General features: G+C 34.0%; 10 protein-coding genes and 3 non-coding genes across 14 annotated transcripts in view; 8 read left to right on the forward strand and 5 right to left on the reverse strand.

Annotated features, from left to right (window-relative positions):
* Positions 1-8887: 8887 nt before the first annotated feature.
* On the reverse strand, positions 8888-10924 carry LOC18038921. Its single transcript, XM_006429192.2, has 3 exons — positions 10686-10924; positions 10228-10554; positions 8888-9337 (listed from the first exon to the last, which is right to left on the reverse strand). The coding sequence occupies exons 1-3, from the start codon at positions 10750-10752 to the stop codon at positions 9156-9158; spliced, it is 576 nt and encodes a 191-aa protein (XP_006429255.1). The 5' UTR covers positions 10753-10924; the 3' UTR covers positions 8888-9155.
* A 2677-nt stretch (positions 10925-13601) lies between these two features.
* LOC18038922 (fructose-1,6-bisphosphatase, chloroplastic) lies at positions 13602-15904 on the forward strand. The gene is made up of 4 exons (XM_006429193.2): positions 13602-14239; positions 14617-14841; positions 14941-15447; positions 15533-15904. Exons 1-4 carry the CDS (start codon positions 13802-13804, stop codon positions 15602-15604), a joined length of 1242 nt encoding a protein of 413 aa, XP_006429256.1. The 5' UTR covers positions 13602-13801; the 3' UTR covers positions 15605-15904.
* Positions 15905-15921: 17 nt separating this feature from the next.
* On the reverse strand, positions 15922-18928 carry LOC18038855. Of its 2 annotated transcripts, none has more exons than XM_024182801.1 (7): positions 18605-18928; positions 18233-18440; positions 17494-17664; positions 16703-17372; positions 16488-16594; positions 16348-16410; positions 15922-16235 (listed from the first exon to the last, which is right to left on the reverse strand). In XM_024182801.1, exons 1-7 carry the CDS (start codon positions 18779-18781, stop codon positions 16195-16197), a joined length of 1437 nt encoding a protein of 478 aa, XP_024038569.1. In that variant the 5' UTR covers positions 18782-18928; the 3' UTR covers positions 15922-16194. The 2 variants fall into 2 exon arrangements, with proteins under 2 accessions (XP_024038569.1, XP_024038568.1); XM_024182800.1 differs by having other exon boundaries at positions 18233-18497.
* A 3366-nt stretch (positions 18929-22294) lies between these two features.
* Positions 22295-25005, reverse strand: LOC18038856 (laccase-7). Its single transcript, XM_006429195.2, has 6 exons — positions 24715-25005; positions 24382-24533; positions 24040-24284; positions 23805-23939; positions 22764-23717; positions 22295-22597 (listed from the first exon to the last, which is right to left on the reverse strand). Exons 1-6 carry the CDS (start codon positions 24805-24807, stop codon positions 22467-22469), a joined length of 1710 nt encoding a protein of 569 aa, XP_006429258.1. The 5' UTR covers positions 24808-25005; the 3' UTR covers positions 22295-22466.
* A 10623-nt stretch (positions 25006-35628) lies between these two features.
* On the forward strand, positions 35629-38045 carry LOC18039996. Its single transcript, XM_006429196.2, has 4 exons — positions 35629-36174; positions 36699-36877; positions 37273-37609; positions 37813-38045. Exons 1-4 carry the CDS (start codon positions 35755-35757, stop codon positions 37891-37893), a joined length of 1017 nt encoding a protein of 338 aa, XP_006429259.1. The 5' UTR covers positions 35629-35754; the 3' UTR covers positions 37894-38045.
* Positions 38046-45104: 7059 nt separating this feature from the next.
* LOC18039997 (L-type lectin-domain containing receptor kinase VIII.2) lies at positions 45105-46608 on the forward strand. The gene has a single exon (XM_006429197.2). The coding sequence runs from the start codon at positions 45354-45356 to the stop codon at positions 46434-46436; it is 1083 nt and encodes a 360-aa protein (XP_006429260.1). The 5' UTR covers positions 45105-45353; the 3' UTR covers positions 46437-46608.
* A 1719-nt stretch (positions 46609-48327) lies between these two features.
* On the reverse strand, positions 48328-50296 carry LOC18038374 (tubulin beta chain). The gene is made up of 3 exons (XM_006429198.2): positions 49802-50296; positions 49320-49589; positions 48328-49220 (listed from the first exon to the last, which is right to left on the reverse strand). Exons 1-3 carry the CDS (start codon positions 50193-50195, stop codon positions 48547-48549), a joined length of 1338 nt encoding a protein of 445 aa, XP_006429261.1. The 5' UTR covers positions 50196-50296; the 3' UTR covers positions 48328-48546.
* A 594-nt stretch (positions 50297-50890) lies between these two features.
* Positions 50891-50988, forward strand: LOC112097531. The gene has a single exon (XR_002905063.1). It is a non-coding gene; the product is annotated as a small nucleolar RNA snoR26 (small nucleolar RNA).
* An 82-nt stretch (positions 50989-51070) lies between these two features.
* Positions 51071-51161, forward strand: LOC112097532. Its single transcript, XR_002905064.1, has one exon. It is a non-coding gene; the product is annotated as a small nucleolar RNA snoR27 (small nucleolar RNA).
* Positions 51162-51266: 105 nt separating this feature from the next.
* LOC112097535 lies at positions 51267-51390 on the forward strand. Its single transcript, XR_002905067.1, has one exon. It is a non-coding gene; the product is annotated as a small nucleolar RNA SNORD14 (small nucleolar RNA).
* A 14181-nt stretch (positions 51391-65571) lies between these two features.
* On the forward strand, positions 65572-66528 carry LOC18038375. The gene has a single exon (XM_006429199.2). It carries the CDS (start codon positions 65788-65790, stop codon positions 66388-66390), a length of 603 nt encoding a protein of 200 aa, XP_006429262.1. The 5' UTR covers positions 65572-65787; the 3' UTR covers positions 66391-66528.
* A 106-nt stretch (positions 66529-66634) lies between these two features.
* LOC18038376 (protein transport protein yos1) lies at positions 66635-67886 on the reverse strand. The gene is made up of 2 exons (XM_006429200.2): positions 67741-67886; positions 66635-67193 (listed from the first exon to the last, which is right to left on the reverse strand). Exon 2 carries the CDS (start codon positions 67187-67189, stop codon positions 66956-66958), a length of 234 nt encoding a protein of 77 aa, XP_006429263.1. The 5' UTR covers positions 67190-67193; positions 67741-67886; the 3' UTR covers positions 66635-66955.
* Positions 67887-68088: 202 nt separating this feature from the next.
* Positions 68089-69961, forward strand: part of LOC18038888 (fructokinase-like 1, chloroplastic) — a 2252-nt gene continuing 379 nt past the window's right edge. Inside the window, exons 1-2 of the mRNA XM_006429201.2 lie at positions 68089-68914; positions 69327-69961. The exon at positions 69327-69961 is cut by the window's right edge and continues 379 nt beyond it. Coding sequence (XP_006429264.1) covers positions 68117-68914; positions 69327-69961 — 1433 coding nt within the window. The 5' untranslated portion in view covers positions 68089-68116. The remainder of the gene's footprint in view (positions 68915-69326) is intronic.

Raw genomic sequence — 69961 nt, forward strand, 5'->3', positions numbered from 1 at the left:
AAGGGACTCACACAAGCAGCTACAAATTAAGCAAAACCAAAACTCTTTCCCTCTTTGTGTGATCAAAATAGGATGTGTATCACAAATAAATTGGTAGGAAAATAAACAAACAAAATCTAAAGCAAAAATCAACCACAAGAGACACAAATTTTTACTTGAAAAAATCAAAGTAGAGAAAACCACAGGATTGTAGTCCAATATAATCTTCTACTATATTAATGTGATTACAACACAAATTCTTCTTAGATAATACTAGAGGATAACAATATCAAGAATCTAAATATTTTTAACTTACAGTAACAACCTAATAACTATCTCCTTATCAAGAGAGTATCTTAAATAACAGCCAACAAGAGTATAAAATAAAAATCAATGCAAGTAGGATTGTAAAGAGCAATGCTAGGAACTTAGCCTCAAAATTTGGGAGAAAACGAAGTTAATTTCATCTTTTGATCGTCCAATCAAATATTGAAATCATTTAGTCCCAAAACGAAAACCTCTACTGCCTTTCTCTCTCGCCACTTCTTATGCAATTCTTCTTTTTACAATAGTGTAACTAGGGCTGCCACTTGCTTTTTAAAGCCAAATTTTATGGCAATTTTCATTCACCCCCTTCAAGTTTCCTTTAATTTCTTAATTACCCAAACTTATAAACTTTGGGCTTAGGTTGCCCAAATAAGATAATCATATTCATTCTGTCAGAAAATTCTATTGGAACATGCAGGCTATAAATGCCATCTCACCTATAGTATTTCAAGTGTCAGCATTGATATGGAATTATACAAACTAATAGAACTAAAATTTAGAGATAAACCGCTAATATCAACTCTACTAAAATTTAGAGATAAACCGCTAATATAAACTCTATAGTTATTTTTAGATTTTGGTTTTTAATCAAATTTATTTTTCGAGAGCTAAATCAAAAAAATGCATTTGGGAAGAGGTTAAGGTCAACCACGCTTAACCTAATGGCAATGGAAAAATAGTTTGTGGTAGCTTATGTCCAATCAAAAGCACCAAAATGACAATTCAATGAAGAAGTAGACTATGAATTTTAAGCACAACATTTCATTTTCTTCAAGAAATCTAATGTCATTAGGGAACTTGATGACTTGGAAGGCTCAAGCATTCCTTAGACTTGCACTAATAATTCTTTAACTAAGCAGATTAGATATTAGAGAAGCAAAGTAATAGCAAGGGAATTTAAGATTATAGAATTCACTGACCATACAAAACTAATCGTTGAAGACTTTAATCAAAATATATTTTCTCCCCAGAATATACTTGAAGTTCTTTTTTTGTCCAAGACCACAATTAATTAGCTTGTAAATTTTTACCGTGAACAATAAGAAGAAGATATTAAGGCTTACAGAGCTTTTATGGAAGATCTATCAAGCAAAGAAAAAAAAATGATGGTATAGATTTCTACAACAACTTAAATGATGTTGAGGCCCACAACCTCGATAACATGCTAGAAGCATAACTCTGCAGTGGTCCACTTTTCAATTGTCAACCTCCAATCACTGTTTTTTTCAAAGGACAATTTTAAAAAGGGAAAGCTGCGATGATAATTCTCTCGACACTCTCTTTACTCACATAGAAAGTATAAGATAAGAAAGCAACAAAAGATAAGGATAAATAGCTAGAAATAACTTTATATATAGAAAGAATCACCTCTTTTTTTATCATCGAGAAAGCAATCAAAAATCCGCTCATCAAAAAATCATCTTGTAGCAAACTTCAATCTCGATCTATAAAAGCTCTTAGGCTTTTGTTCAATTTTCTGTTGTATTTTTAGAAGATATTTAATTAAGTAATTTATTCAGCATGTATTGTAGCCAAGTTACTTAATTCTTCTCTAATAGAGAAACCCAATCCTTTATAAGCTTCCATGTGTTTATAAATGAACAAGTTTTGCGTTACAAATAATTTATTATGAATTAAGTTTCTTTTTATTTGCTCATAATAAATGTTTTCTATTCTTAAAGAATAAAATCAAACTCTAAAGAAAAATCTAGGTTTTAGGAAAACCCAAAACCTTGAAGAAGGACCTCTGAGTGCCCAGTTTTACTCCTAAAGTACCGTTTTAACTGAAGGATAGGCGTCTCAAGGAAGAATGAAGGTTTTATGTTATAATTTCCATGCCCCTAAGAGAAAGAAGTTTTTTTTTCGTTTTTTGAAAAAACTTCAGTTTTAATTGAAAAGTTTGATTTTATACTCTGAACTTCTAGGAAAAAAAAATCTTTAGAAATTGTCAAAAAGAATACTGATTTTCGTTAGTATTTGGGACAAAATAATTTGTTATCTAATTTATTTGATAGAGGTTTATAAAAGAATTGGAGAGTATCTAGAGGGGAAGAACAATTATTATAAGAATTTTAAATTTAGCTTGCATGTCATTAGATAACTATATTTGTTCTACTTTACGAAATTATTTTATTGAAGCATTTAGTGAGTACATCAAAAAATTAATAATTTAGGAAGATTAGCTATAATAGGAAGTTATATAGACTGTAATATTAAACTTAGAATTATTGTCAACAGGAGAATAGAAGTAGCATTGAATCAAGGATATAATATAGGATTAGGAAATACCGATCCAGAATGATTAATGCAGAAGAAACTATTATCAAAAGTATTATAAGCACTCCATCTCTAGCATTATTTACATTCCGCTATTCTCAACTTAATAGATCACTACAAGAAAACTGGCAATAGATGACAACTTATGATAGATTTTGTATATATCATAAAAGCATGGCAGACTCATGATAGAATATGGTTCTATCATGTATTAGTGATGGTTTTGTGATAGAATTATTGTTTATCAAGAATTAATGATATAATCGTGATAGAAATTTGCTCCGTCAAAAAATTATGATAGAATTATGATTTTGATTATATTTGACCAAATTTTAATATATTATTTTATTTTAAAAATCAAACAGTACCATTTTAAAAATTGAAAAAATAAAAACAAAAAGATAAAACGTTACGATTTACTATGAGATAGCTTAAAACACACAACTAATTTTGTCGAAGTCTCGGACATTCTCCTAGTCACTCTCCATTTTGCCTCTCTCTTTCATCATTTGAAACCCTAGAATTAAAATTTCATTCTTAATAGATCATAAAAACTCCACTATTTTGCCATTCAAAATGCCACCATTCTTCCTCCGTTCAAGCCATCACGCTTGCTTGCTCTCTCATTTCACGTTGTTACTCAGTCTTTTCATATGTTCGTCATCTCCACAAGCAGATCTACCACCACCATGAGAATCAATTGGTTTTTTAATTTTTTTTCCTCGACGAATCAATCCATTTCCAGGTAAGGTTGCTGAATTTTTTTTAAATAAAATAAAAATTGACATCGGGTATGTATTAAAACTTGTGAGTTTAGTTTTCTAAATAGCAAAATTTGTTGGGATTTTGGTGTAGAAATTGATTGGGATTGATTTGCATGGTATTGGATTTGTTGTGGAGGGGTAAGGTAATGGTGGCTCGTGGCTGTCATGATGGTTATGGTTTGGCTTTATCTTGAAATTTTCATGTTCAATTATCTTGTGCATTTTACCCGTTCTTGTCTAAGAAATCATGATTTGGAAAATTTTGAATGCCAATTGAAGATTTAACATTTATAATTAGTTTACAATTTCGAAATATTTTTGCACATGTAAGGTGCTTGATCAACAGAGAGTTAGTTGGCAGAGAAAATGGCAGTGGTCTTATGCCTTATGCGGATTCTCTAATTCCCTATGTGTATTTGACTTTATTCACTTGTTTGTTGGCAGAGAAAATGGCAGTTGTCTACCTAATACAAGTAATGTAGAGAAAATAGTATGTTTCTTTCTTTAAAAGCCCGCTACAACAGTGGATCATTGATGGGTTCTGACTCCTGAGGCTAGATTTTTGCTTCCTTGTTGAATTGTTGTGATTTAAGTTCTTGATTTGTATTCTCACTCTGTTAGATATCCTCTAATAGATTTGATTTAGATTTTTACTTAACCTGGCTTGGAATTTCATGTCTGATTATGGCTTCTTAGTTTTCCATGTTAACATATATGTTTCCATAATGTTGATTTTGATGATAACAAACAAGATTAAGAATGATTAATCTTTTAAGCTCAAATTATTTTTTATACATTTTAAATAAATCATTATTTTCACATTATAAAGGTTTTATATTTAATGAAAAAATGATTTTATGAAATTAGTTTTTTTCAAGTTTATGGTTTCATTGAAAGAGTTTTGAAAACTTTGAAATCAACAAGTATTGCTTGAAATTTTGAAGGACTTATTTGAAAAGTTTCATAGCATTGTGGGCCATATCATAATTTTAGACAGTTTTGAGATTAACAAAGCATTACTTAGAAATTCTAAAATTTGGACATATTTGTAAAGTTTCATAATGTTTTGGGCCATAGTACAGTTATGGAAAGTTTTGGGGCCAAACAATAATTTTAAAAAATAATTCACTGTAGCAGTTACTGTAGCAAGTGGCTATCCGGATCCTGACAAACGGTAGACCGAATTCGGGTAGAATGTTTTTGGAACTTAAACGGTTAATCGGATTTCACAAGCGGCATACCAGATGTTCAGAAATTCAAAATTATGGCTGTAACGGTAACATTAAGCGGCTAACTGAATGTCCATAAACGGTAAGCCGGTTATGACCAAAATGTACATAACGACTAGTTTTTGAGTTCAAACTATATAAACTCAAAACCAATTCATTTTTTGTAATCTTGGCAAGCAAAAACAAGTGCACACAACATATATTGAGCTTCAATTTCGTAAATCATCATTTATTAAATCATCTTTGTTCTTCAATTTGTATATCCACTCTTAAAGAGAGTTTCATTGTTGTAGTTTTCATTTCTCATCAAATTGTGAGTGTACAAGTGTGAGAAACACTTGGGGTGAAGAGATTAGAGAGATAATCTCTTGTTGTAAAGGTTCATTGACACCTTGAAGTCAATTGTAACGTTTAAAGTCTTGGAAAGACTCGGATAGTGAAATCCTCAAGCCCGGTGTGCTTGGAGGCGTGGACGTAGGCGGGGATTGCCGAACCACGTAAAAATCCTTGAGTTTGCTTTCTCTTCCCTTGCTCATTTATTATTGTGCTTTCAATGAATTTACTGTTTTCGAATTTATTAAGGCATTAGATTGGATTGTTGTGTGGTTTGCTTAGCTTAATTTTTAAAATCCCAATTCACCCCCCTCTTGGGTTGCCTAGTTAGTATTTCATTCCAGGGTGTCGAAACTATAGATTCTAATTATTTAATTACTCCAGAAAATATTGAAAGGCTGAAGCAGGCAAAAGAAGCCAAAAGGGTCCAGGTATGCTCTTTATCTCTGCTTCTTTGGATAATGGATGAGATAAGTAAATTCTTATTTGTTTATTTGAGTTTTACCTATCTAGTAGATTTTAGGATTTTAGTTGTGACAGAAATCTAGTTTGAGATGTTGTACGACATACTGCTGCGGACTTAATATTTGATATATAAAGATCATATTTCTGGATTATAAAAGATCTTAACAGCTTGAAAAGATGGAATGTTTCTATTAGTAAGATTTGTTTTGCCAGGCTTTCTTTGGAGGTTAATTATCACCCAGATTTTCATGTGCGCAAGCATAGAACCTGGTTTGAACTTTTAGGGGGTGTTTGGCCCCCCTCGTTAGCACTCGTTGCATTAGCAAGCTTAGGTTATATTCCAATTTAATCAGTATGTAATAAGCTCTAATTTTTATGGTGATCTTTTTCTTTCCATGAAACATATAGTTTTCCATATTTTAGCCCATGTTTTTCATTCATAATATCATATTGTTTTTGTGTTCATTAGGTCTCTTCATTCCATAATAATTTAGAATGTATAACACATATATTTTGTCTTAGAGTTTTGCGCCAATTATTCTTATGCAAGATTTATCTAGTATACTTTACAAGATAGAGCTATTATAAGATTTTTTTTTTTTTTGAGATCCCTTGTTCTGTGCTCTTTTAATTTTTTTCATTTGAAAAGTGAATACTTTTTTTTTTATAAACAATGATAATCGTGTAAGCATAATTTAATGTCTTTTATCATTTTTTTAACTGTAATATTGCTAATTTCTTAGCGACACTTCTTCAAATTCATAATTTTAATTGATACTGAATTTTACATTTTAATATGTGATTCTTTATTATATTTCTTGGCAGTTACATTGTTTGTCTAATTGTAGGAATGGGATGGTCTAATGCAATCTAATTTTGCTTTGGAACAACAACAGCATACATCAAGGCAAGAACTAAGTCATGCATTGTACCAGGTAATAGCACTTGAGGCTATGCCTGCTATATTGGACATTTAGTTTATATGATACATATCATCTGTTTGGTTGTATTGATGTACATATTGTATTGTGCTAGCTGAAGTTAATGGAAATATGAGGTTGCTGCTAAATAATTTGATTTTATAGATAATTAGTTTATAGGCTTGTTGTTATCTCTATAAAATGTATTTATCCAGAAAATACGCATTGAGCCTTAGCAAATTTCGTTTTTTCTTCCTCTAATGAAATACACATTTACATTTTATGTCTTCTTCTCTTTGACCATAGTACAAATTGTAATTAAATCATTACTTGAGCAGCTCACTGACCTTAGCATATTGATTTGTCCTCAACATGATGTTTCTTGTCGTGTAATTACTGGACTAAAAAGGAAAAGGATGAAGCATGATCATCACATGTGCAATCTAAAAGATAAATAATGCCTGCAGCATCAATTGCAGTTACATCTTATACTACTCTTAGTAGTGGGAAAATAGGTTCTTTCTCCCTGTAGTTTTAGGTTTACTTTTGTTTTAGCATCCCTCGGATTTACCTTTTACTTATTTATTATCTCATTCGATATCTTAGCCCTTAAGGATGAGGATGTGGCCCTGCTGGATAAAAAATACATGCTGGAATTACTTCTGCCATTATTGCTAAGTTGACAAACCATAATGCAACTCTTTTACAACAGCAGAAAGAGCAGCAGCTACTCTTTATTAATGTGGACGATTTTGGTCATACAAGTTTCATCTGTGACTTTAACCTTGTTTGATGCTGGAATTAGAGTGCTATTGGAAGATGGTATTGGTGCTGGAAGTTTTGCTGGAGTCTTGCTAGAAGTCTTGTTGTTGGAAAATTTTCATTTAGAAGTTTTGTTGGGTAATTTGGCTTGGTGGCTGGAATTTGAATTGCTTTTCTTGGAGTTTAATTGGGATTTAAGTATTGTTTTATATTTTAGTTCTTTTTTATTTGAGATGTCTTATTATGTATTGGTGGTGATGACATTGAATGCTAGATGTATTTGTTCTTAAATTAATTTGTTGGATTGAATGGAGGTTAATTAATATTAATTGCTTTTAGTTTTTTTGACGATATTCATTTTTTATAATTAATTAAATTTGTAATCAAGAATTCACAAATAAATTATAATCATAATATATTTTTTAAAAAAATTAACTTTATGACGGGAAATACCCATCATAACATTTGTCATAAAAAAATTTCTACCAAAATTTAATAATAAATTTACAAATGACAATTTAATTTTCCGCCAAAAATAAAAAAAATGGCGGTAAAATTTCTACCAATAATAAATTTAATTTCCCGCTAATAATAAATTCAAATTTAATTATTTTTTATATTAAAATATTGTGTGACAGATATATGACGGTAAAATACTATTATGAATTTATGACGGAAAATATTCTGTCATAAATTAATGACAGTGACATAGATGACGGATGAACTATCTGTCATGCACCCTTTTTTATGACAATTATTTCCCGTCATCTATTACTTGTTTTCTTGTAGTGGATGTGAGTTAGTAAAAGTATTGGATTATTTTAAAAACAAATATAGAGTAATATGTAAAGGAATCCTAATTACTAGAATCCAAATTCAAGTAGTTAAGAGGTTAATAGAAGAAGTCTAAAATTTATAAGATAAATAAAGAGAACTAAAGAAATAGAAGGTGTTAAAAGAAATAAATAGTTGTCTTTATTCTTTCTTCCGTTTGTTTAGCAGCACTCTAATATTAATGACATCACGGTGATTAAATAATAATGTAATTTAAAAAATATCAATAAGTAACAAGTATCAAAAATAAAAATTCATTAATATATTCAATACATTAATAATTGATCTCGACGTGTTTTCATATGTTAAAAAATTTAAAAAATAAACTTATCATCAAGAATACAAAATAATCTTTTTCTATATGTGCAATAATAATATTACTCAATTATTAATCTCTAATCTAATTTCACAGACGATTTTTCTCAAAATTCATAGTTGAAAATGTATTTTACTATTGTAGTTGTGACAATTAGTAAAATTAATGCTAATGTTATCAATAAATAAATTAATTAATACAATTTATCTTTTTTAGTATTAACTATTTTTCTTGTTAGCCTATCAATCTCTTTCAATTTTAAAAATTTGTTATTAGAACCCACATGTGTAATGTAAACATCAAATTGAATTTTAAGTGTCAGAAGATTCATTGAAGAAAAATCATTTTGATAAACTCAATAAGATAAAATAATTTTTTTTTTATGTGAGGAGAGTTAGCGTGCAACGAATTTCAAAATAATAATTTTTTTGTAGGTTGGAAGTTAAAGATAAATACTTAATATTTCAGTTATTTTTAAATTTTAATAGGTATTTTTATGATAATTGAGATAAATATTAAATTAAATTTATAAATTTTAAAAAGTTAGAGGGGGCTTGAACCCCCACTCCTAACGTGGCACCGCCTATGCCATCACCTATATATGTATATATTAAAGACGTTTATAAACATCCCAAATCCCGTATTTGTGCACATATGCATATTCATGTATGATAATTGATATGTGCGTAAGAAATGAAACTCTTTATTACAAAAAAGATAACCAACAAAATCACTCTGGAAAAGGATAAAATGAATAAAAAGAAAACAATTAAACTCAAATTCACTCTAACTCTCTCAAATTGTTCTGCCAAATAAATAAATATGATTCCTCAATGATATACCACACACCCTTTTAACGAGAATGATTTTGTTGAAACGATGTACACAACGTGACAGCATGCCTATATATATATATATATATATATGCATTACAGCAGTGGTGCTAAATTTATGCTGGAGACGGAGCTGGAGCACCGATGAAGATTTTTCTTGATTTGGAAAAGCCAACGGGGGAAGAAGCAGGAGCGGTGGCAAGGCTGACGGTGCCGTCACCGCCGGAGCTCAAAAGCTGAAGCATTGAACGGTGAGGGTTGCTGCGGGTAGCCTGGCAAATGTCAGGCAAGTATGCTCCTGCGTGAACCAACACCACGTTCATATTAAGTTACATGCAGCGATCCCATGATCATGTATACAAACAGCGTTATTGCACGTTGACTTTATTAAATTAGAAAAAGAAACTCGTATAAAAGGAATATATATTATAAGCCATGCGACGTGTCATGCAACTTTGTGACAGGAGAAATAATTCTTTGACTGATGGAGAAGAAAAAATGTCTCAAGCAAAGGGTTTATAAGAGAACTCTTTAATTAATGTGTAAACTTAAAGAGAAAACAAAAAGCAAAAGCTAGATGTGGTGTTTGAAGGATATGTTTTATGCTCACAAAAGCTAAATTCTTTCTTTTTTAATATTTAATAAGTCTAAATTCTAGATTTTCCCAAAAGCCGTCTCCCCAAATATCTTTAATTAGTCGGTAAATATAAACAAACCATTTAAAAATCTCTTTCTAGAAGGTGTTTGATTTGTATTTTGACCATACAAATTGTAAGATTCGACGTTATCAAACTCGTCAAATTTCGCTAGAAATTAGAAAATTACATTTTCAATTTCTTTCTTCTTTTTTTTTTCCTTCTAAGTCGGTAGTTGAAAAGGTCTTAGAAGAAATTTGATGTATATTGACCATGTAAATTCAAAGATTTGACATTAACTATTTGATATGTCAAATATTTCTAGAACAATTTTGTTTTTTGTTTTTCGGAATGGTAAACTTAAGACATAATTAAACCCAACTACTAATTGTAACCCATGTCACAATTAACATAGTTCATTGATCTTATTATTGCCATCGACCATGAATAGACTTGGCAACCAATAATTTTTTTTCCTCCGTATTTGTAAAATTTGTCCGATTTTAATTGATCATAATGAAAAATGAAGAGTTGATAAAATGAATGTTCATACCTTCACCGGCGGCCAAGTTAAAGTAGAGGTCAACAATGTTAGGGCACTTCTGGTAACAAGCCGGCGAGCAAAGCTTGGAAGCGAATTCAGGCTCAAGGAGAGCGTCCGATGAAATCCCAACGGCGTTCCTATCAACACCACAAGCTTTCACGCATCGATCTGTCTCAATGTAATCCGCCATTTTTTCAACAACAACGTCCGATGTCTTGCACAAAAATTCTAGGCTTCCGTCTTTGGTCGTGTAAGTCTCCAGCAAACACCTCTTCCCAGAAGACGCAATTGAAAATGCACAAACATTCTTTGGCAAAGACTCGCACTCAATCTCAGCTGCAGAACAACGAACCGAAAATTAAAAAGAGAAAAAAGAAAATGTAAATACCCATTTGCCCTCACGCCCTGCACAGGACGTACAACCAAACAATAAAATCATAACATGCATATATAAATGTAAACATTACCTAGAGCTGCATGGAGAAAGAGGGAGGAGAGGAATAGAACAAATGACAATCTAAGTGAAGAGGCCATGAATGCAATTATTTTTTCTTTTTCTGATTTTAGGGTTTTTGAACAATGAAGATGAAGAAACAATTAAGAAAGTAAATGGGATCTGTGAGAGAGAGTGTTTTGAGGAGTTTGCGGATATATAGAGGAGAGATGTGTACCAAGAAAAGGTTCGTGGTTTCTATATATAATGACATGTGGGAACGGCTTAAGGTTTCCTTTTATAAGCTTGCGTATTTGTGTGATTTGTGTGCGTAGAGATGTTAGATGGAATTAAATTAATTAGTAAATGAAGGACGCGTTTGGTGGGTTCATTTACGAATCTCTTGGACTTTTCTGTGGAGCCCATGTTCGATGTTTTTGTTACTTACTATTTTTAAAAACCTTTTTTTTTCTTTTTTCTTCTTTTGATTTAGTTTACTATATACTAGTCAAATCTGGGTTGATATATTATATTGTGTTTTCTCATTGACGACTGCTAAAGACGTGTTTGAATGGCTCGCACGTTACTGTATCGAGAAGGTTCTCAACATTTGAATCATATTCTCTTATAATTAACCCGTGTGACAATTATAATTTGAATTATTCAAATTTCAGCATGTAGTACATAACCAAAATAAAGAAAGGAAAAAAAAAACTTAATTTAATGTTGTAAGTACCACATTTCCGCATTGTATTGCTAATATTATTAAACAAGAAGTCAAGAATATCGGTTAATTAATTGGATTATTAAAGTAAGAATTTCAATAAACATCTCTATTTTAGTAATAACTCCTCAATTTGAAGCTGAATTAATTTAATGATCAAATGGACAAAAAAAAAAGATTAATCGAAAATTCTTCCAAAATAAAAGAGTTGTTAGGTCGATTATTATTTATTCAATACAAAAATATCATAAAAATTTGGAGAGGTGGTTAAGTTTTTGCGTGGCCTAAGGGAAAGGTGCGCCCCAACCTGTGTCGGATGGAATATAGAAAATTAAGCAGAAGCCAACTCATTGACAAAGGGGATTGATGGGTCAACTCACCGCGTCTTTAAAACTGTAAGGTGCCCGTAGGTTTCCTTGTTTGCATCAGAAGTAAACTAAGCTTCGGTCGCAGTTCCACATGTCGAATTGCGTATGTGGTGACAAATCAAAATGCAACAGGAAAGTCCCAACAGTTCGTCCGCAATTTTGGTGGCGGCATTGATTGAAAGAAAAGAAGCTTCTTCGAGCCCTCTCTGCCTTAACTATGCATGTTCTTGCAGTTTCTGTCACGCAACATGACCAAGTCTTCGGTCTCCACCGTGCTAATGTCATCCTTGGTAGTTATTAATTTTATATATATATTAATTTTTCGTTCTACAATCTTAAAGCGCGAAAAAAATTTTAAAAAAAAATTAAAATCGTGAGATTTTAAATACTTAAAATTTAAAGCGCTTAAACTGCACAATTTATGTATTTTTCTGAATTTTTTCACACTTAAAAATTTTTGATTGAAACATCTATATATATATATATATATATATGATTCAATTCAAGATCCTGAATTTATTAACGTCCGACAAGGTTATTAAACTCTATAGTTTAATAATGTAATGACATTATATTGTTAAACCGTAAAGTTTAATAATTTTTTCAAACTTTAATAAAGTCCAAAATCCTCAACCAGGTCAGCACTCTATGTTACATTAATCTTCTTAGTTAACCATTTGTATTATTAAACTAATTCCTTCAATTAGAGGATTTTTTGGCCATGCCGAGTTCAGGTAACCATAATTTTAAATTGAAACAAAGTTAATAACAATTGTAGAGAAATAATTGACCGCTATACATTTTACAATAGTCTTTTTGCTTACGTAATTGCAATTCATCTGCTTTTACCAGCTGTCTTTGTTCAATAGATATGCCTGAACAAGTACGAAAATTCATTTACGAGTCAACGACAGATGTACTAATTAATATTACACACATACGTAAAACATTAATTGGTTTTTTTTTTTTTTTTTTTAACACGGATAATAACAATCAAAGTTTACTGGGACAACTCTAAAAATCTAAGGGATCAATCTAGATCATCAATGTCTAAAGAATCAACCTAGATCACTTAGAACATTTTTATTACGATACAACCTAGAAATATTCTATTCTTATTGTAAAAACCGTGGACCTCACCAATATTCAAAGTCAAAAAATATATCAACTTCCACAGTCTACCATCACACGATCACATATTTTTTCATATATATAAATATATATGTGAAATAATAAGATATTTCGTACGAAATTATATAGAAAAAGTCACGTCACCTAAGGGTGGGTAAATTCAGATCCAGATAAATTTAATCAAATTTTAGATTAATTAAGTTGGAAAAAACATAACTTAAATTCAATCTGAACATATAATCTGATCCGAGATAATTCAAATTGGGTCGGGTTGGATCAAAATTTTGTATTTATATATACTTTGATTTCTTTGAATTTTCCGATCGAATTTGACCCGATCTGATCATAATCTAACCAGCTCAGGTTGGCCAAAATCCAACCAATCGGATTAGACTCTTCATTCGAATCCAATCCGAATCCAAATTTTCTAGATCGAATTGGTCTGGATCAGTTCGGGTCGAGTCATTTGCACACCCCTACCATCACCTTCAACAAAATAAATCTTTTTTATGGGAAACGGAAATTAGGCCGACTCTTGTCAAACTATGGGCTTGGACCATGATGTATTCCTGTGATGGCCCAAAGACATAGTGATCTTTTTGGACTCGATAACAACAAAGCGGGCATATAATTTTTACCAACTCAGGCCACAACTTCATGTGGCGCCACGCATCTTTCCACTTGCAGTTTGTAAATACTCGAGTCTCGTTTCTGTTGAACACTCCGCATTACAGAATGAACCATGGTCACAAAATCAAAATCAACTGTGAAAGAGAGATAAGTGGGGCCATCATTAACAGAAATAGGTTGCCAGCCTCACAATCCCATGCTCGGCTTACACAACTCAATCCAATCAGCAACATATTGCTTGTAACAGAGCATAACAATATCATCAGCTAGCAAGAAAGCAGAAAGCAGAGGGCCAAAATGGTTGCAGCAGCAGCGACAGCATCATCACAGCTTCTCTTTTCAAGCTCTCACTCTTTCTCTCGGCTCTCTCCTTACCAAATATGTGTCTTCGACTCCAAAGCACTCGTGTCGTCATGTCCCAGCAACGTTTTGAAGAGAAGACATGTTGGTGTTGCTGCTGGGGTTCGGTGCATGGCTGTTGGGACAACATCGGAGGTTGCAACCAAGAAGAGAAGTTCGTATGAGATTGAAACGCTGACAAACTGGCTGTTGAAGCAAGAACAGTCTGGCGTTATTGATGCTGAGCTCACTATTGTGCTTTCCAGCATTTCAACGGCGTGCAAGCAGATTGCTTCTTTGGTGCAAAGAGCTGCCATTTCCAACTTGACTGGAATTCAGGGTGCTGTCAATGTTCAAGGCGAGGACCAGAAGAAGCTCGACGTCGTTTCAAATGAGGTCAGTAACCACTCGGTCCAAATACTTTTGCAGAATTTTAATCTGCGGCTAAATTACTAACTGTGAACTGTCAAGTTTTGCAGTTTTACTTGATGGGTATTCTTAAAATACATAGTTTTGCAGTTTTCTTTGATGGGCATTCTTAGAATACTTGTGACATGATCAAAATGATTTCATTTAAGTTACTTCAGCTGCTGTACTTCGAAAATGAAGTTGAATCAAAATTTATACAACTGAGTAGTTTGTCTTAATTCATATTGAGTAGTGATCCTGTAATTAGCTTCTTAGGTTCATAGTACGGCGTGATTTGTTAAGCATTACTACTTCAAATGAGCAGAATGCTATCAGATGGAAAGTTGACTGTTTTGCACTTGCAGGTGTTCTCAAACTGTTTGAGATCAAGTGGGCGAACCGGGATTATAGCGTCAGAGGAAGAGGATGTACCAGTGGCGGTAGAAGAGAGCTACTCTGGAAACTATATTGTAGTTTTTGATCCACTTGATGGATCATCCAACATTGATGCTGCAGTGTCTACTGGATCCATCTTTGGCATATACAGCCCAAATGATGAGTGTCTTGCCGATATTGGTGATGATCCTACTGTGAGTTTCATGCTTCTGTCATTTCATTGTAATACTAAACAGAAAAATGAAGTCTGATAGTAAATTACTTCCATTTTTTTCAATTTTGATACATTGCAGCTGGGCAACACTGAACTAAGGTGTGTAGTGAACGTGTGCCAGCCAGGAAGCAACCTTCTTGCTGCAGGCTATTGCATGTATTCAAGCTCTGTAATCTTTGTGATAACTTTAGGCAACGGTGTCTTTGCATTCACCCTGGATCCCATGTATGGAGAATTTGTTTTGACACAAGAGAACATTCAGATACCCAAAACCGGAAAGATCTATGCTTTTAATGAAGGGAACTACCAGCTTTGGGATGACAAGTTGAAGAAGTACATTGACGATCTTAAGGATCCAGGACCCAGCGGCAAGCCCTATTCTGCTAGGTACATTGGTAGCTTGGTTGGTGATTTCCATCGAACTCTGCTCTACGGCGGCATTTATGGCTATCCAAGAGACAAGAAGAGCAAGAATGGAAAGCTGAGGCTCTTGTATGAATGTGCACCAATGAGCTTCATAGTGGAACAAGCAGGAGGCAAAGGATCTGATGGCCATCAAAGAGTACTTGACATTCAACCTACTGAGGTGAAAACAATCTCATAACCATGAGCTTGTGCAATTTTATTAGGTAACTGGTTACTAAGATGCTTTAGTTGCTTTCTTTTGACAGATTCACCAGCGTATTCCACTGTACATTGGAAGCCAGGAGGAAGTGGAGAAATTGGAGAAGTATTTGGCTTAAATCTAATGTAATAGCAAAGAGAATTATTTCATGTTAGTGTCCCAAGAATTACACTAAATTGGAAATATTTCGTGGAAGTTTTGTGTATATTATCCAATTATCAATGTGATACAAATTGAACTTAACTCTTCAACCATCATCAATGTCGCTAAATGAAGAACATTATGAGGATGTATTGTTGGAAAGTGTAATCTAAAGTAAAGGGGAAGCAAATTAATTGTATCAACCTCTTCCCATAACTATGTAAGCTTTTTTCCCTTGTATTTTCAGTCCAAAATTTACTCTACTTCATCCAAGCACAGTGATATAAGAAATTAGCATTTAGAATAATTCTCCACCAATGATACAAGTGGACAAATACAATTTCAGGCACGACTGTACTATGTTCCACCCAAATTTTTCAAAGCAAACCTCCATGGGCATCCTAAAGATGTTAAGCATTGATTAGAAACTTACATGTAACCTAAGAGAAAAATGTATGAGAATGACAGCGGAAACAATGTCAGCCTAGGAGTCATCTCTGCAGTAAGTTCTGTACTGATACCATGTCAGACTATGAGTCGCCTTTATCTTCAAGATTGCTTTCATGCTCAACAATTTTGCTGATCGAAAGAATTCTTGCAGCCTTTTGCTGAAATTACAAATCAGAGGAAGCATAATCAAAGCAATGAAGTGATAAGTTTAGCCCCAGTGACAAAAAGACAAGAAAAGAAAAATTGAAAAGAAAAGGTTGACAAATTTACCAGGACTTAAAATCCTTATACATTTAGTTATGGACTTTACTGAAGTCAGGGTATTATCAGGGCCTGTAAAATAAACCGTTCAATATGATGACAAAATAATGCAATAAATAAAATCATATCCAATAAGTGAGTATAATTACCTTCAGCATTTATATCTTTTCCTGCAACTACTTCTGTTACTGTCGATGAATACTCAGACACAATTTGATCAACCCCCATATTGGCATTCCCAGATTCATGAGATGTTCTACACATATGCAATACAGAATAAATTGTCAGATGTAACTTAGTATGTTGTGAATATAGTAGGGATATATAGAATTTTTCACTATGCAATAGGAGAAAGAAAACACACCCTGAATCATTGTTCATGGATGCACTCAAAGAAGGCTGGCTAGGACGGCCAATTCCTTCATAATCAAGATCTAAATCAACTAACAGCTCAGAGAAGGAAAAGTTAGGTCCGAGAGCATCTAAATTAGGAAAATCCATGTCAAAAATGTCAGCTTCCTTGTCAGAATCAGATGTTGAAATCTCATTAACAATAGGTGTATCCGAGTTCACGGCCTCATCAGAACCATCAAAATCTAGCCTCCCTTTTACATGATCCCTCTTACTCAGCCTTGTCAAGTTTGTCTTCAGTGGCGAGGAAGAGGAAATGCAATGGTTCCTCTCCATTGTGTAGACTGTCATTTGTTTGTATGGGCTCACTGTAACTCTCTCCGATGAAATGACAGTGCAGTTAGTAGGAGTTATCTCTTGAGGAGTAGTATTGGCACTTGAATTAGCAACGAAAGAATTTCCCAATGGAGATTTATCTGCTTGAGAGGAAACTGGCTGTGGTGGGGTCTTGGGGCCAGAGGAATTGGTAGGAGTGGGAATTGAACCCTGATTGAACAAACTCTTTGCAACACTGGATCCTTGAATGAGTGATCCATTGGGCGAACGGTTGTGAGGTGATAACTCGACCACAGAGGAAGACTGGGCAGTATCCTGATTAGAGACTTTACTCTTTGATTGTGTTGCTGGATTGAAAAAAAAAATGCAAGAACAAACAAGTGTGTTACCATTCCAAAATAGAGATATTTTTAAGTAACAAACGCTACAAGGACATAAATTGAATGCTTGATTTTGGAATAAACTTACCTTTGTTTGACAAATTCTTGGAGGCTATCTTACTGCAAGATTTCTTTGAAGCTGGTGGGGCGGCGTCCAACAGAACCTTTGAACCTGCTCTCTTCCTTGTTAATGGGCAATTTGACAAATTGGATGGCACGGACATTGGCACAACAGTTGGTGTGTTGTGCACAACATAACCTGTTAAGAAATCACCAATGGATCAGTTTCAAACACATGAATTGTTTTTCACTTATGAACACTACAAAGCGGAAAGAACGTGAATCCATGCATTCCTCTTAATGATCCAACAAGAAACAAGAAAAATCATCATGATGACTCAAAATAGGCCATGAAATTGAAACTTTATCAAGATTAATGCTGCTCACAGCTAAAAAATGCCACAAGCATAATTAACAAAGATATCATCAACACTCACAATAAACTCAAGAATGTCAATCAATACTTGTTTTATAATAAAACCTTAAACACAAGTCAAAGTAATATCCCATAAAACCATTGTTCTGTTGTTGGTTATTTACAGTTTAGATTTTCATTCTTGAGCTTGTCTTTCGAATCAAATGCAAAATTAAGCAATTAGTCATGAAACCAATTAAACATGTCAAATCATAATTTTAAATCACGCATAGATATGGAAAAACAACCAGATCTGCACAAATGAAACAAAACCCTCAGAATCCACTAGATGGGACAAATGAAACAAGTCAAATCATAAAGTTCAATCAATGTAAAATTGAAAGTTAAGTACCAGGCGAGGATCCACTAGATGGGACAGAATGAGGAACAACAACCGTCGGTTGTGCTGGCCTTGCAACTGGGGCCTGAATCATCGGCGGCGTAGAAGAACTCGCGTTGTAAGCGTTCATAACATCTTGCATACCGTATAAAAGCGCCTGGACCCTGAATTTTTCTTGATCCAATCGAGCCCTCTCCTGTTCTAACATCACCTTCTGCTCCTTCAAACATACATACTCATTCAGCATCGCCGCCAGACTCAGCAAACTCTTCGGAGCCTTCGCAGAAAAATAAATAAATAATTAGCCACAAGCCCAATTACACATGCCTTAATCCCCTAATTAAACTATTAATAATAATAATAATAATAATCCTTCATGGGTACCTCGTGAACAGGAGATTTTGAGATGAGAGAAGAGGCTTCAGTTCTGAAGACGGAGCGAGTCTCCGGGAAGTTGTTATCGGAGAGATAGCGGTCAACGATGAATGCGACTTGCATCGGAGTGACCTTGCCTTTCCCGAAGATATTGTCCGGTTTTTTAGATCTGTTCTGTTTTCCCATTATTGGAAGATGTGATTTTTGTGAAGACAAATGAAACGGAAAATGCAGAATGCATGAGAATTCAAGAAGGAGATGGAGGAGGAGATTGTGAAGAAATAGAAATCGAGATTCAGAATTTGGAGGATGCGCGAAGGGAAAGCGCGGGAGCTTTTGAATATTTTGGAGGAAAAAAACTGATCAAGGGAAGTGGGACTTTATAACTTTATTTATTAATTGCGAGTTTTAGCGGTTGGCTTGGATTTGTTTTTAGCTGCGCGGGAAAATTGATCAAACGTTTTTTAGGCGGTGAAGATTAAGCGGTAAATCTTTATTGATTTTTCTCTTTTTTTTTTCATTTATTAATCAAATTTCCTTTACGATATTTACAGTATATTATTATATATGGAATAAATTAAGTTTTAAATACAAGATAATCCATTGTTTCATTTTATGATCCTAATCTTTAAAGGCTTTTCATAGGGAAATTTTAAATGATGAATTCAACTTAAAATTTATTATCTTCGTAAATTATGTTAATTTTCGAGATTATCACTCTTAGGATATTATCGAATGTGACAATAATTCATTTACGACCAATTTAGTCATATATATATATAGTAGTTTTCTGGTCAGGAATTTTAAAGTGCGGGAAAGTTTTAAAACCACACGACTTTAAAGTCTTACAGTTTTAAGCCTTTAAAACTATGCAGTTTTAAAGGTTTCCTGCACTTTTCCGTACTTTAAAATTCCTAACTAGAATATTTATATATATATATATGTGTGTGTGTATGTATGTATGTATATGTATATGTATGTATGTATGTATGCACACACATATATAGGAAAATATAACTTTAATTTATTCAACAGAATTAAATGAATGCAGTCAAAATTTCTGTTGGGAAATAATCCAACCAAACAACAGTTTCGTATCCTTCTAAAGTTGACTTAGTTAAAGAGTGAATATTTACATTACAAGATCCAAGAACATGTTGGACGTAAACAGTCTCAGAATCCTTAATCTTGTCATGGATTTATGATATAACTTAAAAAATCTATGTCTTACTACCTTTCATGTTGTTAGTCAAATCAACAACCATTTGGGAATCAGTTTCAATACATATTGAAGCTAAACTGTACTTTTAGCCACTTGTAAGCCCAATTTTCAATTTTTAATTTACGTATGAGCAAAGGTGGCCAATGGGCCAAACGGCACGGGCACGACACGTGTCTGTACAGCACGGCACGGCACGCATGTGGCTTGTGTCGGGCTTAGATTTTAGGCACACGAGTCTTAAAAGTACGACACGATTAGAGATGGGCTAAAGCACGACACGTAAAAAAGCACGCAATAAGTACGTTTTATTTTTTAATGAAAGTAAACTTAAAATTTTATAATTTTATAAATAACTTGAAATTGAATCTTTTAATATCTTTTATTGGCTCAAGTTTTTTAAATTTATTTAATTCTTAGTTTCAAAAAAATTATAATTGATTTATGTTTATAATTTATTAAATAAATAATTGATATCATGATTTTAATAAATAAAATTATAAATATAATGATTTTATAAATATGTATTAATATTATTATAAACTATGATATATGACTCTACGTAATTCCAAGTTAACAATTAAGTTAACCCTTAAAAAAATTATTATTATTGTTATTGTTAAGTGCTAAAAAAGAATTCTAATACCATAGAGTCAAACTTAGCAACTAATATTACATTCTCTTATTATTATTAATTTATTATTATTGAATATGGACTTGAGTTTTGAATTTTTTATTCTATTAAATTAAAATAAAGGCATATGGATCCAAAAAAAATACATAAGCTTGAAAAAAATAAGACAACAACTTGACATACGCTCTTAAAAAAATAAAAAACGCTTAGTGGGCTATTTTTCCTAGGCACGGCACGGCACGTGTGCCGGGTTGGCACAGTATGGCACAGCACGAAATGAATAGTGAGCACGGTACGGCACGAGCACGAGCACGCGTGGGCTTCCTTTGATGGGCCTGGGCCGGCACGGCACGGCCCGTTGGCCATCTCTACGTATGAGTAAATATTTATGACCATTTTTGTCTCTCAATTAGGAAAATATAATTTTCATTCATTCAACAGCGTGAATATATTCATGATTTATGTTGAGAAAGAATTCAACTAAACTATAGTTTCCCATCTTTATAAATTTAATTTAGCTATAAACTGGATAATTGCATGACAAGATCTAAGGGCATGTTCAATTTTAACAATATGGAAATCCTAAATCTTGTCCTATGTTTATAATATAATCCAAAAAATTTATGCATTTTTATCCATCTAGTTGTTAATTAATTCGATTAGCCACTATATTTGTGAATTAATTTCAATAATGATTGAAGCTAAGCCTGCAATTTCGGCATCCTGTAAACATTGGTTCGTACCTTTTCAACTGCTGCATAAGAGATAAATATTTATGATTGTTTTGGTCTTTCAAATTGTCAATCTTTAACCCAGTGAGATAAAAAATTATTCAAGAAAAATCTCAAATAAAGCCTCGTTGCTAAATAATGAGAAAAATTTACCTATCTAACCACTTTCATAATTTTTTTTTTATGAAAACCAAGCATAAACAAAATTTCTTACCATAATAGTCGCTCATTTTGGACCAAATTACCCTTAACAATCCTGCTGAAAGTTGGTGATCAATTTTGTTGGCAAACAAAACAAATCCGCACATAGGCCTTGATGTCAAAACTCACCATCACCCAAATCGCTTAATCAGCATCACCAAATCACCTAAATCACCCATCATAGCCCTCAACATCACCATCACAGTCCCCATTGACAAAAACGTAAGGACCAGCTTCGAATCAAATGTACGGCTCCCTCACACTATCACAATAAGTTTCAATTGATCATGATTGTTGGATTATTATTGATAGACGAGCAACATTGGAATAATTTATTGGCACGAACAATTCAAAATTTTCTTAAAATTAATATTTGTAAAATATGACACATTGAGTTTTTGTTAAAATGCCTCTAAGAATTTTTTTTTCAATTATCCCAATAAATTTGCTGAGTTATGCCCTCAATTCTTGAATACCAAAAGAACTTATTATGGTGAATTTTATACCTATGAAAAATTTTTAACTCTTTTTGAAATCGTATGTTGAACAACTCTCATGGCTGATAGCAAGAGTTGAACATGAACAACTCTTCCCAACTCTCATAAGCGATGGTGGGTGCATGATAGCCATCGCAACTTCGCGGGCAATAAAAGCAATCGCCTGGGATAGCGACCATTCTTCGAGAGAGGTGTTTCAAGGATAATTTGCTCCAAAATGAGTTATGTGGCTATTATTGGTAAGAAATTTTATTACATATTTAGTTTCGATAATAATTTTATGAAAGTGACTAGACAGGCAAGTTTGCCACAAATAAGTGGAATTTCAATGAAGATACTAAAAAAGAAATACAAAGGAATGATGTATATTAAAAACAAATAACCAAACAATATTATTTCAAAAAAAAAAATGAACTTAGCACAACGGAGCTGATACAACAAATTGAGTATTACAACAATTTTTAATTAAAAACTTCAGAAATTTCCAAAACTGCAACAAAACTAATGAAAGTGACCTTAACAATTGCAAAATATTGATGAGATCAAATCAATCACCCGCCACAATGTTTTACTTGATTAATTCTTACTTCTAACAGTGGGGAAGATCGGCCGGTGGAGGAGGCAACCTAGTCGCCGGCGTCGGTCCATTTTCAACAACGAAAGCGGTGGCTAGACCCCACGGCAGGTGCACGTCCAGATGGCAATGCACGAGCCAAACACCTGTACAATATATTCACATTATTTCGACTCTTCAAAGATCAGTTTGACTTCACTTTCATACTCATTATATTCATGCATGCTAAAACCTACAGCTAATATATAATCAATTAATCTCATAATATATGTCATAATTTAAAAAAAAAAATGTAACGCAAAATTTAGGAACCTGGGTTGTTGGCTTGGAATCTGATAACAGCCCATCCACCTACTGGCACAGCAATGGTGTTACGCCTTTGTGGGTTCACGAGATTGAACTTTTTGCTGTCTCTTGCAGCGTTATAATTTCCAAATCCTTGAGCCAATACATGAAAGTCAAAGCCATGAATGTGTATGGGATGATTCTCCACGGCGATCAACGCTGTGTTCTGCAGGACGATCTCCACCGTCGAATTGAACTTCAATGTCTTGACACTCGTTAATTTTGGAGCAAACAGCAGTGACGTGTTGTTGCTGACGTTAGGGTTTGTGTAGTCAAATTTGAGTGGAGGGTTGTTGGGGAAATTGGGGGTGTAGATTCCGCCCACGTTGAAGAAAAATGCTTGTAACAAAGACAAACTTGTGGGGAACTGGAATGAGTGATTGTTCATGCTAGCAGAGAATCGCTGCCCGTTTGGACCCTGACACGTGGCGTTTGCTGCACAACGATCAAGTGCTAATCCAACGGTTACAAACATATGTTCATCCACCTGACGAGGCACTGGGACCCATTGAGGTCCATCTGTCAATCCAGTCAAATTACTGTAAAACTTGTGAGCCGTTGGGGTGTCATTGAAAGCTGGCAGGGCCGGCATTAGGGGGTTAGCTGATGACGCGGCACCATCATAGACCACAATCCCTCTGGTGGTAGTGTTATCGAACGGTATCTGGGGCGCGCTAGCATAAGCTCTAGCAGCCATATAATAAGAACCCACTGGCTGGTCGGCTTTTAGCAAAACATCCGTCGTCTGGCCAGGGGCAATGACGACAACGTCAGTGACGTAGGGATCAGTGTAGGAAGCGTCGACGGAGACAACTGTAAACTTGTGATTGGCTATCTTGAAGAAGAGCTGGTTATTGAGTGCAGCATTGATGATACGTAGCAGATATGTCTTCCCTTCCACCACCTTAAGCTTGTATATTTCTGCCAAGATTAAGAACATTTAATGTATTTAACATATGGACACAATAAATGAAATCTTGACGCGTGTATTTTTGTGTGTATACTTACGATTTGGATTTTGAGAGCAGGGATAGAGGTCTCCAGGCTTGCCATTAATAGTGTAAGCATCAGAAATATTAGGAGCTCCACCAGTAATTTGTGCTTGGTTTTCAACATCCACAACATTAGCATTCCACCACTCTCCTGCAATTAGGTTAATTTACGTGTCAAATTATCAATTATCATCAACTTAAATATAAATTATTAATGATTAGTAATACTTTATATGGATATATATACCCACCGAGCAAAATGGGAACTTCTTTGTCGGGTTTAGGGTATGGATACTCGTGACCAGATTTAGGGCGGATGATAAGGGCACCATACACGGTGGCACGAAGCAATGACACGTGACCATGCCACCAAAGGGTTCCTTCCTGATTGATGACATTAAATTTGTAAGTGTAGCTACGTCCAGGTGTTATTGGACATTGAGTTATCATGTTTGGTCCATCTGCCCAGGGGCTGAGTAACTGAAATATTCCATGCCTACATAAACGATTTTCATTCGAATTAGGCAGGTTAAACAAACAAAATTATATTGCTTAGCACGTAATTAGGATTAAATCAATATATATATAATTACCAGTGAATGGTGATGTTATAAGGTGACTCGTTGAAGACTTGAACAACCAGAGTGTCGCCCTCATGAACGCGTATCGTTGGACCAGGGAGGCGTCCGTTAACTGCCGTTATCACCCGCTGCCTGCACAGCCGCCCAATCGTCAAGTTTTTCACCTGATGACAAAATTAACAACCGTTATGATTAGCCTACGAGGGTAACTCACGTGTCATTTGCTTCTACTTATGTATAATAATAACAGATCAAACGTTTGCTGTTTTGTGTTGCATGCATGCACTCACTGCAAAAGTGCATTATAAATATAAAAGATTCTGAAAAGAGTATAAAGGAGTTTACATGGAACGAGTGCTCCACGATTGCAGCAGAAGCCAATGTGGAAGAAACTATAAGGACTGAAGCAAATGCTAGCAAAAGCATCGAGCGCTCCATATTTGAAAGCAAATATGGTTAGCTACAAAATTAAGCTCAAAAGAATATGAAGAATGTAGAGAAGCTTATACAGATAATTAATGAAGGAATGAGGAAGCTAAGCAGGGATGATACAGGCAAGGAGAATGCGAGCTCTATTTATATAGAAACCACTTGTTCTTCTTCCACGAACATGACCCTAAATTTTTCACATAAAATATATTTCATTCTTCCTATGAATCTCAACTGTTGTATCTACACTTGGATAATATAAAATTGAGCTCCTGGCATAATTGTTTGACTTTGTTGCGTGATATCCTAGTTAACCAATCGATGAGGATTCACTCATTCACATTCACATTCACATTATGGGCACTTAATGAGTTAATTAGAAGATGCTTCGTTATCCAACTGTTTAGATAGGTTTGGCCATCAAAGTATACATAAATTATACATTAAGTCTCAATAGATTAAATTTTTAAAATAAAGTAAAGGATAAATTAAAAGATAAAAATTACATATTTCAGTACAATATATTTTATAATGTAATATATTAAAATATGTATTTTTTTATTTTTCAACTTGTCCCTTAATTAATTTATTAAAATAAGAGATTTTTTTTTATTGTAAAATTACTCATTTTAGATTTTTTAGATTGTGTCTCAGCATATGTGTTTTTGTACAATAGAGGTCAATTAATTATTATTGTATATTTATAACACATTTCTTATATCGATTCATCTAATCATTACGCTTACACTCTCTATTCGAGAATTATAAACGATCTATTTTTCTTGGCCACAATAAATGATATTTTTTTTTTCTTCATTTAATTCCTTCTGCCAAATTAATGAATTTTCGTTTGCAATCCATGGTAATTACTAGTTACTTGTTGATAAATCTCGAATCTATGAAGGTTCGTTTAGGGGAACGAATATATTTTAGTGACTAAAAATGTCTTATTCAAGATCGTTATTTTTGTCCAAACAGCTCTCAACCTACCATAAACGTTTTAGTTATATTTTCTATTCTGTAGACAATAATGATTTGATTAGGTTGAGAAAACGTTTTGGAGTTGTACTCTTCGTTATCTGTTAGGTAGATTCTGACTAAATATTAATTTTTTTTTCGCATATAGATGAAAGTTGGTCGCTTGCCTTTGGCTTCCACGATTAGTCATGGAATCTATGCACTCCAATCTTTCTTCAGTGTGTATTGGGCACGTAACATGTTGAGTTTAATGCTATCCAATTAAAACGATCATTTTTTAGTTAATAAAAAATCATTTGGCTCAAAAACTTAAATTGTTACATAATAATTGAGAAAAACTCACGATGCTATAAAACTATTGCTCTTTTTTTTTTGGGTTAAATATCTCACACGATTGAGTATTTAACTTGGGTTAAATATATAAGACTTGGATAACCTTCAACTTTTGAACTAAATTTTAGGTTGGGTTAGGCCTAAAGGCTTCTATATGTGGTATCAGAGCTAAACTTATGTATGAGTGGGCCTACACTATCTTATCACGTGACAATGACCTATATATGGTATCAGAGTTAAACTCATATATGAGTGGGCCCACACTATATTATCACATGATAAGGACTAGTCAAAAGGACCGAGGAGAGTGTTAGGAAAAAATTTCCCACATTAATTGAATATTAAATTTAAGTATACTTGAACAACCCTCAACTCTTGAACTAACTTTTGAGTTAAGTTAGCCCATAGACTTCACATTAATATTTGGGTCAGACTTCTACATTTATAAGCAAAAAGTTCCACATTAGTATATAGAATAAAATCTAATACATTAGTATTTAGAATAAAATCTAATACGCACCATTATTAGAGGATGAAATTAAAACAGGGAAAAAAATTGGTCGTTGATCAGCTCTGTACTTGAGGGTGGATGAGTTATTTAAACAATCAAACATTAGTCACATAGAATTGGTAAACCACTTAACGGTATATTTATTTTCAGTACCAAACAATTCAGTCATCACATTTGATGTTGATTGATGCACTAGCTTTACATGAGTTCACGAGAGAACCGAGCTACAAAAACAATTATTTATAAAATAAAATAAAATAGGATGCCCCTTTTGGTCATCTAGCTAGTTGAGAACAAAGTTCAGCTTTATAAGAAACCACCAACGACAATATTTTATAATGCCCCATAATCTATTTTGCTTTTGAGCAGCTCATTGGTGATTGGGTATTGTTTTTCTTCAATGATACTCTTATTAATTCTTCCATTGATCTACCTGTGAACCAAACGAACCAACTTCAAATAATATTGGTAAAAGAAAGATGGAAGTAGTGCGAACAATCTATTAATGGAGCCTATCATTTTCTGTAAAGAAATTTTTTAATTTATTGTGCTTCATATCTATAACGAGTTTTTTTTATTGTTGTTCTGAATGAGCAGTCGGCTTTATTTCTCGACTCAGAACGAATGTGTTTCCTCTTGATCGAGGATTTTCTATTAATTGATGCATTCGACTTCACCTTCCTTGGGAGATAATTGAGCGCGTGCGTTTTAACAGTTCTGGTAGCTAAAATAACGAGAGTCGTATGCCAAATTTATGAATAAATTGAATTGATGCAGGGTGTTTGATACAAAACCGCTCAGTAGCGAAATTGATGCAAGTGAATCACTTAAAATTTTGACAAGATCTAGGGTCAATAATTTTGAACAATTCAATGATAGAATTACTAATTAAAGTAGAATTTAATTATGGTTATTCTTTCACCATTGAATTTTTGAAATCAGTCAAAATTTTAAGTCAAATTTAAGCTAGAATTACTTAAACCGTTTCAGTTTTGAAAATACCTAAAATAAAACTAAACTCTCTTTGCTTTTATCGCCATAAATATAGCGCGTCAGATTTTATTGATTTTATTGCCAAGTGGTTCGACACTGCCCTCATGATTCTAGTCCCCATAAGAGGACTCAATATTCTCCTTCCCAAATTATGTAATTGGGCGGAAGTAGACATTTCTTCCAATGATTTTGGTGGCGCTAGAAAATAAATCTTTTTTTATATTAGTGAGGGTATACGTTTAGGCTCTATTATAATATATTTGATTTAGAGTCGTCGCAGCGAATTTTTAATTATAAATATTAGTAGAATTTTGAAGGTGCATTTACTTCTTAAATTGAGGAATCATAATTAGAGATGGTAAAATTCGGGTCCGGGTTTGGGTCCCGGTTTAACCATTCCGGTTTCGGATCCGGATATGAACCCATATATTTTTACTCCTGGTCCGGTCCAAGCTCAACCAGAAAAAATCTGGGTTTCCAGATTCCGAGTTTAGAACCCGGATGCTTGCTAAATAGATACGATTTTCTCTCTCTCTCTGCTGTGAATTCCTCCTTACATCTTTAACCTATTACCAACAACAATGGAAAATAATGCAAAATCAAATAACTATAAATAAATTCAAAGACAATAGAGCATACAAAATTCAATTTTCAAACAAAATGATGACAAATTAGGCTTTGTGGGGTTAAGCCAAGAAAAGCCGAAAAGGAGAGGAATGGGTTTTGGTCTTCAAAATCATGTATGTTGTTCAAGCCATTGTTCTCATCTCCACTTTTGCTTTCTTCTTCCTTTGCCGCGGCTGCACTTCTAATCTCATTTTCTTCTTCCTTTGCTGGTTGGTTTTTTATTTTGTATTCTTTAATTAATTTTTTAATTCTTTTTTCATCGATCTTCTTCGCCTCTGATGATGATGAACATGAACACAGCAAGGTAGCGAAGCAATGGTGAGTGGCGACGATGATTTGATGAAGAGAAGGGCTGAACGGAGAGAAAATGGTTTGGCTTGATGATGATTTGATGAAGAGAAGGGAGAGAGTGGAAATGTTTGGCAGCGGCGGTGAATTAGGGCAAGGCTATTTTTTTTTATTTTTTAATTTATATTAAATAAAGATGTTTGGGTCTGGGTTCCGGATTTACGGGTTCACCCAAACCTGGAACCGGACCCGAATACATCCGGATTGATAAAATTCAATCCGGATTTAATTTGTTCCGGTACGGGTTGAACCCGGACCGGATTTTCCGAGTTCGTCCAGGTCCGGGTTAAATTGTCATCCCTAATCATAATGGGTAATCCAAATTATTAATTGTGTTTACTCACTAAAAACAATAAGAAGTGTGAATGAGAATCTCATCCCCATGGGGATGATGGAAATGAAAGTGAAGGAATGGAAGTAGGGATTAAATTGACACCTTTACCCTTAGAGAAAATTAAATATTGTTTTACCTATTATTATTATTATTACTAATTGTAGTAATAGTGTTGTGAAAATTTTAATATACTCACAAGCGCACGAATCTAGAAATAGAATCGTGGTAGCAAGGTCAATTCCACAGGGATTGTTATAAATTGAAAAGTCTAATTTAAATCTAAAATTAATATTAATTCTAACCTAGTTGACCAAATTGAGTTTCTAAGAAAATTAAACCAATTAAACTAAGGAAGCAATTAAAATAAAGGAGAATTCAATAAGATAAGAATTACTAAGGTTTCAGAATCCACCACTATTCAACTAGTAATTATCTAATTATTAATTAATCCTCAATTTTAGAGTGACAACTCGAAATCAATCTATGTCATCTCATGGATATAACAATTAAGCCCAAGTAATTAAATCTAATGTAGGTTCTTTTTCTGCTTAATAATATGACATCTAAGCATCCCATGTAAACATATTGAATAACAAAGTGTCAAAGTTTCCTAAGCACTCCATGTAAATAATTTAATGAAAGACATAGAATCAAAGATAATCATGTATAAACTTTATAAATCCAAGCATAAATTTAATCGAATATAAATCCTAACAATCAATAATGCATGACAGAATTGATGAAAAGATTTTATTAACATCCAATTAATCATGTGAAATAAAAACCATAATCATTAAAGAACATATATAGGGAATTAAATAAATAAAAAGATAATTATTTCATTGAATAGGGTTTCGTCCTTAACCTCAATATAAGAAAATTAGTTAGACATACTTGAATTGAGAGCAACAAAATAAATAAAACCAGCCATGGAAACCGAACTACTGCTACTGCTCTTCGTCCCGCGGCTGCTCCTTTCTTCCTCTGGCGGCTACTCTCTTGCCTTTATATAATGTTACTGACTTGCTTAATCCTTATTGGATTCTAATTGCATTAATTCTTCACAACTTGTCATAAGTCAAAGCCATCCACCGACTTATAAAGCCCACTCACCAAGCCCTTTTTAAATTATTTCCTTACTAAACTTTGAAAGCTAAGCACACATTAGACACAAAAGCAAAAGACCAATTAATGACTTCTTCTTTTAATGCCCAGCACATGCACTCCAAATTGTCAAATCTTTGCTTTCCAAATGCATGTCCACCGTTAATCTTTTGAAGGGATTGACTTCCAATTTTAGTCTTATTGACTTCCAAATTTGAACTTCCTCATGCCCTTTTTATCCTTAATCTTCAATTAATTCCCAATTCAATTAATTAAAAATAACAAATAAAATTAACTAGCAAATATACAATAAAGGGTAAAATATGTATATAAATTATGCTCATCAAATACCAATAATAACAGCTAGTTTATTTTGAAGATTATAGTATTATACTTAAAATTATAATAAACAAGTATATTTTGTTAACTTATATGTATAATGATTTTAATGATAACAAACAAGTTTTAAATTGAAAAGTCTGAAACATTGTTAATTGGATCATTAATAAAATCTAAGAAAATGGTGAACTGTTTATTAGAAAATGGAAAACCGATAGCATTCCAGAGAGCAATATTTCGATAACGGTAAATCGTTTACGAATAACGGTAATCTGATTGCATTCCAGAGAGCACGTTTCAGATAACGGCAAACTGTTTATTGATAATGGTAAACCGATTGCATTCCAGAGAGCAAATTTCAATTAATGGCAAACTACTTTTGAGAACGATAAACCGATAACAGTCCAGAGAGCAATCATCTTGCAAACAGTAAACCGTTTATGTAAAACGGATAACCGATATCTTTGGATATGATTCTGGATCCATAACGGTAATCCGACATCTTGATAACGGCAATCCAATAATTTGAATTTTGGCACAACGGTCACTTGGTCAAGTCAAAACGGCAATCCGATTGTGTGCAGAAAGTTAACAATTGCTAGTTTTCAACTCCATCTATAAAATTGTTCAATCAAATTCAAATAAAAAGAGATCCAACCGTTATCATTGATCCTGCTATTGAGTACACATCTATTATTGAGCTTCAACCTTGATTTTATTTTATTTTATTCTCACATTGAGCTATCATTTGTAATCAAACATATTGTGTGAGAGAAAATTTACTTGTAATCTTTATTTTTGAGTGATTATAAGTGTTGTGATACACTTGGGTTAAGAGATTGAAAATAATCTCTTGTTGTAAAGGTTTATTGACATCTTGGAAGTCAATTGTAAGAGTAGTTAAAGCCTTGGAGGTTTGCTTAATAAAATCCTCAAGTCCGGCGAGCTTGGAGGCATGGGCGTAGGCACGGTTGGCCGAACTATGTAAAAATCTCTTGTTTTCTCTCTCTCTCTTACCTTACCTTTTTTATTTTTGATTGCACATTTATTTGTTTATTTCGAAATTGATTGCTTTGTTTAAAATTTCATTTAGTTTCTTAGTTGATTAAATTTTTAGAAACTCAATTCACCCCCTCTTGGGTTGCTTAGTTAATATTTCATATTTTTCCCTTAAAATGTCTAGATATTTTTTATTTACTGTAAAATATATAATTTTAACTAAGGACATTATGGTAACTTATAACAATCTATTCTGATTACAAGATAAAGTAAACATATTAATGAAAATACAGTTCATTCCAATTCCTATGATTAATGTAAACAATTTATTCTGATTTTCATTCCTCATTTCGATTTCAATCTATTTTAATTGTAACTCATTTTAATTCTAACTTGTTCTTCATGGGAAGCAAATGCACAATTATTGTAATGTTTAAATATTAGTGCTTCGAAAAAAAATTATTGAGAAATAATAAAAATAAAACCCAAACATAGATTTCATCAAATACCGGTAATAAATTCTTAAACATCAAAACATTAAAATGACTTTTGTCTATACCATTATTAGATCTTAATTTGATTTGACTATCAAGAGCTAGGTTATGTTTATGATACTATGTTAGTAAAAGTACTTCACCTAATTAATTTATTAAATAAAAGTTTAAACATCAGCATTTAGAGCTCTTAGGAACGTCGGCGAATCACCAAAGTGACTTTAATTTCAACCCCATTGTTAGGTAATTGAAATCACAGAGAAGTAGATGGTTAAAAATATAAATTAGGATCCTCTATTCAAATAAACTATATTTATCTTTTAAATAGTTTTCTATCATGTATCTTTTAGTGGTAGTGTAATAATAATAATAATAATAATAATTATTATTATTATTATTATTATTTATTTTTTATTTTTAGTCTTCTTGATCTGCTTTTGTAATTCCTGCACTTGGACTGCCAGTTGCTGTTGCTGAGCAATAATTTCTTCTAATGCTTTATTTTGTTCTAAAGTATTGATAGTGTTAGAGTGCAATTTATGCACTAGTTTTGCATTGTTTACTTCCCTTAATATCAATGTTTTGCACTTAATAATAGTGATGTACTTGTGTTTTACTTTTATAGGTGCAATTATATTGATTGGTGATAAAATTGAGCTATAAGATGATGTTTAAGGATGATTGTTCTCTTGGAGAAATTATGAGCGTCAGAAGAACTTTGTTGATAAGGCGTGGACGCGTGCTATCAACTGCGGACTTGCAGTTTTTAGTTTAACGTGTTTTGTATTTTTGGTTATTTTGTAATTACGAATTTAATATTTCAGATATTAGTATTTTATTTTAAATAGAACTCTAGAAGAGAAGAGAGAGAGAGAGTATTTAAGGGAGGAATCTATTGTGAAAGAAATGGGAGATTGGAGAAAAAGAGAGAAACCCTAGATCTAAACTTTTCTCTTCTCTCTATGAAGAACTAAACTTATTTTTCTGGTTGAAGGATAATGAATTTTTGATTCATCACTACTGTGAGATCTATTTTATACTTTAATTGTTTTATTGCTTTTTAGGTATTTGTTTATTCTCTGAATTATTTTCATGATTATGTTTGTTAATTCGGTAATTGGCCACTATTTAATTATCAACTTAATCTATTGTTAATTAAAGGATTCATCGTATGAAGATTTTAATGTTTGTGACAAATAACATAGTAGTGACTTGTGTTATGAGAATAAACAATCTAATTTAAATGAATCATCGTATGTGTTGATTAGGATTTGGGTCTCTCTGGTCTTTCAGGCTGTCAATTGATTAAATCCTATGATCGTATCTAGGGTTGTCTATTGATTAGGGAAATAACCAACGGTTGTACCTTGGTTATCGACTAGTTAAGGAGAGATAGGTTATTAGAGGGTCTCAGTAGCTATAACCGGTCTATTCATAAGTAGTAATAATTTATATTTAAATCAATGATCAGTAGTCTAATCAAGCTGAGTTAATTCCTTCAACCAGAGCTTTCTCCAAATTGAATTACAACTTTAATTTGCATTCTTGTTATTTTAATTTAATTTTTATTATTGTCAACAAAACCCCCATTTTATGTTTTACGTTTTAAAAGGATTTAAATAATTACCGATTTCTGTGGACACGACCCTGCTCAATCACTACACACAATTTATTTAGAGTAGGGATTTATTTTTGTTGGCTTCGACAACCATCAGATAGCCTCTTCTATGGGTCCGAATTCTGTTAGATTTGTCTTCTAAATTATTCATTTGATTGCAGCATAATCATCAAATATTCTTCTCAGAGGTTTCTCTCCAGTTTCTAGGACATTGATTACACTAATAAATATGGTTGAACAAGATCTTTGTGGCATGTGTGAGCAAGACATCAGATGCCTTCCTTCAATGACATCTTTCACATGGATGAACTGTCCTGGTTTTTATAAGAAAGAAATTGATATTCTGCCATTTTTTAGCCTGTCAACTTTTAGAGCTTCATGGACTTGCAAGGGTTTGTTGTTCTGCTCATATTCATTTATCCATTGTGGTGGAAAACCCAGCTGGTTTTGTTTGAAAATCTTAGGTTGGATGATTCTTCCTTCACCAACAGTAAATCTGGTGATAGGAAGGTTACTATAGCTCATGGAAAACATGTGGGTTTGAACTTTATAGGTCATTGTATGGTAAACTACAAGGGCTGATTTATTTGGCTTCATGGTTAGTCCATTTTTTTGGACTAGGACTTTTATGGTTTTTAGGAGAATTGGTTTATGTAAGTTTAGGGTGAAGTTTAGTTCCGCCTGGACAACTACATGTCCCTGATTGAGTCCCACCTCAACTACTGAGATCAAAGCTTTTTCAAAGGTTTTTCATCTTGTATCAAGAATGGTAAGAAAACAAGTAATATTTTTGCCTGCAAGAAATAAAAGTTAGATCCCAACTCTGATTGCACCAAGATGCAATCCATTATATCCTTCAACCTTATATTTCTTAATATCTTGTGGAAAGAGAATATGAAGATAAGTTTCTTTGGAGCTGGAGGAAATAAACTGTGCAACAACTTCAAAAGACTTATATACAGACTTGAGTTTTGGCTTACAGAAATGAACAATAGACTTTATGGAGGAAATAAGGGTATTTACATAATAAAACATGTAGGGATTTAAAGAGGTTTGATGGCTTTTAGGTAGTTTCTTCTTGGGTTTCGAAATGGAAATTTACAATAAGAGAATTGTTAGTTAGAGAAGAAGAAGTAAAAAAAAAAAAGAGGCTTCCGTACTAGAGGTCTGTACCTCAGACTTGATTGTATTCTGGTTGTCCATAGTCCTCAACCGCTCTAACACTGGGTCTTAATATTCAGGATGATACACAGTAAACTTCTCTTACTAGTGATGAGCCCAAACACACACATGGCTCTTCTTGGCCTAATAACACGGTTCCACACCTCTTAAAGAAATCTTTTCTATGTATCTCTTGATCAAATAACCTAGTTTTGAGAACACATGTTTTCTAGTCTTCTATAATGTTTCTAATGTGGAAGATCCGTTTTAACAACAACCACATAGCATACTTTATTATAAAAAGGGTTTGAAAATTCCTTTTGGGAGTACTAGCTCTGATACCAAATTAAAATTAAGAAAATATAGAGGATGATTTTATTACAAGAAAAGAGAATACAAGATTTTACCCAATGACTCTGACTATAAATTAAGACTCTAAAACTCGATGATCTAATACACTACTAGGTAGTCCTTTTTATAGGCACCAAGAGAATCTTCTTTTGCTATTTGTATCATTACATCTTATTTTAAAAGAATATATTTTATGACTCATCACTCTTTTATGTTACATCACACAATACATCCTTATCTATAATGAATCTATTTTACAACTCAACACATGTGACTCCACACACTTGTCAACTATTATTATTATTATTATTATTAATACTACTACTCCTCCTCCTAGTTCCGCATATATTCTCACATATTATATTATATAAATGCAAAATTGTTTTTCACTCTATACAGCTCAAAAGTGTTTCTAATCTTGAGAGACAATCAACTTAATAATGTATTAAAAAATTATTGAAATGTACAGGCCGTTTTAAACTTTAATTAAGCTAAATGAAGATTTTTACAGATTTCAAGGAGAAAAAAAAAAGAAAAGAATGAAACAACACTATATCTGTAAAGAAAATAATCCAGAGAAGGTTCAAGCATCAGTAACAAAACGGGTCCGGCCTAAGTTGAGCGGGGCCCAACAGATATGGGCTCTTGGCATTGTTGTAATTATCCAAAAACCAAAAACATACGCCGCACCAACGTTACAACGTATCCTCTTCATCGATGGCACCAACTTGTAACTCTCGGAAAAACTAAAACCATTGGAACGAAAATGAAGCAGGGGCTTCTTCAATGGAGGAGTCCTTGCCACTGCACACATTTTCTTTCTCCCCTCTCTATTCCTTCAGTTTCCATTCATATCTCGAGAACCAAACACGGCCCAATACAACCCATTACCGCCACCGTAGATTCCCAGCAACAGCAGCAGCTGTCGGCCAGAGAAAGAAGGCAGCTAAGAAACGAGCGGAGAGAGCAGAAAGCTGGTTACAGCTGGAGAGAAGAAGTTGAAGAGAGGCTTATAAAGAAGCCCAAAAAGAGATACACTTCTAAGACTGAAGAGATGAATCTTGATACCTTGGCTGACTTGGGTCCCCGATGGTGGATCGTTCGGGTTACCCGGATTCGGTATGAAGAGACTGCCGAACGTCTTGCTCGATCACTGGCTAGGAATTTCCCGGATATTGACTTTAAGGTAACCTTTTTTAAAAAATGAATTTACAGCAGTTAAAAATGCCTTTTTATTTGTTTATTTTTAAAAAACTTGTTAGCTAGTTTTGGGCATTCACATATATTTTTAGAACTAATGAAGGGCGCCGGCGTTTTGAATAATGTTGAGAGTAGTTGTTCGAGTCCCTATGGACTCAATATTAATCCTCCAATACATTTGGTGTCGGAATTCAATTATTATTGGCGGTATTCGTTAAACCTGTTGGCATGCTATAAATGTATGGATGAACTATTATGGGTAGAGCTGTATTGTCATGTAGAATTTCAATTTAATGTGGAGAACTCAAGTCTGAATTTATTTGGAATTTGTTTCGGATGCTTTGTACCTTTTCCATTACCTTGGATATGCATTTGTGAAAGTTAGAAGAGCTGATGTTCTATGCTAAATAATTAGCGGTCAAGAAAAATGAAATAATTTTTCTTCATCCCCTTTTTTTTCAGGGGTTAAGTCTACTTAATTCCTTATTCCTTTAATTGTTGGGTTTGCAGATGTATGCTCCATCTGTTCAGGTCAAAAAGAAACTAAAAAATGGTTCCTACTCAGATAAACCAAAGCCCATTTTTCCTGGGTGTGTTTTCTTAAGATGTGTGTTGAACAAAGAGAGGCACGACTTCATAAGAGAGTGTGATGGAGTTGGAGGTTTTGTTGGTTCGAAAGTTGGAAATAGGTGAGTATCTATATATATGTATTTTTTCTTGTTCTACTTAGTTTATTTTACTGGAATCATTTGTAAAATTTTATGCCTGGCCATATTGGACTTGTAAGAAGTATGGATGACCACTAAAGGAATTTTAGAAAGGCATTCCAACTGTACAATTGCTGCAATAAAACTTGTTATGGTCGGATTAAGTTCCCTGCAGTGTGATCTGGTTTATATGCATACAAGTGTAAAATCCTGCATTATGTTCTCTGTTTGCCAGCATTATGGTTTCTTATACTGCCTTGTGTTTGTTGATATTGATTTTTTCCTTTACTTTTTTTTTTCCTTTTTTTTTTAGCTTATACCACTGCCAATCATCTTTTTAGCCATTCTAACAGGAACTGTTTTGTTAATGTTTGCAGAATAAAACAGATAAACAAACCTAGACCAGTGTCCGTTGATGATATGGAAGCCATTTTTAAGGAGGCAAAAGAAGCACAGGAACAAGCTGATCAAGCTTTTGAGGAAGAGCAGCAAAGAGAAGGAACTATCAAATCCGAGAATCTCAATGTAGAATCAAATACAGTTACCACTGTTGTTACAGAATCTTTTAGGGATTCCAAGCCAAAAAGTCAATCTGGGAAAGCTTCTGCAAAAGGAAATAAGCTCCCAGCCCCCGGTTCAACTGTTCGAGTTGTATCTGGGACTTTTGCTGAATTTTTAGGGACCCTTAAGAAAGTGAATCGCAAAACTAGAAAGGTGAGCTGTTTCTTTCACATAAATTATTTGATTTACAGAGGATAATTTGAGAAATTGTGCCTGGATAGTATTTCAAAAGAGATCTCAAAATTCAACTTGTTGGTTCAAGTGATAAAAAAATGTCCTTTGATTACACTGGTGTGTTTTGTGCATTTATACTACTCAAACAGCTACAGATAAAGTTTAGAATATGTTTCTTGCAGGCAACTGTTGGATTTACACTGTTTGGAAAGGAGAGCTTAGTAGACATAGATCTCAGTGAAATTGTTCCAGAGACAAACTGATGTAGATAAGTTTTTTCCTCATAGTCAATGTAATGGTGTGTTTATCAATATTGATGTTTACCCTCCAGCTATTAATTTTTTCCCCCTTTTTTTTGAGAATTTTTTTTTTCCCCTTCACATCCAGAATTAAGCACCATTATATATTTTGTACCCTTCACCATTAGCTGCATGAACAGAAGTAGAATTATGGGATATCTTTGTGAAGGTCATTTCCCAGTGCCATTAAAAGAAACCTTTTTAATGCACTTACCGTCCTATAAGTCAAATGTACAAATATAACTGCCTTACCACTCCAATTTGAGTTTATTTATTCTTAAAAAGGAATGCAAGTTGCTAACTACACTGAAGGACTATCAACATGTAGCTAAACAGAAAATGGTGACGGCTTCGACTTAAAGTTCACAGCACGGTGAATTGAAAGGGGAAACAGTTAAGAGAGATGCATTAAAAAAAATGCCTATTTTGTACGTCAAACATTAACTACTTCAGAAAGAAAGGGAAAGGGATGAGCAAGAAAAGGTTATGGTGAAAGAAAGGAAGGGAAGGAAGCCTGACTAGAACAAGAACGTTTATGCTTACATTCCTTCAGAGTTATGGGTTGAGTTGTCCATTTTTCTTTGCACCAAAAAGTTCTGTCTGAATTGATGATCTCCATATCTGTCGATGTGCCAAAAGTTTGTATATCTGTTGGTCTTTGATAGTGATAATCATCTCTAAAAACTAAATTATAGCGCGCATTCACCTTCTTTTACTTTTCCACCAGGGTTCTAGTTGATTCACCCATGTAAATGCTCAAAGATGGTAACTTTGTTCCCATCTGTCATGGGACCTTGTAATGGCATATAGAAATCATCTACAACTCATTTATCAGAATCCCTTTCACTTGCCGGTATATTCTCTGTCATCATACATCTCTATTGATACATAATTTAAATTTCCATATTCCATGCACAACAGATTACTGACGTTAGCAAATCATTTAGTCTTGTCTAGCACCAAAGGAAAATATCTAAGGGAAAAAGCTTGTATAAGATAGTGTAGGATTAAGGGTATCGCTGGTTTGAATGGACAAGTATTATTTTATTTTGTTTACCAGGTTTCGACAAACAAGTTTTCAATCAGTGCCTTACTGGCAACCGTTGCAGGTAATGTGATTGATAGTATCCCATCAGTACATTCATTCATGAAATATATGCTTTTGTAGATTGATTAATCACACACCCTCGCACATATGCAAAAGAGAGAGGTACTGTTTTCTTATCACTTCGTCTAAAATTCTACCTCTGCAACAGTGAAGTTGGCGGATTATTATACATCTGCGCCTTGCTATCTGACTGCTAATTGACACTATCCTTAAAACCAACAATGACGATTTGAGTTGATTTTATGTCTGCTGAGTTCTGCCAAGTAAATTTGCTTTCTAGTTTGTGAACACGCCGTGAACTGGGTTGAGACTTATTCTGAATTTTGTAATTACCAGCTAGTTTCTAACATTTTGTTAGTAAGCACCAACGACTGGAATGAGTGGAAACTTATGAAGCCATCTAATCATTCTTTCAAGAAATAAATCTAAACCTTAATGATTCTTCCAAAAAGTTGAGATGGTCCACAATGCAGCGACCTTTATCTACTAACCTTTCCTATAATATAAGCTAGCTACCTGCCCTTTTCTTCTTCTGCCTTTTGTTGTAGCATAGCCTGGCATTTCCTCTCTCTGCCTAGTAGTGGTCCTTCCATGCTATAAAGCGAAGGTTTTATTAAGCCCTAAGCAATTCAGTGTGCCAGCTCACTATGTAGAAAAGCCTTATTGCCTTTTGCTCTTTTGCTTTCAAATAATTGATGGCTACCTTTCATATATTTTTCTGATGATGAGTAGCTTTCCTTTCTCCAATGCTGTTTGGTCATCGCTGCAAGAAAATCAATCAACACCCGAAATGGACCGAATTCTTTTAACTTTTATCCATTTTTGGTGCAAGATAATCAACCAAGATAATCCATCTTCTTCTTCTTTTTTTTTTAAAAAAAATTAAGTCAGATATCTTGCTCATTTACACATCAAAGCCGCATTGGCCGAGCTTTAATCCATTTTAATAGTAATTTAATCCCACGCCAAGAATCATAATTTCAGTTAAAATTCCCATGTGCGAGAACCAAAGCTGAAATGGGTTGAGTGAATCAATGCCACTTTATCACATGAGGCTCTGAGGAAAAGCAAGACTTTCACACAAACCAAAAGGTGAGTGAGTGTTTCAAGCTTCCAATTTTCATGCGAATACATCTGTCATTCTTCGTGCTTTTTTGTTCTAAATTTTGAACGCTTTTTGCATGGAAACAAAGTTTCAAAAAAAAAAAAAAAGGCACTGTGACTACAATCCATTTTCTCGTCTACAAATAATTTTCGATTTTCGAATTCTTGTGCATTTTAAAAAAAATCATTTTTCCTTTATCTCACTTAGCTTTTGAAGCCTATCGTGAAATTGAATCATATCTTGAATAAAGAAGCCATCCATGATAGCGACCATCTATACACCATAATTCGGCTAATAAGTAATTGCTCTTAATGTGTTGCTCCAATTCATCCCCACTCAAAGATTCAAATCGGGTTGGACATTTCTGAATTTGGCTAAATTTTTCAAATGATCTTTTACCGGCAAATCGAGTTCAGCCAAATCTGGTTCATTAATTATTATTAATAGATTCGAATCGAACTAGAGTCAAAACAGAATCGATCACGATCCGGTTCGGACAAAATAGCCAACCGTATTTCGAGCCCAAGGCAAGAGGTCATCTTAATTTGAGTCGTCGCTTTAGAACCGGCAAAATTTTGTTTTATAAAATAAATAAATAAATGAATAAATCTGCAAATTTTCAGCCACCAAAGATCTTTAGAGACCCTACCAAAGGTCACGAGTAAGTAAGGGAACATTTAATTCTCGTCATTGATTATGTCCTTAAATTCAAATGCTACATTAACATCACAAGAGGGGTAGGCCAAGGTTGCTCCATCAACCCATAAACTCTGATCGCATTAATTGTAAAAAATAAAAAATAAAAAAGAGGAATCGGCACAAAATCAGTCATCAACGACAATTAATAGAGCGAACCTGCACGCGAGCACAAACCCAAACAGATCTCCGCACCAGACACCAGTGTCACGGCGAGACAATGGCTTATCGAAGGTTCGTTAAACGGACCACTTGTTTTTTTGTTGTTTTTTAAATTAATGCGAAGAGAAGAAGCGAAGACCTATCCGGTAAAAAGACAAAAGCACGCGCACCTTAGTGTTTTCTGACAAGTGCTTTGCTCAAGTAAACGCGCATCAAGAGAGCATCGCGCAACCAAACAGAACGCTGACCAATAACATCGGAATCCTTAATGTTCTACGTTTTCTCAAATAAACATATAAATTATTTATTTAATCAAATAAGTCCCGTACTATTAGGGGTGTTCAGAATCCAATCCGATCCGCTCAATCCGTCCGATCTGCTGAATCCGATCCGTATAAATCCGATCCGTGGATTGGTGAATTGGATATGAATTGAAAATTTAAAAATCCGCAGTCGATGGATTGGATATGGATTTACTTCTGTAAATCCGCAGAAATCCGTGAATCCGCAAAAATATATATATATATATATATATATATATATATATATATATATATATATATATATATAATTAAAAATTATTATAAATTTAATTAAAAAAATTATAAACGTGACATTGCATAGTTACTAAGCACTATAACATATCTTAGCCATTACCCAATAATAATATAAAATGAAAAATAATTAAATAATCAAATATACAAATATAACTTGTAAAAATTGTAAAACAAAATAAAAGCAAAGTCACACGCACTAGCAAAAGCAAAGTAACATAACGCCAAGTCATCAACAATTTGCAAACAAAAAATCCTAAGCTTCCCCGTCGTCACACACACTAGCAACACTCAATACTGGTTGGATACACTCTCGACACGAATTTAAAGGACATCGGCCACGCGATTCCGGCAAGAGCAAGCCATCTTCTTTCTCAAGTCCATCAAGCCACTTCACATTCACTGGTTCCAGCTGAATAATTTCACTATCACAACCTTCAAGATCGTCACCCGTACGGCTTCTCCTGGTTCCCATCGTAGATGGCTCCGTAATCACCACTTTTCGACAGGCGCAACAGCCCTAGTGAAGGATCAAACTGTGTTTGGTTTCCGAAACTTCGTCATTTCAATTAATTGTGGCTTTATTTGAACAAGTAATTTTGGTGTTATATTAACGTATTATTGTAGCTTTATTTGAACAATTAAGCTTGGTGTGTTATATTTTGAAACTTTGAACGTATTATTGTAGCTTTATTTGAATAATTAGTCTCGATGTGTTATATTTTGAAACTTTAAATATATTATTTTAGCTTAAACAATTAATTTATTTAAATTTTATTCAATTTTAAATTTAATTGGTAGCAAAATTATTTTTATATTAAATTTTTTTATTTCATTAGTTGGAGAGAACTAAAAATTTTTAATTCGAAAACTAATACACAAAATGGTGGATTGCATATGGATTGAGTCAAATCCGCATCCGATCCGCAAATGTATGGATTGTATTTGGATTGAATTTTATCAATCCGTGGATTGGATTGGATTGAAAAATTATAATCTGCAAAATCATGGATCGGATATGGATTGATGTCCAATCCGTAAAATCTGATCCGCGAACACCCCTACGTACTATTACATTTCCACTGTCAATAAGTCAAATATTTTTTGAGCTAATAGTAATTCACCATATCCAGTTCATTTGGCAACGTTTTCTTGACGGGTGTTTTTTATTTTCCAGAAATTAAAAATACAAAACATGTTTGGTTAAGCTATTTTTTAATAAACAGTAAAAAAATTGAAAAACAAAATATTTCTATTTTCTAACTTTTGTAAAGGAAACTCAAAAAGGCCAAATTGTCGTTCTTAAGTTGCTGGAGAACAACATAAAAAAAAGAAGATAAAAAGTTATTCTAGGCCCACCACTCTCATTTATTAAATTATTATTTTATTAATTCTTTATTCAATTTTACTTTCACCTTTTCACCTCACCTTTTTTTTTTTAGAAAAACAATTATTTTTACAATTTCACTACCTTATCTTCTTCTTCTTCTTCATTATACTGCTGAATTGGGCATTTTTCTTCTTCTGCGTTGTATCAAGTAACAAGATCTAGATGCATTTTATTTTAATTTTGTGGTTTTGTTTATTATGCATTAAAATTTTGTATAATTGATTGCAAGAGCATTGTGACATGACTATACACGACTTAATGCGTATGTTAATTTTTATTTGTTATATATTTGAGTTTATGATATTATTATCATTATTAAACATCCTATAGCTATTTTTTTTTATTTGTAGGCGACGCCCTTCATGTTAAAAGGAATTTAGGTAGATATTTAAGCATGTTTTTGATGTAAATATTTTGTGCTCTTTTGTTCTTTATATTTTGTGTTGTAAAATATAATTAGCACAAATGAAATACTTAAATGTCTATAATAAATATAATTGTAGTATGATTTTTTATTTTGTTATGCTAATTAATTCTACATTTATTATTTTATTTTCATTTTATTTTAATTTCTTAAACTTAATAAAATATAAGAGGGTTTTCTTAAAATTATTATTGATGTATGAAATTTGATTTCATTTTGATTAAAGTTATGATAATAAAATATAAAATGTATAAATAAATTGAAGAAAATTATTTTATAAAATATTTCATAAATAATTCTATATTTTCAAACAAACAACCAAACATATTTTTACTGTTTTTCACATTTCCAGACAAACAACCAAACATATTTTTATTATTTTCATTTTCATATACTGTTTTGAAAACACGCTACCAAACAAATTGTCATTTTAAAAAATATCACATCAAAAACATCATTCTCTTTCTCTAAAATAAGAGCCGAAATCACTAGTTAAAAAAATTACCAAACGCACCCTTATTCTTCTTTCACTTGTTAGTTAGGGACCCATTGGTTATAAATGGACAGAGTGTGTGTTGTTATTTGAAAAAACGTAAAACGATAAGGATCTAGATGTCAGTTTTTATTGTCTTGGTCGGTATTGAGTGGTGTTTATCGATGCCGAGTTGCCGACCGCGCAAGTTAACACCCATCGGTCCCGGGAGAATAAGGGAATCCTCTTGCTCCTTTTTATAACGTGCTGAGATAAAAATAAAATTTTTTAGAGTGAGACAAAGTTGAGACTTGCTGCGCGTGGTGTGCAGTTGCGGCATTAGAGACTAGATAGAGAGCTGTTTTTATGGTAATGTTTAAGAGCGTGCCGACACTTGAGCGTACGATTGTTAACTGTTTGTCAATTGTTTTTGTTTTCGTTTCGGAAGCAAAGCTCACATTTACTTTGACGCGTGATGCCCATTTGACAACTGTTACTATGGCTAGAGTTCAATGATTTTGCAGTTTCGCCCTCGAGGTTAGGATATTTTTAAACTTATCAATATTTTTGTAATTTTGCCGTTTTAACCTACTCAATGTTAGTCCTAAGAAATATCACCAACTTGAATATAAAATAGTCATATTCACACACAAGCAGGATGAATCACATTAAAAGTATATTCCTTTTTATACTTTATATTTTTTTAGTGAGTTTATATAAGAATAATTAGTTGAAGTTTTTCTACTAATTTTTTTAACATATCTACTATAAAATAATCGAAGAAACCAATAAATATAATAGATGCCAAATACTAAATTAAAGAAATACTTATTTACCATTTTTTATTACTCTTTAAATTACCTAGAATTAACAAAGCATTAAGCTATAGAACTTTAGATGTATTAGGTATTGTAATTTTGATGGGAGATTCCAAAGATTGAATTATATAATCAGAGTATTAGGTATATAAATATAGATCTTAATATTAATATGAACTTTGAACAGCTTTCTCTCACAAAATTAATTTTAACCAAATATTCATATTAATTGATGTCGATGTAATCAATATGCGAGTATGAGTATATGATTGATATGTGTGAATAAGGTAATTTTTATGTGTCACAATTTAGAAATCACAAAACTGCGTGGAAAGAAATGTGAATTCACAAAGCATAGAGTGTGCGTGAAAAATTAAACTGAAAAATAGGTGTAAAAGGGCAAAATATGCTTTAAAGTTTAAAATATTCCATACAGTCAGCGACCACTGAGAGAAAGCGAATCAGAAAGTGGCAATAACGAGTAAACGTATTTAATTTTCACAACCTCCAAGCCAAGCCACACCCAACTCCCTCCGATTCTTTACTTTCGTCCTCTGGTTTCTACATTTCTAACCCTGGGAAAAAAAAAGAAAAAAAGATTGACCTACCTACTTTGTATATGGAATCAATTCACAAGACCTAAAATCCCTCACAAAAATACTTAACCCCAGATTCAGCTCATACCCGGTTCAGCAATGGCCACATTCTTCATGTCCAGGTACTTTGCAACACTCACTTTACTCATTTTCCACTTTCAAGTCCTCAACGCAGACCCAAGTTCGTCTTTTTCCTTCAAAAGTTTTGGTAAAGGTTCACACTTGGAGTCCAGCATTGCTTTATATGGGGATGCAAAGGTTGTTAATGGTGGGTCTGTGGTTCAACTCACTGACTCTGTTAGTTCTAGCGCTGGGAGAGTCATGTATAAGAAACCCATCAAGCTTGTTGAAGGTAATACTGGGAATTTGGCTTCTTTTTCGACAAACTTCTCATTTTCAATGTCTAAGGAAAATGGTGATGGTTTAGCTTTTATTATGGTTCCAAGTGGTTTTAATCTTAGTGTGTCTGCTAACACCTCATTTGGGCTCTCTCCGGAAATGGATAAAAGTAAATTTAGAGTTGTTGCTGTTGAGTTTGATACCTTAAGAGATGTTAAGTACGGTGATGTGAATGGGAATCATGTGGGAATTGATGTGGGTAGTCTTGTTTCTGTGAAAGTGAGCAATGTTTCATCTCACAACATTGTGTTGAATAGTGATAAGAAATTGAACTCTTGGATTGATTACGAAGCTAGTTCAAAGAGACTAGAGGTCAGATTGAGTTATCTTGATTCAGCAAAGCCGGTTGATCCACTGCTCTCATACCCAATTGACTTATCCAAATTGTGGAATGATGAGGAAGTGTTTGTGGGCTTAAGCTCTTCGAATAGGAATTCTTCACAGATTTGTAATCTGTATTCATGGAGCTTTAAGCTAAGGCATGTTCCACATTGGATGCATTCAAAGCCACTGGATCCAAAGACTTTTGTTAAGAACTTGAAAACACCTCCCCAGCCACCTCCCAAGCGGAGTGACTGCCTGTTGAAAGTGCTTGGTGCGCTGATTTTTGGTACAGCTTGTGGAGCTTTGGGAGCATCAATTGTGTTGTATTTGTGGACCATCTTTGCAAATAAGCGCCCAGTGGTGCCAGTGACTGAGGAGTGTGCTGTGCACCTTGCAGATTTCGAGTATGAGAAGTTCAAAGTATTGGTAGATAAAGCCGTCGAAGATGGCAAAAAGTAGATGAATAGTTGGAACCCAGTTGCTTGTTTTGTGTTGTAAATTCGTGTTGTTTTTTGTGCCAGTAGTTCAGGCTTTGTTATGTGGGTTGTAACTGATGATCAAATGTGAAAATGTAATTCTCTATTACATATTGTCTGATGACTATTACATGTTGTCTGATGACGGGATTAATGAAGCATTAACTTTTAATTGAGAATGTGCAACTCTTTATAATACTTGAGGAAGTGCATTTCCTTGAAACTATAATTGCTAGGTCGTGTCAAAAGTTTGATTTTAGCCTCCAATTCATAGGTAATAATCAAATGCATACCGAGCTCTGTTCTGCCTATTTTGACCTGAACTTGCTGCTGATCCTCTGATTCTAGTAACTTAGCTTTGCTGGCATATAGATTGTTTAATCATGGTAATTGGTAAAGAGTGGCCCAAGAAGAGACTGGCTTCATGAATTTTGTCACATTCTTGAGATTAAATGATCACTAGCAGGCGTTTGAGCTGCCAATCCTTTTTACTTGGCTGCTGTGTTTTGATGCTTAATGGTGAAGGCAGAATAAAAGTATACAAGCCTTGTGGTATATGAATATGCTGTCCCAGACCTGAAAGTGTTTGAGATTTCTAGAAATTCCAGTTCCTTGACCCTACTCTGATTTTGGATCCATATCCTGTACTGAGTTGAGTGTTTCGCAACTTTTACAACCTGTCATCCTCTACAATCAAGGGATACGTGCAATGTATCCTTTTAACGGAGTTTCTATCTTTGCTTAATGTTACAATCACAGTACGAGAGCCTATGCTGTATTAACCATTCCACACCGTTTCCTGTCACCATCGATTCATATTTTAGAATTTCTCTTAAAAACTCTATTAATTTTACTATTCAAATATATATTTACTTACCTGTGCTAAAAAATAGAGTGAAAAAATATATTTTTCTTCTGTAAAAGGCTCTTCAAATATAAACAAGTTAATATTATTTTAATCAAATAAATATTTTTTCAAAGGAAAAATAAATGGTAATTAAAACACTTATCTCTCTCTTTAATAAAAAGAAATAAAATATAAATTGAAGAGTGAGAAAACAGCTATACAAAATTGAAGAGAGAAAATTATTTTTTATTTGAAAAATCTTAATTAAAGTGTATTTTGAAGTCTTAAATGCTGATGTGATTTTTCAAATAAGATTTTAGTGCTTATTTGAAAAACCACATAGATTCTTCAAATAAGTACTTATTTGAAAAAATAAGTATTAAAATCTTATTTGAAGAGCCTTTTAGAGATATTCTTAGTAATGATATCATAGACTCCATCTTTTTTTCTCCTTCTACCGAGTGTGGGTGTTACTAATCAAGGTTCAATTACTTATCAAGGTTCAATCTCATATATTTCATGTATGTACTAATGGGATGGCATATTATGCATGGATCGAAACCTTGTAAGTGGAAACCTAGTACAAGATGACCAATGTGTATTGATGTGTTCCTTTGGTTATCATCCTTTGAAATTTGAATTGTTTCCCATGATTTGATTCTTCACTAATTTTTCACTTAATTGACCTCAGCTTGAATTGAACGAAACAAAATGCCGAACTCATATTTAATCTTCAAACACAAGAATACCAAGATCATCAGGGTTTGGACGGCATTAATTTCAATTCTGATTTTAGGTTAGTTACATTTTCCGTAGTTGTCTTTTTGTAATCTAGTTTTATCCCTTGAAAATTAACCATGAAAGTGCTGCAAATTAGCTGGCCAAATAAAGGCGAAATGGAAGCTTGCCCAACATTATTTGGCAAACGTGGCAAAACTCCTAGCAAATCATTTTCTTGGTATCTCAATCATATCCAAGAAACCAAGTAATGCGATTTACCGTAACTAACTCTCTATTGAGAAACAAGTCATATAAACATAATAAGCATTTCATAGAAATTGATTATATGAACTTTTTCTTGCTCAGTTCTCTGCAATGACAAAATGGAAAATGAAAGAACAAAACCAAAAGCTTTTAGATAACATAATTGGCATACCCCTTCTGGATCTATAATTGCCAAAGACTGGCAACCAGAAATTAAAACTTCTAACCAACCATTACCAAATCAGACACAACATGATCAGGTCTACATGTCATGAACTTCCTCTTCTTCATCCTCATAATAATCCTCTTCAGCTGTAGCATCTTGGTACTGCTGATACTCAGAAACCAAATCATTCATATTGCTCTCTGCCTCAGTGAACTCCATCTCATCCATACCTTCGCCGGTGTACCAATGAAGGAAAGCCTTCCTCCTAAACATAGCTGTGAACTGCTCGCTCACACGCCTGAACATCTCCTGAATTGAGGTCGAGTTTCCAATAAATGTTGATGCCATTTTCAGGCCAGTTGGAGGGATATCACAAACAGTTGATTTCACATTATTGGGAATCCATTCCACAAAGTAAGAAGAGTTCTTGTTCTGCACATTGATCATCTGCTCATCAACTTCTTTAGTGCTCATTTTGCCCCTAAACATGGCTGAGGCAGTCAAGTAACGACCATGGCGAGGATCAGCTGCACACATCATATTCTTAGCATCCCACATTTGCTGGGTGAGCTCCGGGACAGTCAAAGATCTATATTGCTGAGAGCCACGGGATGTCAAGGGAGCAAATCCCACCATGAAAAAATGAAGCCTAGGAAAAGGAATGAGATTAACAGCAAGCTTTCTAAGGTCAGAGTTTAATTGACCAGGGAATCTCAAACAACAGGTAACTCCAGACATTGTAGCAGATATCAAATGATTCAGATCACCAACTGCGCCAACAAAAGAGTTTTAAAATTTAGTTACCACTGAAAACCAACTACAAAAATTAAGCAAAAAGACAAATGATGACAATGAAAGATCCAGCTTACAGCTTGGAGTGCTGAGTTTGAGAGTGCGGAAACAGATGTCATAAAGGGCTTCATTATCAAGAACCATACACTCATCTGCATTTTCAACTAGCTGATGTACAGAGAGAGTAGCGTTGTAAGGCTCAACAACAGTATCAGAGACCTTAGGAGATGGGAAAACTGAGAAAGTAAGCATCATTCTATCCGGGTATTCCTCTCTTATCTTTGATATCAACAAAGTTCCCATCCCGGAACCTGTCCCTCCTCCCAGAGAATGGCACACCTGAAATCCTGCATTTCATAACCCAATTCAATAATCCCCACGTTTCTCGTACCACGCCCAATAGATTTTACGAATTTAACCAACTAAATCACGCAACATAATATAAAACAATAATAACTATTAATAAACTTTCAGTACTATGTCCTAAATTTAGATTTTAGACATATCGTAACAAATACTTGAAATTCTTGAAATAAATTTTAAAGGTATAAAGAACAACCCTGCAAGCAATCGCAGTTCTCGGCTTCTTTACGAACAACATCAAGCACAGAGTCAATCAGCTCAGCTCCTTCAGTATAATGCCCCTTCGCCCAGTTGTTTCCGGCGCCGGACTGGCCAAAGACAAAATTGTCGGGCCTAAAAACCTGACCGTACGGACCAGACCTGACGCTATCCATGGTCCCAGGTTCAAGATCCATGAGCACGGCCCTAGGCACGTATCTCCCGCAACTTGCCTCGTTGTAATACACATTAATCCTCTCAAGCTGCAAATCGGTATCCCCTTGATACTTTCCGGTCGGGTCTATACCGTGCTCGGCGCAAACCACTTCCCAGAACTTGGATCCGATTTGGTTCCCGCATTGGCCCCCTTGAATGTGAAGGATTTCACGCATTTTCTTCTTTTGGGGTTTCTTGATTAGCGAGATTTGCAGAGGATATTTTCAGGGGATTCTTCCTTTTTCTTTTTCTTTTTTTAAAGAAGAAAGGGAAATGGGAGAGGCGGGTTATTTATAGAGAGGATTTTAATCTAACGGTTGGATTATTGTGTGGTGATTTCAACGGTGGAGCGGGGATGTGTTCGGGTGGTTTTATTTTGAATCAGTTATTAACTATGGTTGGTTTCAAATTTCAAATTTAGAGTCCAGCTGGATATAACAAAAAACCAAACCGAAAATTATGGAAATTAATTTAAAGTTGTATTGTGTTGGCAGATCCTAATGAAGCCACGTACTTAAAGCCACGTTATGTTGTAATGTATTATTGATTTTTTGATTTAATTAGTTGTTCTATCATGACTCCGTGACTATGATTGTGAAATTGTCATAACTACGTGGGCTTTTTTTGGGGCTGGGCTATGTAATCCAAAGGCTTTAAACGCTTTTGTCAAACGGAAGCCCGACCCAAAGACCGAACTCCCCGGCCAAGCGGATCCTTCCAGAGTTAGGGTTAGGGTTTAGTTTCTCTCTCTTATAAATACAAATAACAAGTCTCCAACGGCACGGCCGATTAATCGTAGCTCAGCTGTATTTTCTTTTTCGTCCATCTTTAAGACGTGAGCCTTTTTTTTTTTTTTTAATTTTGTAAAATGGGGGCATCGGTGATGAGGATGATAAAAATTGTTATCCTTGCACTTTGATTGCTACTGGCGGTGAAGAAAGTAATGGGGAATTTTTCTCTGAGGTGCTCTCCTATTTACTTATCTGCTGCAAGTTCAAATTTTTATATTTTAATCATCAAATTGATTGATTTTGTTTCGTTTTGTTTTGTTTTTGGATCAATGATGTTATTATTATACTGCGTTATCTATCTGCAACTCCCTAAAAGGAATTGAAGATACTCGTTGTTGGCTGAGATCCAAATTTATCAAACTTTTTATGATTTTGTAAATTGGATATAGTTGTGATTTTTGGTTGAAAATGAAGAATTCTTTTTGGGGCAAGAAATTTGTTATTTGTAGTTTATGCGGTCAATGATGACAACTCTAAAGGCTTGTTTCTCAAAACATTCGCAGTGGCCGCCTAAGAGCTTTCGCCTTCGCCGGGCTTGAGAGCTTATGCTGCCTTAATCCTTCCTTGGATGTCTGAGACCTTAATTTGGCACTATTAATCTATTGCTTTTATGTTTTGGGCACTAGAATTTATTAGTTTTATTGACATCGCAGGAATCAGATCTGTAGTTAGAGCTGATTGTACTGGGGATTTTATGTGTTAGAAGTTGTTTGTTTTATTGGTTTACTTTCACTTCCCATGTGTTATTTATTTTCCTTTAACATACCCTGTAAAGCTATTCATTTATGTTTTGTGCAGTGATATTTCCCCACATCTCTGCATTGGGATGCTTCTGGGTAAGTGGCATTTAATTGATTATGAATTAATTATGCTTGATCCCATTTGCTAATTGTCTAGTAATATTTTGTTATGATTATTTCTTTTATATGTTAGTAGTTACTTTATTTCTTGTGTTGTAAGTTTTACTAGATTTTGTGGGTATTACAGGCTTATAATAGAAAAGTTCAATTGAGACATAAGATGGATAAGTAAAATAAAATAGTGTTAAAAAGAACACATTTAACAAATTGAAATGTAAATGGTGTTTTCTTTGTGTTAGGTAATATTCATCTATGTTGTATTTGTGGCACCATATTGGAACATGGTCACGGATGGCAATTGGGTCGCTCCATATTGGATATCCATCCAATTGAATTGGATAATATCCTTCCAAAATTTTTCGAACCTGGATATTTTAAAATTATATCCAGAATAATTATTTTTACCCGATATCCATTTAACCCAACACAAGTTTAAAAAATTTTAATTTTATAAAATGATAAATAAAAAATGTAATAAGCAAACAATTGTAAAAATACTAAAAGTAAGAAAACACAAAATTGTCCTCAATTAAAATATTTATTGTCAAATATACCCTCACAACAAAATTATAGAAAAATATTTAAAGTTTGAAAATTTAGAAAAATTCACCGTTGACATTGTTTCATCTATTCCAATCTGGCAAGCAAAACTTCATCCAATGTTGATATAGCTTACATAAATCTATTGGAAGCGATTAGCATCAATCACAAAAAGAATAAAGATACACACGTCGCAAACGTGCGACGGTTGGCCATGTGGTGGCCGTCGCTCTTCTTGATGCGCATCTGCCTCCATCATTTGTTAGTTTCTAAATCAAACACCACTTTTAGATAGATCATTGAATTTTTGATTTGTTGGTTTTGGATGTGTCGACTATGAGTGATTCTCTGGCAGCGGCGTTGGAAGAGATGGTGGCACCTGCAGCGGAATTATGCGGCAGAATTATGCTGTAATTTTTTTTTTAATTTTTAAAAAATTCGTTAATTAATTTTTTTATTACAATATTTTTATAAAAATAATTTTAATTAGCTTTTAAAATTAATGATTTTAAGAAATAAAAAATAATTATTTTTAATATAAGACATCATTAATTAACTTTTATTTTATTTATTAACATGTGATATTATTTTTTTAAATTTAGAAATACAAATTTAATGTCTTTGGACATTAATGAATATCTATATTTGTGTGGATAAAATCTATATACATATCTAATTTTTGATATTGGATATGGATATGGACATATCTATGAAATATTGGATATGGACATGGATAAATCCATCATGGATAATAATGGATTTATACGCGGTTGAGCAATATCCATGGATATTTGTTATTCCTAAACATGGATGCAAGGGAAAACAATCTATGTACATGAAACGAGATTGACAAAATATATGGAAATCAAATTCTTACTATTGCGCTCTATTATCACTTGAAGCACGGGTTGGGCAATTTTCAAAATTATGGTAATTGCGACTCTGTAGAATCATAAATGTGGTGGTAAACTAACACAAAAAAGAGAACATTATAATGTACGTGGCTTTATTTAAAGCTTACATTCACGAACAAAGATTGAAAGATAATTTTATTAACAAATGAGAGTTATAAATAAAATTAGGAACTACTCTTAAAATATAATAATTCAATACACCTAAATGTATTTTCTTTATATTCAAGGGAATGCTTTCTCTATAATCTTGAAGAGTTCACTTACAAATGATCTTAACTCATATAATTTGGGATGCTATTGGAATGAAAAATAAGACTTCTATTTATAGAGAAAATTGTTTACATTATTACACCAATTTTAAACAATTTTAACAATTAAATTTGGCAAACCTTAGCAATTTATCTTCAAGTTCAGTGCCTAATTTTGAATGCATGCATGTTTTTTTTTTCAGTGCATACACCGATCAATTGACTTTTCAACAATTTTCTATTTCGGTTAGGATTGTCCAAATATGAGTTGAGTATTAATGAATCATTATTTTTAAAGTAATTTTTCATTAAGGATCCAAAAAGTTCTCCATCTTGACTTGGATACTATTAAACTCCTCATAAAATCATCCTCCAAACTTTATTTTCCTTTCTGTTTGAAACTTGTAGGATATTGATTAAATTTAGATAATGTTTAAACTTGATTGTTGTCATCACCTTAGTCAATATATATGTGAGATTCTCTACGGTCTTGATTTTGTTGAAGAAGAATCTTCATTTCATCAACAATTTTCCTCACAAAGTGAAATCATACGTTTATATGCTTTGTACGTGTATGATAATCTTAGTTCTATACTAAGTGAATAACACATTGAATGTTGCAATACATGCTAACATATTCTTGGACTAATTTCAAGTTTTTAAGCAAGTTTTGTAATCAAATAGCCTCTTTAATAACTTTTGTAATTGCCATGTGCGCGACCTTTGTGGTCGACAATGCAACTATACACTGTAATGACTTCTAATTGATTGGCGCCCTAGTAAAAGTAAATTCATATTGGATGGTTAAATGTTGTTTGTTTAAATCACTAGCTTAATCAAGATTAACGTTCCCAATATTGCTTCAACGACAAAAGGAAAGAGAAAATGCTTGGTAGTAGGACAGTAGGAGTTCACCTTGATCAAGCATATCATCTTGCTTGAGTAGATTTACGGTATTTTGAATGTATTGCAGAGTCCATTTCATAGTTTGCTAATTTTTTTCAACGACAAAAGGAAAGAGAAAATGCTTGGTAGTAGGACAGTAGGAGTTCACCTTGATCAAGCATATCATCTTGCTTGAGTAGTAAACTAATATTTACAGTATTTTGAATGTATTGCAGAGTCCATTTCATAGTTTGCTATTTTTTTTTAAGTGCGTATACTTGTTTGCTATACTATTGCATGTGAAATGTCAAACCTTGTAGACATCATTGTATACATCAAGCTATTAATTGCATTTGAATATGGAACTTGCAACATGTATTTTAAGATTGTACGTATACCTGCCTTTTATACTAGCTGCATGTAGAAAACATGAAATGAGAAGTGAACAGGTACTTACAGGTTTTGTCGACTTAATCATGCCAAATTATTGTAGTAACTTCCTCAAATATTACTTTTGACTCAAGTTGGCTTTGTTATAACCTTGATCCCTGCATATCTCCATGTTAAGAATTTTCTTAGCTTTTCCCTAAATATTTCATCTTAAACTCTTGATTGAGTTGTAACTTAAACTTTTCAATCTCATCTTTGCTCTTCAATGTTATTAGAATGTCATTGACATACAAAAGTAAAAATATGAAGAATCTCACTTGTAGCTTGGGAAAATGTATATAATGATCAAATTCATTTCTTGTGTACTTTTCAATTAGTTGGTGTATGCAATGAAAAAATATATATTCAAATTGAAAAATATGTATGCATTCAAAATTAGGCATTGAATTTAAAGACAAATTGCTAAGGTTAGACGTCGAATTTAATTGAAAAAATTGCTCGAAGTTGGTGTAATAGTGCAATCAATTTTTTTTCTATAAATAGAAGTCTTATTTTTCATTTCAATATCATCGCTAATTGTGAGAGTTTAGAGCATTTATAAGTGAGTTCTTCAAGAGTATAAAAAGAGCATTCCCTTGAGTGCTATGATGATCCATTTGGGTGTACTGAGTTATTGAATCTTGAGAGTAATTTGCATTTTTATAACTCGCATTTGTTAGTAAAATTAATTTTTAATCTTTGTCCGTGGATGTAGGCTTTAAGCCGAACCACATAAATTATTGAGTTATCTTTTCTTTACATATGTTTACTATCACATTTATTTTTCTTCAGAAGTCGCAATCATCATAACATTGATAATTGTTCAATTCGTTCATCCATAACAAATGATATTAGAGTGCAGCAATTGGTTTAGAATCGATGGTTTGTATCTGGGATATACGGTACTATTCACGTATATGGTATTATTCACGAATACGATAGAGTTAATAGTTTGTACTCGGGAGTATTAGGAGCCTGCAGTGTGGTTTTATGAATTAGTGCGCGTTAGAATTACCTAAGGAGTTTGGATTTTAAGTTGGACTGTTTTGACTCCTTCAATCTTTTATGAAAACTTTTATGGTGTATTATTTATACAAAGACACATAGGCATTGTTTGTTTGGGTTAAATAATTAAAAAAGGATTATAAAGGTGTCTTCGTCGTCTTCGTAAACAAGTACTACTATGACGAATGCAAAATGTGAAGTGGGGAAATTGATGATACCAGTAATTTTGGCAGGTAGTAGTGTGAGGTGTTGGATGTTTATGTTTGCAAAAATTAGAGATCGCCCCTAAAGAAAAGTCTAACAAGAGGGATGACAATGAGTGGATAAACACTAATAAATAGGCTTGTGGTACTATTTGCCTATATCTGACTAAATATTAGAAGTATTATCATGAGGGAGACATCAGTGAAAAAATTATAGAAGACATTGGAAGAAAAGTTTTGAAAATAAACTTTATATGGAAAAAAAAATCTATCGATTAATGTATGCATTTGGTATGCTGATGAATGACAATTTGAACTCATTCATCAAGATATTGCGGATTTTCTAAAGTTAGATGAGAAATTTGTAGACGAGTATAAAATATTATTGCTATTGAATTCCATTCCTGATGAATATGACCACCTTACCATCATTTTGCTTTAACAGAAAGATAATGTCACATCCGATGTTGCATGCATTGTGTTGTATAACTTTGAGATTAGAAAAAAAAGGATCACATGGATACAATTGTAGAGGTATTGACAACAAAAGGTATTTCATAAAGCTGCAACCTAGAAAAATGAGCAAGTATAAAAGGACGTCTGCCAAAGATAAATGTGTTTTTGTTGTGAGAAAGGGTATTGAAAAAAGAATAGTCCTAAGTTACAAAAGGACAATGTTATTTTTTTTTTCATGTGTAGCGGAGCATGATAAAGGATTAGATTTTAGTTTGATTGTCATGACATGACGTTGACATGTTACTCATATGAGTGTATTCTAAATTTAGATTGTGCTTATCATATGTATTCTAACATGGGCTGATTTTCTAATTTCAAAGAGTTAGACGGTGGAGTTGATTTTATAAGCAATAATAATGTTTGTATTCAATGCAATTGAAAAATCATGATGACTCAATTTAAATCTTAATGGACATTCATTATGTACAAAGCTTTAAGAAAAATCTCATCTCATTTGGAGTTTTAGAATCCAAAAATCATTGTAAGTGATGGATTCTTAAAGGTAGTAGCTTGTACACTGACGATGTGAAAAACACAAAAATAAATAACTTGTACTATTTTCAAAGGAGTACAGTTATTGGATCAGCATCAATAGGTTTTGGAAAAAGATGTAGATGCAGAAATAATTTTGTTGTCGCATATGTATTTGGAACATGCTAGTGAAAAAAATTTTTGCTGACTTTGCTGAAGCAAAGCTAATTGAAAAATACAAATTCTTGCAAATTGAAATTTTGTGTGAATATTGTGTTCTGGGAAAGCAAGCAAAGAAAAGGTTTGATTTTTGTAATTCACGACATGAAATTTTGGAGTATGTTCATAGTAATAGGTGGGGACCTATCAGAGTGGTTTCTTTGGAAGGCATGCACTATTTTGTTATTTTTGTTAATGATTATTTAAGAAAAATGTGGGTGTATTTGATAAAGAGTAAGAATAAATTTTTAGGCACATTTCTAAAATGAAAGAAGATGTCGATATTCAAACTGGTCGAAAAGTTAAAAGTTTAAATAATGGTGGGAAATTATTGAAAGGTCAATTAGCAGGTGCATGCAATGTAAAAAATATATAAAAGAATTATGCATTTAAATTGAAAAATATGCATGCATTCGGAATTTGGCACCGAGCCTTAGCAATTTGGATGTAAATTCAACGCTTAATTTTGATCGCATGCATGTTTTTCAATTTGAATGCATGTTTTTTTTTTCATTGCATGCACTGACCAATTAACTTTTAAACACTTACCATACATGGATTACAAGAGTGATATACATCAATCTTTCAAACATATCTTTATTTATATTATTTATAGTATCATATTGAAAAGGAAATAATTAAGTAGATAAAAGGAAGCTTTATTACTATAGAAGAGAATATAAGATTTCACCCAAAACTCTTATTACAAGGTTGGATACTGGATTTAAGACTATTACTCGATGATCCAGCACACTATTAGGGAGTCCCTTATATAGGCACCAAAGGAATCTCTTTTTACTGTTTACATCATTGCATCTTATCTTAATGAAATCTACTTTATGACTCATCACTTCTTTATGTTACATTACACAATACATTTTTATCACTAAGGAATCTACTTTATAACTCAACACATGTAACTCCACACACTTGTCACTTATTTACAACTCAACACATGTGACTCCACACACTTGTCACTTATTTATTAGTAACTATTCATCATTGCTTTCGCTGGCGCGGTTCACTACTTCTTCTGCCTACTTTGAACTGTTATGTGGATCACTCCATGTAGGGTTTTGCTCATATATGTAATATTATTCCTATTCACCAAATTTCTTGTCGAATAGTTCTTCATCGTCCATTAGTTCAGGTAGGGAAATATTTGGCGGTGGCTGCACTATTTGTTCTGGTTGTGGCCACTCGATGTAGTTTAGTTAGTTATCTGTTCTGGTTATTAAGATTTCATTTTTTAAAGATGGATAGCGATGGTGGGCTTCACTGAATTGTCCCGATTAATAGCCACTCTCTTGTTTTTATTGGATTCTTTAATCAATATTGCACCCTAATAATGATCATTAACATCTATTTGAAGAATGAAGTGTCAATTGTTAGGTATCTTTAATAGTAGAAATGATTGACACTTTAGCTTTAACTTATTTATTGCCTTTGTTACTTTTGCCGACCACAGTGAAAATCCTTGTTTTTAGATGCTTTGAAATCTGACTTGTCAGCTTTGAGAGACCCTGGATGCTGGATATGCTTTGAGATCTTACTCCTTTATTGGATCTACTTTTTAAAGGATAGACATATTATTCTACAGCCATATAATGCAGAAAAAATATATGAATTCTTGACAAATTGTCAAACAAAAAGCAGATCCAGCAATTTTTTAGTATTATCAATTATGTAGCTGATCATATCTAAGATATTTCAAAGCTAACAAGCCAGATCTCAAAGCATCTAAAAAATGGATATTTACTGTGGTCGGCAGAAGAAACAAAGGCAGTAAATAAGTAAAAACTAAAGTGTCAGTCACTTCCACCATTAAAGATACTTGACAATAAACATCTTATTCTTTAAACATATGCTAGTGATCATTATTAGGGTGTAATATTGATTGAAAAATCCAATAGAAACAGGAGTCTCTGGCTATAAAACGAGACAATTTAGTGAAGGCAAACACCATTATCCATCATTAAAGAAAGACGTCTTAACAGTAATCAAAGGCATCAAAAAGTTCGAATTATTTCTTTCTCTCACACAATTTGTAATTGAAATATATTACAAATATCTCCAAGGACTACTCAAGAGAAAAAAAGGAGAAATTTTGGATCCTCTAGCATGGTGGTCCAAATCCCTCCCACGATTCAAGTTTGAGCTGAAGCATATTAAAGAGAATCTAATCTATGGCAGATTAACTTTCCATACCAATAATAGCTTTCTCAATGGCATCAACTAGTAGAAAACTATCAAAAGGGTGACATATGAAGATAATCTCTTTCATATGCAACCTCTCAACCTTTATCTCTTGCTTACCACAGAAAATCAAAGATATAATCTTTGAGAAGGTCATTGATCATTGGAACAACCCTAACAATCTAAATAGCAATGCTTTTCATTAGAGAGCGTGGATGTTAATGAAGATGTAAGAGTTCAGGTATACCATCAGAGGACAAGGATGTCATTGACCATTCGAGTCATTTCCTAAACAAGACTAGATGCACGAAACAGTGTTCAAGATTTGCCCAATGTTCCATTACATAATAGATGAGAATACCAATTGGGGGCATGCTACATATTTTGGCTTTGGCTAAATATGTATTTTGTTGCCATATTGTTTAAGTCTAATCTCATCCGCACCAGTCGGTGATACAACAAAGGCAAATGGTTTGATAGAATGTTTGCCCCAATCTTTGAAGATATTTTTACCCTCAAATTACTCAATGGGTATCATTTGACTTATAGTACTATTGTTATGGTACAATTGAAGGATATTTGGGGAAGAACCAAGCCGTCATTCATCCAAGTTATGGAACATGACCACAAAAATTATGAGACTGACTGTATGTGGCATGGTTGTTTTAGAGCTAGGAAAACTTTGGCAGAAGTTTACGGTACGGAGCCAATGTACAATACTCACAGTCCCATTTCTCCACAGGTCTAATCAACCCCAGATCTATTATCGCTAGGAGATTAAAAATGCTCATATGCATGGAGATAAGGAAACTGAGATTGAAATACGAGAAAGACATCTTGACTGGCTCAACCGACATGGTAGACCACAAGATATTAATCTATGGGAATCTACTCGGATAAAATGCTTAAAAGATCATTTTGCGGAACTAGATAATTGGTTAAACTATGACTAGTGGCCACAATTAAACCATATAGTATAGTGACCACCAAATATTTCCCTACTTGAAGCAATGAGTGATGAAGAACTATTTGACATGAAATTTAGTGAATGGAAAAAAGATTATATCCAAGGGCGAAACCCTCCATGAATTTATCCAAATAACAGTTCAGAATAGGTGGAACCAACAGTAGGCCGCACCAGCGAAAGTGATGGTGAATAGTTACCAATAAATAAGCAACTAGTGTGTGGAGTCACATGTGTTGAGTTACATGTGTTGAGTTGTAAAGTAGATTTCTTAGTAATAAGAATGTATTGTGTGATGTAACATAAAAAAATGATGGGTCATAAAGTAGATTCATTTAAGATAAGATGTAATAATGTAAACAATAAAAAGAGATTCCCTTGGTGCTTATAAAAGGGATTCCCTAATAGTATGTTGGATCGTCGAGTAATAGAGTTTTAAGTCCAATATCCAGTCTTGTAATAAGAATCTTGAATGAAATCTTGTATTATCTCTTTATAATAATAAAGCTTTTTTTAGCTCGTTAGTTATCCTAAATTGTGCTTTACGAATTAGGGATTGCCTACATTAGTTGAATGATAACTTTAGAAGTTATTTAAAATTGCTATCCACTAACCCCATGGCATATGATTTAAAGAACACATTTTTGTAGTAAGTTTTGTCATGGTTAGCATTATTGTTACAATTCTCCTTGTATAGTTTAGGATATTGGTCAACTTTTCAAAATTGCAATATGTCTTAACTATTCTCTTAAAGATTATCAATAAATGACAACTAGATCAACTGAGCGAATTACCAACCTTTTTTTTCTTTGTGTGTTTGTATTTATCGTGCTCCAAAACTTTATAAATAGAGGTTGATTGTTATTGACGTGTAATTGTTTAAAGAATTTTATTATTATTAATTAGTTTTCATTAGTATGGTTAAGATGACATCCTATTAATGAAATAAAGGAGTGGATCTATTGGTGAAAATTGGAATTTATTTCATCTTACTGAAAAAACGTTGGAACATAACTTATCTTTTATACTTTTTCCCTTCTTCCTTCATTTCAAATGAATTAAATAACCCTTATTTAAAGAGCTCAAATTAAAACGGTACAAAAATTTAAAGAGGTATTGCAATTTGGCTAAGTTGTCTTTAATTGTCATTTGAAGAATTTGATAGTCTTTATTTAGCACCTTGAAGAAATTAGTGGAGGTTAGCTGGGACAAAACAAAAAAGAATGGTTGCGGAAAGAAGAGGAAAAGGAGAAGCTGAATGAGGAAAAAGAAGGGCAAACGTTTATTTTTTTCAAATTAGAAGCTAGGGCACACATAGGAATGGAAAAGAAGAAAGACAAATTTTGAATTTTAGAGAAACGTGCCTCTAGGGGCGCGCGGCTGGGGAGCCTCTGTGCTCCCACTAAGAACGAGCGAGGGAAATTTTCCAAGTAAGCCCCTTGAAAGAAAATCTAAGATAAGTCCTTAAAAATAAAAATAAAATATATATATATGTAAAAATAAAAATATTAGTAGTCGAGAATAAGGAGATTTTGCCGAAGAATTGGGGGCGGTTGTTGTGCAAATTTTAATGTACTCACAAGCGCACGAATCTATTGTAGTATAGACTAATGGTGACGAGTGTCGATCCCACGAGGAGGTGGATTTTAATTATATATAGAATTAATTTTGTAAATTGGTGGTTGGATTTGTGGTGGAAATGATTTGGAAATATGCTAAAACTTAAATTAAAATGGCGAGAATAAATTCTAAAATTGGTATTGAAATGGCGAGAATAAATTGAAGAGAATTATATTGAAATAACGTACTTGGGTATCTGGATCCGTATCAACATGCATCATGGGCTAAATATTCCTTATTAATGCCAATTAAATCATGAGGGGGGAATCCACACCTCATGAACCACGCTCTAATCAATATGGTGCTAAGGGTTTATCGTGCCAAATAATAATAACCTTGTACTAGAGGGCCGGTGAAACCAAGGCGGTACTAGACAAGATTAGTATTATTTGTCGACGAGAAGTCAAAACATCCACAAAAACTAAAGGGGAAGAGAAAATAAATTTACCAAATTAAGCCCATGACACATGTTAAGACTTCACCTTCAACCCAAGCTTGAAAGAAAATTAGCCACTCATAATTGAACTAGGGGCAAAATGAGAATTTATTAAAATACGAAGAAAATACAAGATGGAGAAGGAATTACAGAAAATAGAGTCCAAAAATGGATTCAGCGATATCAAATTAGGGGGGGGAGGCCCCCTTTTTATAGATACATGAAGTAAATTACGGCCATATCGGATTAAAAACAGTTTGGACGCTCAGGATTGCGCCACGTCATCAGTCAATAGTCCACGGTTTGACCACGCGGATGACCAGTAACACGGTTTGACTCGGATGAACAGTAACGCGGTTTGGTTGAAAATAATCCTGTGTGATGCATGTACCGTACGCGAGATTTTTCATCCACTGATATGCTGCCACATCACCATCAACAGTACATAAGAATTTTAGCCCAACAGGATCGTGACACCTCATCAGTCAATGCCACATCATCGGTCAATGCCACGTCATCGATCCGTCTATGTGAACAGTAACGTAGTTAGTACCGTACACGTGAATAGTACCGTACATATGAATAATGTCATTTTTCCTTTTATGCTCCTCCTAAGGTTTTCGACCGTCCTGAGTTCAAAAGTGATGTCCGTTTTGCCGTCTGATCTCTCCTTTATTGTGAAATGACTATAATGCCCCTAAAATACATAAAATACTTAATTAAAATAAAACACATGTAATTAAATCACAAGAAGGTTAAATATATAAAAGTAAGGGTTGTTAGTAAGACTTGAAATGTAAAATGACGGTTTTCTCCTTTATAAATATGCATTTTCTAACACTCAACAGCGGTCCCCATGAGACTGACCCTACTTGGAAGAACTCCCTATATGTTATGCTACCTCAAGCTAAAATTCAAAAGATAACTCATGACTTCAAGAAGTGACAATGGAAGAGAGGATGATATAATGGAAAGGTCTCGAAGAGCTAGTATCAGTTGCCCAAATCAGCTGAGAGTTATAGAAAATGCATCCATGTCTAGACAAGAGGTATTAACGGCATGACACGTGAAGAATATGACTCATGACTTTAAAAACCCTCTAAATGATGAAAATGAAGAAGGAAAGCTAAAGAGGGGAGGAGAAAATAGAAAGATCTCGAATAATCAGTATCAACTATTCAAATCATCTGAGAATAACAGAAAATGTCTCCTACAATATATCTAAGTGGCCATGTGTCGGCATCGGATCATAAAATAGTGATAGGCTCACAAACAACACAAAGTCACATCATTACAACGCAGTCCCCACCTACACTGAGTGTACTAGACCACAAAATAGTGACGGTCTTGCCAACATCACCAGGACACGTCATCATAGCACTATTCCTTCCTCTGGGTGACAATCTTCACTAGCAGCGTATCCTCAATTCTAATATGCCCATTTCAAATGAGCCAAGGGAGTTGAGGAGCACCTGATTTTACTAGAAATTATCCAAGTAGTTCGGTTTGTGGTCTCCTTTTCTCAAATCTGAGAAGTGGCCAAATTACCCTTAAAATCGTGCTTGAGGAGGGAACAACCAATAACGGTTTGCCAAGTGTTCAAAAGAGTACAAAGATGCCCTCAGTGGCACTCTATCTTAAAAGATTAGGTTAGTCTCGCAAAGAAAGCAAATTTACTCATTTTACAATAATACTCAATTTTTCTTCTATTTTAGGGTTTCTTGGAAGTCTCTCACCACCTTCAACCTTTCACTAACTTGACCGTCGAAGTGTCATCACGGGCCACCTCCAGCATCGCCTCTAATGGCTATTTCTTCTAATTTTATGCTCATCTCAGTTGTCGTTGTCCCTGAAAAATTGTTTCCAAATAACTTAATTTCCATCTTCACTAAAAAACCACTTGTTGCAAAGAAGCTTTGATAGTGTTTTGGGCCAAACCAAAATCGAACCAAAACATTGGCTATTAGTAGTCTTAGTGCTTTTATGTTTTGGTACTGGAATTTATTATTATTATTTTAAATGTTCCATTAATCAAATGTGTAAAATTATGAATTGGTTTAGTTTACTTTTTATTCGACCTAATATGTATTAACCTATGCTTCGGTGTGAGGAAGCTTTTGGCGAAGACTTGAATCGTTCTTTATTTCGTTTAAAATGCTGCACTTGTAATGCCCTATTCGTTTGAGAGATGATAATATTGAATCAATGATCACTAACTGTGTTGTCTACTTGCTACTTCGCAGATAGTTACCAAATCACCATTTGGATCCATTTGCTACTTTATTGATTGTGTGTCAAAATCACCATTTGGATCAATTTGGGAAACTTTATTGTTTATAGGGGTCGTTTTATTCGCTATTTCATGCATTATTTTAAAAAGTTAATGCAATGCAATCCTTCATTTTTTTTTTTTTCCGTTCCAAACACGTGATAGCATTGTGTTAGTGTTGAATAGTCCTTTAACATAGTACAATCCTTGGTGGTGCAGTGTTCCAAAACCTGCTTAAATTCCATTTAATCATATTCTTATTTGTTTATGTCAATTATTTAATTTAATTGGCTAAGAGCAGCCACCATCCACCAATTCAATTTGTTGCGCTCACCAAAGCGGAAGCATCAGTTCACCCGTCGGCCAAAGGCATGAGCGGCGATAACTAATGATTTTGCTTGATCGCAAATTTATAGGCTTGTATTTTCTTCATTCTGAAGTTGAGCTGATGGACGAAACTGTAGCCAATGTAGAAGATTTTCCTGTGGTAGATACTTCCAGCAGCCTCCTTCACTCATTTGTATCAGAATTCATATTATGATTGATTATCGCCTGAATCAAATGTGTGAAGCAGATTGGAATGCCATACGCCATGCATTTTCTGATTCCCATCTTTGCCTTGACATTGATTGGACAAAGGGTGTGAAGGTAAAGCTGATATGAGTGTGTGTCCTTAAACTTACCATTTCGTGAAGGACGTGAAGATAATATTTGGTAATTATAATTTTCAAAATTCGTAATATAGTAATTTTGGTAAAATAGTAAAAGTAATGAAGGTTTTCATCAACTTAATATCTTTCTCAGCTTCCAATACACACGCTCACCTAATAATTTACATCAGTAGCTTCTAGGAAACAAATGCAAATGGAGTCGAAGGATCATGGGATCATTGCTTGGTAAATTGGAAACTTTTGACCGTGGGGTGCATGTTTAGCAAGCGAAAATATGGCGGCACCGTTGAGAACGTGGCTTAATAAAATCCACACACGCCAAACCAAGTGGCAAAGCACGACTCCAACAAGTAACATGTCCTAATTTCTTTTCTGTCAAGAGAATAGCCTCGAGACAGAGAGATTGAGCAACAATCCGCATTCAAGAGAAATTTCTTTACGTATAAACACACCTCTTTTAGATAATTTGGTCACCATTATTATCAGGACTTCGCAGCTTCAGCCTTTAGGAACCCAACTCGTTTCATCAACATGGGTATGGTTTTTGGGAAAATCAGCGTTGAAACTCCAAAATATGAAGTGATTCAATCAACCTTCGACTATGAAATCCGCAAATATGCGCCCTCAGTTGTAGCAGAAGTCACATATGACCCGTCAACATTCAAGGGTAACAAGGATGGAGGCTTTTCGGTGTTGGCAAATTACATCGGTGCATTAGGCAATCCGCAGAACACCAAGCCTGAAAAGATTGCCATGACAGCTCCGGTGATAACAAAGTCCTCACCTGAAGGGGAGAAGATTGCCATGACGGCTCCAGTGGTGACAAAGAGTGATGAGAAGAAGATGGTGACAATGCAGTTTGTGTTGCCGGAGAAGTATCAGAAGGCGGAGGAGGCACCGAAGCCAGTGGATGAGAGGGTGGTGATAAGAGAAGAGGGGCAGAGGAAATATGGGGTGGTGAAATTTGGAGGAGTTGCATCAGATGAAGTGGTGGGTGAGAAAGTTGATAAGCTGAAGAAAAGCTTGGAGAAAGATGGGTATAAAGTTATTGGGCAGTTTTTACTGGCTAGGTATAACCCACCTTGGACTTTGCCGCCTTTCAGGACTAATGAGGTTATGATTCCAGTTGAGTGACTGGTTTCTCTGTTTGTAGTTTGATTTTTCTTTTCGCAGTTTATGCAATCATAGGATTCTGCGTAATGCCGATGTTGCTTGTTCTTAGATAATATATGCAATTAAGTCAATAATGCAAGTTTTGATGTTTGTGTTCAATTTTAGAGCTCTGTTCATTGACGCATCTGCATCCATGTTCCATTCTATTACTTTGTTCCTTGCAGCACTATACATGCTGCCTAATGCAAATCCTCAATGAAACTAATTAAGGAACAGCATCTAATCCCGATTACCAAATCCATGTTACAGAACATCAGCTCTAATAAATAAAGGAAAAAAAAACTACAATAATGGTTGGATAACCATGTTCATAATATCAAAAAAGTCAAAAAAGAAGAGCAATGAAAGTAAGCAAACACTTTGAAGACTATATTCAGTTTCGTATGCTATGGAGTCATAATTTTGACATAGTTTCCTGATTATACCACACATTTGTTTTGAGGGCACGAGATTTCCTGACAACATCACAATGTACAAAGATCAATGGCCTACCACAGACCTTGATTTTCTTTCATCCTCTTCAACCTCATCCAGAAACCAGTTTCACAATGATAGTGACGAGATTCAAAAGAATAAGCGGCAGTCTCATGAACTGGCATGCATGTATAAGCCCAATGACCTGCCCTTTTAGTGTATTTCTTCCACCTGCTTGCAGTTCTGCCAAAGTCCACCTTCTTGGGGCTAGGAAGCGATCCTCATTTAGAATCGCGAATGCATTAGCCAAAAGCAGAAGGCCTTCCAGAAAAGTCCAGAAACCCATTCTTCTGCATGAAAAGAAGCTGATATCTCAGTTTTGGATAGACACGTTAGCTTAAAATCCAACACACAAGAGGGTCAGGCCAGGTCAGGCCCGCATGACATTAGAACATTTTCAAAACTCCAAGTTTCATTAAGAACAAACTTCTGAATTCGGTACATATGGCAAGTTCGTCAAAGAGTTGTGAAAAAAGGGGAAAAAAATTTCAAATTCTACTCGTTTCCCAAAAACATAAGATAATCAAAAAGCAACATATATGTCCTACTGAGGCTATCAAACTAAATGGACCATGAACTGATATGGTCTGTGAGATTTAAAGCCAAATTGACCCTAAAAAGATTCACAAAACAGTAAATAATGAGCGTATGGATTCAGGCATCAATTTGCAAGCAATCAACAAGTAGGTCAGTGGGTGTGGTTGCAATACTAAAGAATCTTGAATGTAAAGCTTTAATCTGCTGCACAAGCAATATGAATAAGAATTGAACCGACATGAAATTACGACTTGAAAACAAAATCAAACGACAAGATTAAGATCATAGGAAGATGCTCACCAGTAACAAAACTTAACCCAGAAGATGATAATTTCAAAGAAGAAACGGCTTTCCTCTCAACGGAAGAACTCAGAATTAAACCCTTTCTGATTTCATCAAATAGAAAACGACAGCACCAGAGAAGAGAACCTCTTTCTCAAGCAAAGCCGAATGAAGGAAAATGTTCTAATTTTAATTTCAATGCTGTCAGCATTTAGAGAACACTTTTGATCCAACGGTTCAAATTCGTTCATGATGACGCAGCCTGCCAGCTATCAGCCGTTGGATCTAATGACAACTATTGACCCGACTCGACAACCGAGCCCAATAATTACAACCCGATAAAAAATTTTAGAAGCCAAACAAAGAAAGAAACCCCTGGATAAACCCTTTAACTATGGCGACATTTCTTCTTCTTCCTCACCTTCACTACTCTTCTCCACTTCTTATGAACCCTAACGAAACAACGAAATTTTTAAAACCCAAAATCAGATTGAAGCCACATTATTTTTATTTACTAAGCCCACCAAAAGCTTCTACTCTTGATGATAATGACGGCAACAATGGAGCTGTTGAACCGCCGAAACCCTCTCGCCGAGGCCGGAAGAAGAAAGCCACATCAGCTTCTTCGGCTACTGCGACGAAGAAAAAAGCCGGGCGTCCGAAGAAAACCCAAGTCGAGAATGGCTTAATTGAGACCAAAAAAGAAACGAAAGAACTAAGCGACGGCGTATTGGATTACGATGACGACATGGACTTTCCTTTCGATGATCCTCCTCTAATATGCTGCTTTGGAGCCGTACAAAAAGAGTTTGTGCCGACGGTGAGAGTGCACGACAACCAGATGCACCCGGACATCTACTCCACGTGGAAGATGGTCCAGTGGGATCCGCCGGAGTTTGTGAGGGCCCCAGGTGGGCCCCCTTCCAACGTGGCGATATCCCACGTGAGGCTTGGCGGAAGGGCGGCGTTCTTGGGGAAGGTTGGCGCCGATGACTTCGGCGATGAGTTGGTTTTGATGATGAATAAAGAGAGAGTGCAGACACGCGCGGTGAAGTTTGATGAGAATGTTAAGACCGCGTGTACGTATATGAAGATTAAGTTTGAGAATGGGAAGATGATGGCTGAGACGGTGAAAGATTCGGCTGAGGATTCGCTTCGGAGCTCTGAATTGAACGTGCCAGTGCTCAAAGAGGTAAACATTTGACAAATTTATGTCTGAGGTTTGAGGTCACATGAATGAATTGCATTTTGTAGATTGAAAAGATCCAATTTTTTTTTTTTTTTTTAATATTGAATGCTCAGTTACAAACGTTATGCCTGCCTTTGGAATATGAAATGCTTAAGGGAATGTTGTTATGGAATAGGATCACTAGTTATTGACTGGTTGGTAAATATTAATGGTGTGATTTCAAATTTAAGCACAAGTACGGCAGTTATGATCTTTTTGTTTTTGTAAATGATCTTTTTGCTCACCTCAAGGGAGGACAATTTGAATGAAATGGTTGAACGGGGTGGAATTAGATGGGCCAAATTGTAAAGCAAGTAATGAAATGAAATTAGTTTGTTGACTGAATGTGTAATTCTTCTTATCTAATCTACTGCAGGCTAAAATTTTCCACTTCAATTCTGAAGTTTTGATGTCACCAACAATGGGTTCAACACTTCTTAAAGCAATTGAATGGTCTAAGAAGTTTGGAGGGCTTATATTTTTTGATTTAAATTTGCCATTGCCTTTGTGGAAATCACGTGATGAGACCAGGGAACTGATTAAGAAAGCATGGAATGAGGCAGATGTTATTGAGGTGTCAAGGCAAGAGCTGGAATTTCTTTTAGATGAAGAGTGTTATGAGAGGAAAAGAAATTATGTTCCACAATATTATGCGGAAAGTTATGAACAAACTAAGAACCGGCGGGATTATTATCATTATACTCGTGAGGAAATCTCTCCATTGTGGCATGATGGACTTAAATTTTTGTTTGTAACTGACGGAACTCTTCGGATTCATTATTATTCCCCGTCATTTGATGGTGTGGTGGTTGGAACAGAAGATGTGCTGATAACACCTTTCACTTGTGATAGGACTGGTTCTGGTGATGCTGTGGTTGCTGCCATTTTGAGAAAGCTGACGACTTGCCCTGAGATGTTTGAAAATCAAGATGTATTGCAAAGGCAGCTTCGCTTTGCAGTTGCAGCAGGGATCATAGCGCAGTGGACAATTGGTGCGGTCAGAGGTTTTCC

The sequence above is a fragment of the Citrus clementina genome, unplaced genomic scaffold (genome assembly GCF_000493195.1).
Source record: "Citrus clementina cultivar Clemenules unplaced genomic scaffold, Citrus_clementina_v1.0 scaffold_6, whole genome shotgun sequence".
NCBI lineage: Eukaryota > Viridiplantae > Streptophyta > Magnoliopsida > Sapindales > Rutaceae > Citrus > Citrus x clementina.

Coding starts and splice junctions, on each gene's coding strand:
- LOC18038921 (XM_006429192.2), bottom strand. CDS start 10,752: ATGGCCTCTTCACTTAGATTGTCATTTGTTCTATTCCTCTCCTCCCTC. Junction 10,555..10,685: donor CTTTCTCCATGCAGCTCTAG/GTAATGTTTACA, acceptor GTTGTTCTGCAG/CTGAGATTGAGTGCGAGTCT. Junction 9,338..10,227: donor TAACTTGGCCGCCGGTGAAG/GTATGAACATTC, acceptor TGGTTCACGCAG/GAGCATACTTGCCTGACATT.
- LOC18038922 (XM_006429193.2), top strand. CDS start 13,802: ATGGTTGCAGCAGCAGCGACAGCATCATCACAGCTTCTCTTTTCAAGC. Junction 14,842..14,940: donor ATATTGGTGATGATCCTACT/GTGAGTTTCATG, acceptor GATACATTGCAG/CTGGGCAACACTGAACTAAG. Junction 15,448..15,532: donor TTGACATTCAACCTACTGAG/GTGAAAACAATC, acceptor TTCTTTTGACAG/ATTCACCAGCGTATTCCACT.
- LOC18038855 (XM_024182800.1), bottom strand. CDS start 18,781: ATGGGAAAACAGAACAGATCTAAAAAACCGGACAATATCTTCGGGAAA. Junction 17,373..17,493: donor CAAGAATTTGTCAAACAAAG/GTAAGTTTATTC, acceptor TTTTCAATCCAG/CAACACAATCAAAGAGTAAA. Junction 16,595..16,702: donor TCCATGAACAATGATTCAGG/GTGTGTTTTCTT, acceptor GCATATGTGTAG/AACATCTCATGAATCTGGGA.
- LOC18038856 (XM_006429195.2), bottom strand. CDS start 24,807: ATGGAGCGCTCGATGCTTTTGCTAGCATTTGCTTCAGTCCTTATAGTT. Junction 24,285..24,381: donor TATAACATCACCATTCACTG/GTAATTATATAT, acceptor TCGTTTATGTAG/GCATGGAATATTTCAGTTAC. Junction 23,718..23,804: donor CTGCTCTCAAAATCCAAATC/GTAAGTATACAC, acceptor TAATCTTGGCAG/AAATATACAAGCTTAAGGTG.
- LOC18039996 (XM_006429196.2), top strand. CDS start 35,755: ATGAAGCAGGGGCTTCTTCAATGGAGGAGTCCTTGCCACTGCACACAT. Junction 36,175..36,698: donor TCCCGGATATTGACTTTAAG/GTAACCTTTTTT, acceptor TTGGGTTTGCAG/ATGTATGCTCCATCTGTTCA. Junction 36,878..37,272: donor GGTTCGAAAGTTGGAAATAG/GTGAGTATCTAT, acceptor TAATGTTTGCAG/AATAAAACAGATAAACAAAC.
- LOC18039997 (XM_006429197.2), top strand. CDS start 45,354: ATGGCCACATTCTTCATGTCCAGGTACTTTGCAACACTCACTTTACTC.
- LOC18038374 (XM_006429198.2), bottom strand. CDS start 50,195: ATGCGTGAAATCCTTCACATTCAAGGGGGCCAATGCGGGAACCAAATC. Junction 49,590..49,801: donor GAACTGCGATTGCTTGCAGG/GTTGTTCTTTAT, acceptor TATGAAATGCAG/GATTTCAGGTGTGCCATTCT. Junction 49,221..49,319: donor CAAACTCAGCACTCCAAGCT/GTAAGCTGGATC, acceptor TTGTTGGCGCAG/TTGGTGATCTGAATCATTTG.
- LOC18038375 (XM_006429199.2), top strand. CDS start 65,788: ATGGGTATGGTTTTTGGGAAAATCAGCGTTGAAACTCCAAAATATGAA.
- LOC18038376 (XM_006429200.2), bottom strand. CDS start 67,189: ATGGGTTTCTGGACTTTTCTGGAAGGCCTTCTGCTTTTGGCTAATGCA.